At 40.7% G+C, this 72,089-nt stretch overlaps 1 protein-coding gene, 1 long non-coding RNA gene and 1 other non-coding gene across 7 annotated transcripts; 1 reads left to right on the top strand and 2 right to left on the bottom strand.

Moving 5' to 3' along the window:
* The first annotated feature begins 20,833 nt into the window (after positions 1-20,833).
* Positions 20,834-61,216, top strand: AGGF1 (angiogenic factor with G-patch and FHA domains 1). Of its 2 annotated transcripts, none has more exons than XM_061620295.1 (14): positions 20,834-21,278; positions 23,208-23,310; positions 24,488-24,681; positions 25,934-26,080; positions 28,365-28,553; positions 51,280-51,622; positions 52,916-53,027; positions 53,918-53,969; positions 54,081-54,182; positions 54,409-54,574; positions 56,314-56,396; positions 57,391-57,518; positions 58,694-58,793; positions 60,000-61,216. In XM_061620295.1, the coding sequence occupies exons 1-14, from the start codon at positions 21,120-21,122 to the stop codon at positions 60,198-60,200; spliced, it is 2,079 nt and encodes a 692-aa protein (XP_061476279.1). In that variant the 5' UTR covers positions 20,834-21,119; the 3' UTR covers positions 60,201-61,216. The 2 variants fall into 2 exon arrangements, with proteins under 2 accessions (XP_061476279.1, XP_061476288.1); XM_061620304.1 differs by lacking the exon at positions 51,280-51,622 and adding an exon at positions 46,942-47,011 and having other exon boundaries at positions 20,835-21,278.
* LOC133381325 (uncharacterized) lies at positions 55,732-64,802 on the bottom strand. 4 transcript variants are annotated; one of them, XR_009761663.1, is made up of 5 exons: positions 64,349-64,802; positions 62,360-62,524; positions 59,980-60,097; positions 57,947-58,037; positions 55,732-56,319 (listed from the first exon to the last, which is right to left on the bottom strand). It is a non-coding gene; the product is annotated as an uncharacterized LOC133381325 (long non-coding RNA). The 4 variants fall into 4 exon arrangements; XR_009761660.1 differs by lacking the exon at positions 64,349-64,802 and adding an exon at positions 63,586-64,299; XR_009761659.1 differs by lacking the exon at positions 62,360-62,524 and having other exon boundaries at positions 55,732-56,324; positions 64,349-64,799.
* On the bottom strand, positions 62,726-62,856 carry LOC133376003 (small nucleolar RNA SNORA47). Its single transcript, XR_009760386.1, has one exon. It is a non-coding gene; the product is annotated as a small nucleolar RNA SNORA47 (small nucleolar RNA).
* Positions 64,803-72,089: the final 7,287 nt, after the last annotated feature.

The raw sequence follows: 72,089 nt of genomic DNA, 5'->3' as shown, positions 1-72,089 counted from the left end.
ACAGCTTTTTGCAACAAAAACAGAGATAAGCTATTAATTAGTGAGTAGCAGAGAGAAGTTATGGCTCCCCAGTGAGATGTCAAAAACCGATCAATCTGGCAAATCTCTTTTAAACAGCAACAATTTAAGTCAAGTAAAAGAAAAATATAGAAAGAAGGGTGCTTGCCTGTTAGTGCGTTCTCTCTTAGAAGATAAGATGAACGTTCGCTTTATCAGATAGAGCTTGTTGTTGAAAATCCGTCCCACCTTCGTCGGCTGGACCTCGTCCCATAAATTAATGAGATCTGGTCGTCCCAACAAAAATAGGCTTTGAGGTTAATCTCTTCGTTTCTCCCTACCCGGGAGAAGTTTAATCAGTCAAAAAAAAAAAAAACTGACTGATATATCTGAATAAGCTTCTTTTGAGGCAGGAGCCCGTCTCAAAAGCAGGCACAGGCTAAGTCACCCTTCCCGGAAGTCCTGGTCGCCTCATCTCAAAAAGGATATTATAGTTGGAAAAGGTTCAGAAGAGGGCAACCAGAATTATCAAGGGGATGGAGCGACTCCCTTACGAGGAAAGGTTGCAGCATTTGGGGCTTTTTAGTTTAGAGAAAAGGCGGGTCAGAGGAGACATGATAGAAGTGTATAAAATTATGCATGGCATTGAGAAAGTGGATAGAGAAAAGTTCTTCTCCCTCTCTCATAATACTAGAACTCATGGACATTCAAAGAAGCTGAATGTTGGAAGATTCAGGACAGACAAAAGGAAGTACTTCTTTACTCAGCGCATAGTTAAACTATGGAATTTGCTCCCACAAGATGCAGTAATGGCCGCCAGCTTGGACGGCTTTAAAAGAAGATTAGACAAATTCATGGAGGACAGGGCTATCAATGGCTACTAGCCGTGATGGCTGTGCTGTGCCACCCTAGTCAGAGGCAGCATGCTTCTGAAAACCAGTTGCCGGAAGTCTCAGGAGGGGAGAGTGTTCTTGCACTCGGGTCCTGCTTGCGGGCTTCCCCCAGGCACCTGGTTGGCCACTGTGAGAACAGGATGCTGGACTAGATGGGCCACTGGCCTGATCCAGCAGGCTCTTCTTATGTTCTTATGAGAGGTGGAGATGCACTGGAACTGGCACAACAGTAACTGTCTCTCCCCAAAGTTAATCCATAAATCCATTCCATTTCTGTGTTAATCTGTGAATTTAAAAAAATCTGTACAAAAAATCTCAATGTATTCATTTCTAAATGTGTGTTGTCCTAAAGCAAGCATTTTGTATATATTTTGGTACATCATTTGAGCTGAGAACTGTATTATAACATTCAAAGATGTGTAAAATCCAAAGGATAATTGCATTCTGATCCTTGTAGAATCATAGAACAGTAGAATTGGAAGGGTCCAATAAGGTCATTGAGTCCAACCCCCTGCTCAATGCAAGAATCCAAGTTAAAGCATACTCAACAGGTGGCTGTATTAGTCCAGGAGGTGGGAATTGTGTTGGTTTGCTTACAAATGTAGACCAAACAAAATTCTCTTCATTACAGGCTCGGGGAGGGGGAACTACTAACCCCCTCTCATCAAATTTTATCAGATGCAGGAGAAATCAAGCAGGGTCTCACCTGGAATAAAGGGGCAGGAGAGACTATGGGGCTGATCCTTCCTTAATTTTCAGATTTCATTTTTGAAAGGTTAAGATTCTAGCCCCTTTCCTTGTAGAGATATAAGGGCAAAGTGTGTAGGAAGTATTCTATTCAACTCTTTATTAAGAAATAAACTTGCTTCTATCTTCCAATGTTATACATAGATAGGAATTCCCAGTAAAGACTGGAACTTACTACTGCTTGGGAAAGTGGGGAAGCATTAAGTCTTTTGTCACCCAAATTCACTTGGGTTAAATGTTTGAAAGGGTATAAATTGCTGCTTCTCCACAATGGAAGCATTTAACTCCCACCAAAGTTGAATGACGTACCCCAGTCAGCCCCCTCATATGCAAATTGTGCCCTCAAAACATAAATCCCTATTTCCTGCTTATCATTGTCACACGTTAACAGTAAACTATCTGTGACAGAGCTTGGAAAAGTTACTTTTTTGAACTACAACTCCCATCAGCCCCAGCCAGCATGGCCACTGGATGGGGCTGATGGGAGTTGTAGTTCAAAAAAGTAACTTTTCCAAGCTCTGATCTGTGACCATATCATTTCATAACACACAGGCTTTTTTTTTATTTAAAGCAGCTGCTCTCATCTCCGCCTGTAAATGGTACGTAAGCCCTGCCATTTCCAACAATAAAAACAACTAAAAATATCTACCAACTTTAAATATGGGTACATTTACAGCAGAAGTGGCTATCCTGTGGCCCTCCAGATGTTGATGGACTACAACTTTCATTACCCCAGCCATTGGCCATGCTGGCTGTGGCTGATGGGCATTGGAATCTGATGGGCCACAGGTTAGATACCCCTAATACACAGCCAAGGCCTAGACCAGGGGTAGCCAACTTGGTGCCCTCCAGTTGTTGGACTACAACTCCCATCAGTCCCAGTGCATGGCCATTGGTCAGGGATTATGGGAGTTGTAGTCTAACAACATCCGGAGGGCACATTATTTACCTCTGGCCTAGACAAAGAGGTGATTATGAGGGGACTCCTAGTTTGCAAAAGAGTCCATTTTATGTATTCCAGTATAGTGGGCACTCAAGAGAATGCTAACATTGCTCACGGCAATATTAAAAATAAATAATGAGGCCTTTTGGAGTGTCTCTAAGGGAGTTCTGGGAGGTGTCATATGTGGTATTAGCTGTATAAACACCAAGTTCACTAGGTTGTGCTGGGCAAGGAGAAGGGGAGGGGGAAATATATACTTTTAAAGCACTCATAAAGCACTTAGAGCCAGGGTAGAGTAGTGGTTAGAGCAGCCTTTTTTAACCAGTGTGCCTCCAGATGTTGTTGGACCACAACTCCCATCAGCCTCAGCCAGCATTGCCAATGGTCAGGAAAGATGGGAGTTGTGGTCCAACAACATCTGGAGGCACACTGGTTGGGAAAGGCTGGGTTAGAGTGTAGGACTACGACCTGGGAGACCAGGGTTTGAATCCCCACACAGCCATGAAGCTCACTGGGTGACCTTGAGCCAGTCACTGCCTCTCAGCCTCAGAGGAAGGCAATGGTAAACCACCTCTGAATACCGCTTACCATGAAAACCCTTTTCATAGGGTCGCCATAAGTCGGAATCGACTTGAAGGCAGTCCATTTCCATTTCATTTTCAAAGCACTCATATGCCACATGGACAGCTATGTAGAATCTTGGGGAATGACCTTTGTTAAGGGTGCTAGGAATTGTAGCTCTGTGAGGTCAGCATCCTTAACAAAGGACAGTTCCCAGGATTTTCCATAACTGTTAAAGTGGCATAAAGAGTGTTTTAAATATATGGTGTGGATGTGACCAACCTTTCAGGTTCAGCCCAATGTGGTGTCCAGGCATTCTGTTAACTCTGCATGGTGTCAGAGTAAAGACTAACTGCACTATCAGCAAGGCACAGAAAATCTTACAAAAAGAAAAAAACAGATGAGAACATGAGAAGAGTCTGCGAGATCTAGCCAATGGCCCATCTAGTACAGTTCTCACAGTAGCCAACCAAATGCCCATGGGAAACCCACAAGCAGGATGTGAGTGCAAAAGCACTCTCCTCTCCTGCAGTTTCCAACAACTGGAATTTAGAAGCATACTGGCTCTGATTATGGAGACAGAGCATAGCCGTCTTGGCTAGCAGCCATTGATAGCTTTATCCTTCATGTATACAGAGAGCTGGTTTGCATGTAGCACTAAGCCAAACCATCTGAACCTAGGCTCATGGCTTGTCTCCTCCAGACATACCACAAGCTATAAACTCAAGAACAAAACTTGGTTATAGCATGTAGTTTGCTTGGAAGGAAACAAACCTAATCACTTTGAACAAGTTCAAATCTCCAGGGCCCTATGAACTGCATCCTAGAGTATTGAAGGAACTGGCTGAACAACTCTTGGAATCACTGTCTATTGTCTTTGTGAAACTGTGGCGGAATGGTTAAGGAGGGCTAATGTTGTCCCTATCGTCAAAAAGGAATAACCTGGGAACTACAGACCAGTCAGCCTGACATCGATCCCTGGGAAAATTCTGGATTATAAAGTGATCTGTGTGTAAGCACCTTGAAAACAATGCAGTGATTACTAGAAGTCAACATAGATTTATCATGAACAAATCCTGCCAGACTAATCTTATCTCATTTTTTGATCGGGTAACCTCCTTGGTAGAATGTGGGAATCCTGTGGACATAATATATCCTGACTTCAGCAAAGCTTTTGACAAAGTGTCCCATGATATTCTGATCAGGAAACTAGCTAAATGTGGGCTGGATGGAACAACTATCAAGTGGATCCACAGCTGGCTACAGATTCGTACTCAAAACAGTGCTTATCACTGGTTCATTCTTAAACTGGGGGGAGGTAACGAATGGGGTACCACAAGGCTTGGTCCTGGGCCCAGTGCTCTTCAACATTTTTATTAATGATTTTAGATGAGGTGGTGTGCTGGAAATGTTTATCAAATTTGCAGATGTTACAAAATTGGGAGGAATAGCTAGTACCTTGGAAGACAGAAACAAAATTCAAAGGGATCTTGATAGGCTGGAGCATTGGACTGAAAACAACAGAATGAAATTTAACAGGGATAAGTGCAAAGTTCTACACCTAGGAAAAAGAAACCAAATGCACAGTTATAAGATGGGGGATACTTAGCTCAGCAATACTACATGCGAGAAGCATCTTGGGATTATTTTTGATCACAAGCTGAATATGAGCCAATAGTGTGATGTGACTGCAAAAAAGGCCAATGCTATTTTTTGCTGCATTAACAGAAGTATAGTTTCCAAACCGCATGAAGTATTGGTTCCCCTCTATTCAGCACTGGTTAGGCCTCATCTTGAGTACTGTGTCAAGTTCTGGACACCACACTTTAAGAAGGATACAAACTGGAACAGATTCAGAGAAGGGCAACGAGAATGATCAGGGGACTGGAAACAAAGCCCTATGAAAAAAGACTGAAAGAACTGAGAATGTTTAGCCTTGAGAGAAGACTGAGGGAAGATACGATTGCACTCTTCAAGTACTTGAAATGTTGCCACACAGAGGAGGGTCAAGATCTCTTCTTGATCATCCCAGAGTGAAGGACATGGAATAATGAGCTCAAGTTACAGGAAGCCAGACTTCACCTGAACATCAGGAAAAACTTCCTAACTGTTAGAGTGGTACGACAATGGAACCAATTACCTACGGAGGTGGTAGGCTCTTCAACCCTGGAGGCATTCAAGAGGCAGCTGGACAGCCACCTGTCAGGTATGCTTGAATTTGGATTCCTACATTGAGCAGGGGGCTGGACTCGATGGCCTTATAGGCCCCTTCCAACTCTATGAAACCATAAGCCCAATTTCAGATGACATGCTAATGTGCTACGCCAAACCATGGCTGAGGACACTGAGACTAATACTAGCAGGCAAAGCCTAGATTGATGGAAAAATTTGGGAAGACCAACATTGACAGATGAACATTTTACATAGGCACCAGGGCAGTTTAAACCTCTTCCAGACTTTGTCTTAAGGGAAACATGTTGGTGTATGCTGCAGAATTCTAATGCCTGAATGATTCAGTGATAAAGAAACACTTTGGAAATAGACATGACAGTGAGTGACACTGTGCATTTTTATACTATTGTGTACTTATGACATACTTTCATTAGGTAAGCATTAAGGCTATTCATAGAATATTCTTAAGAATCAACAATTTACAACTCAGCCTGCAGGGTGCATAGCTAGCTATCAGAAGCATCAAGATTTAGTGCAGATTTGGGAACCTTTGGGCCCGAAAGCAGTATGTGAAGGATCTAAAGGGCACCAGTTTGTCTCACCGGTATAACAGGGTGTGGCAAATTGCCTTAACTGAAAAAACTTACACAACAACTACGAATGGCTAGAGGAAAGAAACACAAAGACAAATTTACGGCTGACTGGTGCAGTTTTATTATTTTTACAAAGAAGTCTAACAACAGAAGCATTCCCAAATTGTTCTCATACTTATGAATTTTGTAAACACGTAAGTTCTGGTCTGGACCGTAACTTCCTTAACTCTTCTCAGATTAGGGTATCTGTAAAGTGTTGTGTATACAAATACCACTTCTTTAATTTGTAGAGGTCTTCATGTGCTGTATATATTTTTATATTCTTGTTTTTTTCTCTCTGAAAATAACATTAATTACAGATGCTACAAATGCTACCTTGGACAGCTCCTTGAAAGTTTGGACTAAAACCCAGAGAGGATTCACTGCCCCACTGACATCAGAGCCACCAGTCTCCACTGGTTCTGAGGACCAGATAAAGATGCTTGGAGGGGGCACATTTGACTCCCAGGGCCTGAGGTTCCCTACCCCAGCTTTACACTGAAGTTTCACTTTTGTCTTTCTACTTTCCCTGCAATGCTATGATTCCATGCTGGCCTTGATAAATCTCCTGCAGGGTATAGCCACCCTGAATTCTATTGGACTTTGGTATATATATAGCAGAAGAGTTCAGAAATGCCCCGCATAGGAAAGAGTTATCAGGAGGTGGAGTAATCAGTAGTGTAGTGGCAAATTCAGAAATGCAGGGTCCCTTCATGATAGTCATGCCACCCCCTCTCACACCCATACCCCCTTCTACGATTATACAATAAAAATGAGCTTTCAGTATCTTACTTTGTTTGGACTGCTTTCCCTTACTGCTGCATTGCAATGATCATTGTAGATCTCCAAGTGTTGCCTTTCAGCTAGATCTACTATTTTCTGTGCACGTTCAAGGACAAACGTACTAAGATGCTATAAGGGAAGGAGCTTCCTTTACTGAATTTCCCTTCTTGGTTGTCATACCAAGACTCAGAGTAACTGCATTTGGGCAATTTTCAAAGGAAACTTAAGCATGGAAATTCCTGATCCTACCTCTGGTGTTGGCTGCACCACTCTTTCTCTACCCCCCCTTAGACATATTCACTTGCATTTCTCCATACCATGCGCAACACACACACATACAACATCATTAAAAGCTGAAACACCATCACATACACACATACTTTCTCTCCTGCCCCTGAAAGTATTTTCTCTCTTTCCCCCCTCCTCCCCTACTACTCCTGGCTTTGGGCCGAAACAAAACTACACATCTTCTCCCTTCTCTCCCCTTTTTTTGCTGCTAGGTTGAGCATAAGATCCTTGTTAAATAACAAACAAACAAACTGGAGGGGAGAGACAGACAGACCTCTTCAGCCCAAGTTCTCAATTTCCCTTCCTCCTTTTCCATTTCCCCTTGCTTGCTTGTTTGCTCTCCACATTCCTTACTGCACGTGCCTTCTCCTACAACAACCACTAACTAACCACATTGTAGGTGTAATGGCCAGATAGCGGAGAGAAACAAAGACAAAATGTCTCCTTCCCCTTGGCTGGATAGAGGAGGAGGAAGAGTTTGGAGGTGAGGTCTGCTCCATGACAGGATAAGTATACAGTGGAAGGAAGACAGGTTGAGGAACACAGGTAAGGACAGGCAGCCTAGCCAGGTGGAAGACCCTCTTCCTATCTCCTTTCAAGCATGCAAAGAAAACCAAATGAGAGTTGATCTTGCCACATTTCAAACACCAATCAGCATGAAAGGAGTCTTCTCAGTGGTTGACTCGCCTCCTTTCACTTTGACTGGCTCCAGTCATCAGGAAAGGATCCCGGAGACATAGGGACCCTGCTCCCAAAAAAGTAAGGAGTCTAACCCACACCCCCAAGTCTCTGGATGACTACACCCCTGAGAGTAATTCCATTCATCCAGGCTGCCAGGGATTGAACTTGGGATCTACAGCTGTTCCCCTAATTCCTATAACAATATCACAGACAGTTTCTAGGTTAGAGCATGGCCCACTGCTTAGACTAGAGGTTCTGGTGGAGATCACCTACAAGCAACCTCCCCTGTGAACTTTTTGGTAGTAGTCACTATTTATACATTATCTACTTTTGGTAGTATTGGGAGGGCAGGGAGTATTACACCAGTGTTGTCATGTTTGAACTGCTTCAGTGACTGATCCCTACAAAAAAGCCACTTTTTAAAATGTTCGTTGAGTATTTAGTATCTGGATGCTCTGATTACAACAGCATTTGCAACAGTTCTAGTTCTGCTTTCATATGAATCTATTTTGATACAACTACTTATTCTTCCTTAAAGTAATAATTTAGTCAAGGTCATTATAAGGCATATTGACTATAGGGCCAGGTTCTGTACATGCTTGTTAAAAAGGCTTACACTTGATTTACCCTAAATAACTGTTTTGGGGTTAATGCATTAGGGGATTAACACTTAAAACATATTCTGAATGGCTATGAATGTCATAAGAGGCAGTGTGGTATAGTGCTTAGAGTGTTGGACTACAACCTGGGAGACCAGGGTTTGAATCCCCACACAGCCATGAAGCTTACTGGGTGACCTTGGGCCAGTCACTGCCTCTCAGCCTCAGAGGAAGGCAATGATAAACCACCTCTGAATACCACTTACCACAAAAACCCTATTCATAGGGTTGCCATAAGTTGGAATTGACTTGAAGGCAGTACATTTCCATGAATGTCATAAATGCTGATATGCCACCTCCAATTGTTCCTATAGTGATATGCTATTAGCATTTCCCAGGAAGTATGACCCAACTATATAGTTCCCAATTTAATTAACTTTGAAGAGACAATTCATCTCTGAAGACAGATCAGCAATTTTATTCTTTTTCACATGACTCTTTAAATGAGTGTGATTTATTGTTTTATTTCTTTTATAATGCATAAATAGAGACCATATCCCAATTTTCATCTGTACTGGAATTTTTAAAAGATTTAAAAAATGTTTTAAAGATGTTTTAAGTTTTTTTCAAAAAAAAAAAATCAGTGCTTTATTGCTTGTTGTTTGACACCCTGGGTCCTTCTGGGAGGAAGGATGGGATATAAATTTAATAAATAAATAAATAAACAAGATTTCCCAATTTGAAGTTCCTCTAAGCCTAGTGAAAGTAGAAATGTTAATACTGAACATTGGGGGGGTACTTGATTTAATTACCTGCAGGTGTGACCACGGATGCTTAATGGTTTAGCAACTTGGGAAAGGAGAGGCAGGAGACATATCTATGCAACCCCTTCTAAATTATGGCAAGAAGAGAATGAAAGAGCAAACTGAAGACTGGCTTTGAGCATCATCTCACCATGAAGGAAGAACATACCCAAGTTCTCCATGCGTCCTGTTTCCACCTGTGAAAATGGAAATGGACTGCCTTCAAATTGATCCCGACTTATGCTACCTCATGAATAGGGATTTCATGGTAAGCGGTATTCAGAGGGGGTTTACCATTGCCTCCCTGTGAGGCTAGTCCTCCCCAGCTGGCTAGGGCCTGCTCAGCTTGCCACAGCTGTACAAGTCAGCCCCTTCCTTGTCCACAACTGCCAGCTGGGGAGCAACTGGGCTCCTTGAGACTATGCAACTTGCCCATGGCTGCACAGGTGGCAGGGCACGTAACCCCTGAGCCATTCACTGTGGGGGTGATCTTTACCTGGCTCTTGACACCCAGGAGACATGAGCGGAGATTTGAACTCACAGACTCTGGACTCCCAGACAGGCTCTCCTCCCCACTGTGCTGTATCAGTAGTAGGTAACATACAAAGCGGCTCTCAGCTGTAAAGGTGTATATAAAAGACAATAGATTTCTTTATCTCATGCATCCTCCTGAGGATCTACCATGACATAGATCACTGGTTATTATTATTATAGCTAGACAGCTGAAGAGGGGTCCAAGCTACATATTCAGAAAAAGCACACGGCACAGCCCTCTCAGGATGCAAATAGGAAGATGGAAGTATTCTAGTTGTCTAGCCTTCTCCTTAACCAAATAGTTTTCTATTTTTTTTAATGAGGGGAATCATTCAAACATATGTGAACACCTAGCCATGACACTCCAAAAAGTTCTAACATTGAGCAGTAAGGGTTTTTTTTGGGAGGGGGGATGGGGAACATATATACTACTGGGATACATGCTTACATAGTGGCAACAAACTAAAAAAGCCCAACTATAATCAATTCTGAACCCCGTGGTAAATTAGCCTTTTTGCAGAAAGGTCCTCAAGCTGTAATTGATGATAAAAATATTAACAGCATGTGTTCCTTCCTTCTGTAATTCCCAGATATGGCATGAGTCAAGTCAGCATGGTGACTCATACATTGATTACTGCCATAAACTGATGAGGGACTTTGCAAAACTCCCAACCTAAGAAACATGCAATATGGCCAACACCTCATTTTATGGAAGCTACACTTTGTGAGCAGGAAGGAGAGAATAGCTCCATCAGGTTGGCAAATGAGAGGAACGCTTTTGGCTCAGGGGTAGGATCTCTTGACGATCATCCCAGAGTGAAGGACACAGAATAAAGGGTTCAAGTTACAGGAAGCCAGATTTCAACCGAACATCAGGAAAAACATCCTGTTAGAGCGGTATGACAATAGAACCACTGACCAGGGGAAGTGGTGGGCTCTCAACACTGGAAGCATTCAAGAGGCAGCTGGACAGCCACCTGTCGGGTATGCTTTAAGTTGGATTCCTGCATTCAGCATAGGGTTGGACTCGATGGCCTTATAGGCCCCAACTCGACTATTCTATGATTCTACCACAAACCTGTCTTTTTCCAAACTAGCACTTTTGTAAGGTTTAATATGGTGCTGGTACATTTATTATGTAAATTAAACTAAAACAAATTTAAATGAAAATAATTTAGGAACACAGAAAGCTGCCTTAGGGTGCTTCCAGACAGGTGTTTATTGTGGGATTGGTTCTCATGCACGCAAGTTTTTGCAGTGTCCATACAACTTTGTTGGCATCAAAATACCAGCCTGTATTTTTTCTCCATTTCATCTTTTCAAGGAAAGGGCAAATCTGATTAGTTAAAAAAATGTTGCCAATAACCAGTCTGCGATATCTGTACAACTAGTTTGCAAATATTAAGCCCCTATCTGGAAGCACCATTATGCAGAATCAGACCACTGGTTCATCCAGCTCTCTAGGGTTTCAGACAGGTCTTTCCCAGCTCCACCTAGTAATGTATAGGATTTAATCTGCAGTGTTTTGCTCTACCTCTGATCTATACTTCCTCTCAATATACCCATGCATTAAAAGCTTCTTAATAAATGCTACAGGTGCAACTGTGTGACCAAGAAAATGAACTACATATGTGATGGCAGAGTCAAGAAATGTAAAAATAATGGAGAGAAGTCATACATGTAATAGCTAAAATGATTAATGGTGATATATCCAATTTGAATAAAAATTCATTATAAGCCTATTAATGGACAGAAATGAAATTATTGTAAAATGGAAGGCACTACCAGTAAGAGATGCAAGCTGTATCTATACTGTATCTATCCTGTCGTTTCTTGTGAAATACTATGTTTTGATGAGTTTTTCCCCAAACCAGCTTCAATCAAAATTAAGAGAAAGAACAACCCAACTGTGTTTTGAGTTGGTAATGTGTACATAGCCAGAATCTCCAGAGGACATGCATTTATTTTATTATTTAAATGGATTTATGTTGTTATATGCCTTCAAGTTGATTACCACTTATGGCAACCCTATGAATGAGCGACTTCCAAGAGCATCTGTTATAAACCACCCTGTTCAGATCTTGTAAGTTCAGGTCTGCGGCTTCCTTTATGCAATCAATCCATCTCTTGTTTGGTCTTCTCTTTTTCTACTCCCTTCTGTTTCTCTCAGAATTATTGTCTTTTCTAGTGAATCATGTCTTCTCATTATGTGTCCAAAGTATGATAACCTTAGCTTCATCATTTTAGCTTCTAGTGATAGTTCTGGTTTAATTTGTTCTAAAACCCAATTATTTGTCTTTTTTATGGTCCATGGTATGCACAAAGCTTTCCTCCAACACATTTGAAATGAGTTGATTTTTCTTTTATCCACTTTTTTCACTGTCCAACTTTCACATCCATACATAGAGATTGGGAATACCATGGTCTGAATGATCCTGACTTTAGTGTTCAATGATACATCTTTACATTTGAGAACCTTTTCTAGTCCTCTCATAGCTGCCCTCCCCAGTCCTAGCCTTCTTCTGATTTCTTGACTATTGTTTCCATCATGGTTAATGAATGTGCCAAGGTATTGATAACCCTGACAAGTTCAATGTCCTCATTGTCAACTGTAAAGTTACATAAATCTTCTGTTGTCATTACTTTAGTCTTCTTTATGTTCAGCTGTAGTCCTGCTTTTGTGCTTTCCTCTTTAACTGTCATCAGCATTTGTTTCAAATCATTACTGGTTTCTGCTAGTAGTATGGTATCGTCTGCATATCTTAAATTATTGATATTTCTCCCTCCATCTTGGTCCAATCCCGCTTTATCTTTCTAATAAGGTATTTTATAAAGACAAATTAAAAACAATCTATGAACAATATACTTAAAACACAATACACAATATGATCAATAATAGAAAACAGCTAGTGAGTAATATTAAAACATTTAAAACCCTATACGGTTGTGGCCCAGCCTATCTGAAGGAGCGCCTCCAGCATCAACAGGGATGCTGCTCAACAAGATCGACCTCAGAGGGCCTTCTCTGGATCCCACCAGTCAAAATAGCTAGGCTGGTGAGGACTCGAGAGAGGGCCTTCTCAATAGTGGCCCCCACCCTCTGGGTGTCTATAATGAGCTTCCGCAGGACCCTGAAGACTTGGCTTTTTAGGCGGGCGTTTGAGATGGGCTAGTTTTTTACTGTTTTTAAATTTTAATTGTTTTATATACTGTTTTATCTTATACGTCGCCCAGAGTGGCTGGACAACCAGCCAGATGGGCGACTAACAAATTTAATAATAAATATATAAATAATAAATAAAATGACATAGTCCGATAAAATCGTAAAATACATTAGTCAAGCCTTAAATAACAGTTGCAGCTCCTGCTTGATCTTCCCCAGGTCCTTTTTGTCCACTGTCTTCTCCTATGAGATGGGGTCCTATTTACTTCAGGTCGGAAAGGAGACATGGTGAAATCGTTTGATTGCTTTAAAAGGTAAACAATCATATATGATCTCTGAACTGCCACCATTTCCTTCCTTCTTTCTAATGTGTGTTTTCTAATTAAAAACAATTTCTGCTGTTCTGAAATATATTCTACCTAAATAATATTAGTCTTAACAAGAATATAACTGCTTTGCAGATATGTAACTTCAAGATCCCACCATTTTCGATTAACAGTACACCACCACCATCTTCTGGATACTATGGGAAATAGCAAGGTTTCCAGTACTTCAACACAGTAAGACAGTAAGATAAAAACAAAAGAGCCTGCTGGATCAGGCCAGTGGCCCATCTAGTCCAGCATCCTGTTCTCACAATGGCCAACCAGATTGTTCATTGTACACTGCTCTGTCACATCATATTCAGTAACTGAACATTAAAAAGCTTATTGTCTTTTATAAATCATTTTAGCTGTGCTGTTTTTATTATATATACACCTTATTGTTGTTTTTATTTATATTTTACTGTTGATATGTATATAATCTTGTTCTAAAATGTGAGGGTAACGTTTGTGTACCTGTGTGAAAGTGTGCACTCAAATGTTTACCTCTGTGAAAGTGCAGGCATACACAAAAAATAACATTATTTAATAAAATAATATTTATAAATTATTATATACAACTAGTCACCCCTAGTAAATCAGTGATTTAACATAGCATAGAAATGCCAGTGTATTAAGGCATACTGTCCCCTTTATTTTAGATAATCTAGGGCAACTTCCAATTAGTACTTCCAATTAGTACTTAAAAAACTATTAAAATGCATTAGAATCACAGCTTTGCATATCAAAATGTACTTGAATAAACTGGAAAAATCCATTCATGTAAATCATTTCAACAGTGCTAAGCATGAATACAAAAGGTTGTTTAAAGTATGTTAGAGAAAACTAATCTCTGTTACATTCCATTAGGTATGTTTTAAATATCTTTGAAATCAGTGGGTAGGCATTGCTGGTTAAAATCAGAAGCAAGAGCACTGAAAATACAGTCCTATAAATATGCTTACATTAATATAGTGTAATATTAGTGTAAAATCTTGGTTACATTGACCCCACCTATATCTTTGCTGGCTTGGGCTGCAGGCAAATACTAAACTGCTTGATATTTAGCCCCCATCCAGAGAACCATGAACACAGCAGTCAGTTGCCTGCCAATTGTACTTATTTATTGTGTTTATATCCCACCTTTTCCTCCAAGGAGTTCAAGTTGGCGTACATAGTTCCCCCCTTTTTCATTTAATCCCCACAACAACACTGTGAGGTAGGTTAGGCTGAGAGGCAGTGACTGGCCCAAATTCACCCAGTGAGCTTCACAGCTGAGTGTGGATTTGACCCCTGGTCCAACACTCTAACTAACCACTACACCACCACTAGCTCTTGATTATGAAGAAGTTATGTCTAACCCATATGTAAAGGAACATACTCAGGATCACTTTACCTTTTAACATACTTTACACATATTTTTGTATTCACAGTCAAATGGTATTTGATCTTGCCCTTAACTTCTAACCATTAGATTTCTGAGTAAACTAGCATCTTGAGACTCATATGGGGTATGGAAGCTGTTTTACTGCCAAAGCAGCAGCGCAGTTCCAGTATGAATCAGCTGCAAAATAGCTTTGCATATAATTTTGGAGCTCAACAAAAATATTATTGCTATCCTGTTCCTAAAGATATTTAGTTGTGAATTTTGATAATTTAATTTGAACTTATTCCCACATTGTTGCGTAGGATGGCAATAGTCTGCATAGTAATAAACTGGTCATGAAAACCTATCACTAATTATTACAACCCAATCCTATGCATATTTGTTTGGAAGTCCCAATGAGATCAAGGGGACTAGTTCCCAAGTGTGTGGATATAATGAATGATGGGACTGCATTCTCAATGCTCATGTACACAAATGCAGTCTTAGTCTTTCATACAAGACAACATGAGATAGTTGCATTAAACTGTTCCAGTATTTATATATATTATATATATTTATATATATTTTTAAAGTTACTCAAGCAGGACCAGCATCAGCATCTAGTCATTCATCATTGGTGATCACTCGTGGCCCAGTAAGATTGTCTTCCAAGATAAGGTCTTTAACATAACAACAACAACAACCTTAAGTGACTGTGGAGGCCAATTCTGGATCCACACAGCCTCCCACATTGAGGACATAGGTTTCCAGATGGAAGATGGTCGTGATGAGGATTTGTTTGACGTGCCTTCCGCTTAGCTCGTTTGTCCCATTTGCCCTGTATTTGTGCTTCTTCAAAGTCCATAGCACCTTCGATAATAGCTGAACTCCATTTGGGATGTTCATGGGCCAATACTTCCCAGTTCTTAATGCTCATGTTACATTTTTTAGATTCCCTTTAAGAACCTCTTTAAACCTCTTTTGCTGTGCACTGATATTCCGTTTTCCATCCTTAAGTAGGTGCTTTGGAAGACGGTGATCAGGCATTCGAACAACATGGTCAGTCCAGCAAAGTTGATATTGAAGGATCATTGTTTCAACACTGCAAAACGCTAACATTAGTCCATCTGTCTTTCCAAGTAATTTGCAGAATTTTCTGGAGGCAGGGTTGGTGGAATCTTTCAAGAAGTTGGGAGTGGCGTTTATAAATGGTTCATGTTTCACAGGCGTACAGTAAGGTTGGTAGTACAATGCAGAGCTTGGAAGTAACTAGTTACAAGTAACGAATTACTTGTAATTCATTACTTTTTTGAGTAACGAGTGGGTAATTCCTTTACATTTTGATTGTAATAGAACTAGGAGTAATTTTATTACTTTTGTGGAGTAATTGTAACATTTCCAGAATTACTTTTGGGCATTACTTTGGAGGGGGGAGCAGGGGAAGTCTTCTGCTCCTCTGATTTGTGGATGAAAATCATGTGCTTCAAACTGGGCTTCTGTGCAGTGTCGCTCTTTCCTCATGCACTGTGGATGGGGAGGAGGCGGACAGTGAGACGGGGTGGAGTGGAGAAAACAATTATTTAAAAAAATGGATAGTGGTGGTGAAGAATGGAGTGGAGGGGAAAAGGATCCGGAGGTCAAGAACATGGATAAAGGAGGACAAGGAGGCAGCAGCAGAATGGAGATAAAGAACTGTGGAGGTGAAAGATGACAATCCGTGTGTGTGTGTGTGTGTTTGCACTTGGCACACAAAGTGGCCTCCACCACCCTCTCTGGCTACTGTGCTGCATTTGCAGTATTTTAACTTTTTTGCATCTCAGGGGAAAATGCTTGAGTGAGTGTCCCTTAGTTGGTGGCAGGGCAGGGTCTGGGAGGTGGATAAGTGAGAGACATTATGCTGGCAGGCTGAGTGGGGGGGGTTGCACTTGGTTTGACGTGCAAAGATCTGAGTAGTGGCCTCAGCCTCCCTCCCCACCACCCTTACCAGCGGAGAGACCACCATTGCTATTTTATGAATAAAAATAATTATTCTACTACCTCTGTATGTGTGTGTTTATTTTAAATGTTGTTTTAGGCTACTTAGATGTGCAGCAGCCAAGGCCAGCACCTTGTAGGCGGTTTTTTTAAAGTAACTGAAATGTAATTGTAGTGATTACTTTGGAGGAAAAGTAAAGTAATCAGTTAGTTACAGAGCAATTGTAATTGTAACGGCAATTACTACTTTTTTGGGCCATGTAACTGTAACTGTAATTTATTACTTTTTAAAAGTAATCTTCCAAGCTCTGGTACAATGGCTTTGTAAATAAGCATTTTAGTCTCCTTGTTAATATCCTGATCCTCGAACATTCTACGCTTCATTAGGGAGAATGTGGCACTTGCAGAGCTCAGATGATGTTGAATTTCAGCATCGATGTCAGCTTTTACAGAGAGATGGCTGCCAAGATTGGGGAAGTGATCAACGTTCTCCAGCATCGCACCATTAAGTTGGATTGATGGTGCTACAGAGGGCTAGTTTGCACCTGTTGATGAAGCACTTTGGTTTTTTTTAATATTAAGTGAGAGCCCAAGCTTTCCATATGCTTCTGCAAAGCCATTTAGGATAGTTTGAAGTTCTTTCTCTGAATGTGCGGAGACTACATTATCATCGGCATATTAGAGTTCTACAACAGAGGCTGACATTACCTTACTTTGTGCTTTCAGCCTACTGAGATTAAAAAGCTTTCCATCTGTTTGATATATGATTTCCACACCAGTAGGAAGTTTCCCCTTAATAAGGTGTAGAATCATAGCAATGAAGATAGCAAATAAGGTAGGAGCAATGACACATCCCTGTTTTACACCTGATCCGACTCTGAATGAATCGCTCTGAAATCCATTGTAATCCAAAATTGTTGCTGTCATGTTGTCATGAAAGAGTCGCAAAATATTCACAAATTTATCAGGGGATCCAGTTTTCAGAAGGATGGTCCAGAGAGTGGTTCAATTCACAGTGTCAAAGGCCTTAGTCAGATCAATAAATCCCATATATAAAGGTCAATTCTGCTCCCAGCATTTTTCTTGAAGTTGTTGTGCAGTGAAGATCATGTACGCTGTCCCCCTGGAAGGGCAGAAACTATTTTGAGATTCAGAGAGGTCATCCTCTGAGATTGGTAGGAGGAGATTTGCGAGGATCCTTGCAAGGATTTTGCCTGCGGTAGCAAGAAAAGAAATACCTCAATAGTTTCCACAAACTGTTCTACCACCCTTCTTAAAAATGGTGATAATTATGGCTTCCCTAAGGTCTTCGGGGATCTCCTTCCTCATCCAGATTTTTTCGATAAGCTTATGAAGTTGTTGTGTAAATTCAGGCCCACCTTCTTTAAAGACTTCAGCAGAAATCCCATCAGGTCCATTAGCTTTGTTCTTCATTTGATTGATGGCTTTACTGACTTCATCCAAATTAGGGGATACTGCAAGCTCGTCTTTAGTTTGTTGTTGTGGAATTTGCGAGAAGACCTCACCAGCCACATTACAATTAAGGAGGTTGTGGTAATGCTATTTCCAGTGCAGTCCAATAGACTCTTTATCCTTAAGAAGTTTGGTACCATCCATTGAACGTAAGGGATTTGTACCATAATTTGTTGGTCCATGATGGCCTTTGTGGCATTAAAAAAGTCCTGTGCATCGTGAGCATCTGCAAAGTGCTGGATTTCTTGAGCTTTCTTTATCCACCAGGTGTTCTTAAGTTCTCTAGTTCTTCTTTCGACCTCAGCCTTTGCACTGGCTTTTTCTTAGCAGCATAGTTAATGTCTTTCTGCCATATCTGGAAGGCTTTCCTTTTCTTGTCGATGATGTTAAATCTCACTATCATTCTCATCAAACCAATCCTGATGTTTCTTAGTTTGGTATCCAATAGTTTGTTCACATGCTGCAATAATGGATGTCTTCAGTTTAATCTAGTGTTCCTCGACATTTTCAGGGAGTTCCGTCGGTAGATGTTTCTTGAGAGTTGTCTGAAAGCAGGCTCACTTAATAGGATTTTGAAGGGCATGGATGTTCATTTTACACCTTGGTTTTCTTCCTTGGAGCCTACGTTGAGGAACAATATTGATGGCCATAGTGGATTGAATTAATCGGTGATCTGTCCAACAGACATCAGCACTTGTCACGGCCCTGGTGAGGAGTACATCACGACGATCTCTGGCACGGACAATGATGTAATCCAAGAGATGCCAGTGTTTTGACCGAGGGTGCTTCCATGATGTTTTAAATTTATTTTTCTGGTGAAAGAATGTGTTTGTAATAACAAGATTATGCTCTGCACATTTAGTCAGAAGTAGAATTCCATTCAGGTTGATATTGCCAACTCCTTCTTTCCAGTCGTTTCTGGCCATAAATCGAAATCACGCCCAGTGCTTGCATTGAAATAGCCCCAGAGGATAATTTTATCCTCCTTAGGTATCTCTGATACGATGGTGTCCAGCTGGTTATAAAAATTTTATTGATGTCTTCATCAGCATCTAATGTTGGTGCATAAGCACTTAGAATAGTTGCCTGCTAGTTTTTGGCAAGTTTTAACCGGAGAATTGAGAGTCGTTCATTAATGCCAATAGGAACTTCTGACAAGAGCTTCACAAGATTATTTTTAATAGCAAAGCCTCCATGTATTTGTCATTCTTGTTCAGGCAGTCCTTTCCAGAAGAAGTTATAACCTCCTTTTTCTTCCTTCAGTTGTCCTTCTCCTGCTCTTCGAGTTTCTTGGAGTGCTGCTTTGTCAATATTAAAATGGCTCAACTCCCTCGTGATGATGGCAGTTCTGCGTTCAGGACGTTCACTATCTGTATTGTCCAGCAATGTCCGTATATTCCATGTTCCAAAGTTCAATTGTCTTTTGCAACTGCTAAGTGGTGACCCCACTGGACGCGCTAATCCAGCACCCGGTATCTTTGGGCAGTCACCCTAACATCCTGTCAGGGTCCGCTACTGATGCCTGGGGCCTATTTTTATTTTATTTACTTATTTATTTCATTTATATCACACTTTTTCTCCAAGGAGCTCAAAGTGGCATACATGCTTCTCCCCCTCCTAATTTAACCCCCACAACAAACCTGTGAGGAGGTTAGGCTGAGAGGCAGTGACTGGCCCAAGGTCACCCAATGTGCTTCATGACTGTACAGTAGGGCCCCGCTTATACGGCGGGTTCCGTTCTGGACCCCTGCCGTAAAGCAGAAATCACTGTAAGGCGGAACCCCACTGACTTTAATGGGGCGTGTCACGCAAAAATGCCGCAAAATGCCACAAAAGCGGCTTTTAAAGGGGGAGGAAAGCCGCCGCATTAGCGGAACGCCAGGAAGCGGAGCGCCGGGAAGCGAGGCCCTACTGTATGGGGATTAGCCCCTTTAAATTTTTTTCACTATGTCTAGAATAGTTGTTCCCAGACAGTTCCCCCTATGTACTACTTGAAAATTGCTGAGAGTTTTGATGGACCACTTAATTATTTTTCTGTCTCTTGTAGCAATTGTAATTCCATAGAATTGAAATTGTAATACCATCAAATACAATAGAAGAAATACAAGACACAATAAACATACAATTAAAAATCAATATGAATATTCGATGTGAGAGCTTGGAAAAGTTACTTTTTTGAACTACAACTCCCATCAGCCCAATCCAGTGGCCATGCTGGCTGGGGCTGATGGGAGTTGTAGTTTTAAAGAGTAACTTTTCCAAGCTCCGCAATGGATGTGCCATCTTCCATCTACAGCACAACCACAAATCCACAGCCAAGCTGAAGAACACCTGAATGAAGCATGAGAACCAGTTTGGGAACCCCTACCCTAGAACAATACTATGCTAAGGTGTGTGTGGGAAAATTAAATGGTGGCTAAACCCAGGTATTCAGAACGATTTTACAGAGCTTGGAAAAGTTACTTTTTTTAAACTACAACTCCCATCAGCCCCAGCCAGCATAGCCACTGGATTGGGCTGATGGGAGTTGTAGTTCAAAAAAGTAACTTTTCCAAGCTTTGGATTTTTAGCGCTCCTAATTCTGCCTGTATCGTGTTAACTTACCAAGGCTCACCAACGGAGGAGAAAGTGCACTGGATTTTCAAACTTAAATCATGCCCCTCTCTTAAATGCCGATAAGCCTACGCATCTAATGAAATCGGCTGCAGTCTACCAAAATGCCCCAAGACTTCTTCTTGTAGCCCTCTCCAAAAGGACCCCAAAGCTATTCCGTTAAATACAGCTGAAAAAAGTTCAGACCCGTATGTCCTTCTATTTATTTCTTAGCTCTATGCTTCCCCTCCCATTGTCTTTTAAGTGGCGTAACTTCCTGTTTCTTTGAAAATAAGATCCGGGTCACTCGAATGTCCCTAAGGGAAAAATAATCATTTCGTTTCCTGAGTCCGTTTCTCACAAAACGAAGGGAAAAGGAAGAGGGTGAGGCCTGTCCGCGCGGCCGTTGCTATGGCGGCGAGGGGTGTTGAGGGGCTGCTGGCGCTGAAGAGCGGCCGTCGCTGTCACCTGACTCCGGGCTGCTTCGTTCGGCCGCTGCGGCCGCGTCCCTGCCCAGGCCGCTAAAGAATCGCTCTTGGAGAAAAGGTGCTGAAGGATGGCTGAAGCCCCGGAGCTGCAGGGCGCTGAGGTGGTTAGCCTGCGGGAGAAAGTGGCTGCATTGGAGGCGGAGTTGGGCGCCTGTAAGAGCCGCCTGGAGCGGGAGAAGAAACTGCGCCTCAAAGCCCAGGCCAGCGCTGCCAAGTTACGGAGACGGGTATGGGTTTCTTTGGGGTCAGTGGGGAGACACCAGGAACACTCAGAACTCTCCGTGATGAGGTTGCCATTGGGCGATACCCTTCTCCGTGAGCCTTTTGATAAAGGCTCTGTTCCTTTAGTGGTAGGCAGTTATTCAACTGGTACAGGTTTCCTGAGTCACTTTGGCCTTCATCTTGTGAAACACTAAGCTACTGCTTTTCTGCCTGCCTCGTACCTGTACGAGCCTCATCTGGAGGAACTTTGGTTTCCATAAGTAGTGGGTGCTTTATTTATTACTTTTGTATCCTACTCTCCATTCCTACTTTTCACTCTCCACTCCTACTCCACTCCTCACATCAGTTATTTAAGGTAGACTAGGCTTAGAGATGGTGACTTGATCTGTGCTAAACAAGAGAGCTTCAGGTTCATGGCTGGGTGGAGTTTTGAATCTTTGTATTCCTGGACTTAGTTCAGTACGCGTCTAATCACTACACTGTATATATGTCTTTGCAGAAAAATCTTCGGCACACTGCTCCCTCTATCAGTTTCCTCCCTCATTATGAACTTAGAAAGCTGCCTTATACTGATTAACACCTTTAGCCAATCTAGCCTGTGTTGTCTAGTTTTGCTTGCTACTAGTTCTCCAAGGCCATAGACACATAGCGTTCCCAGCCTTATCTGAGATTCTTTAAGTGGATGCTGGGGATTGAACCTGAACTCTTAATGCCAGCAGCGTATGTGCTCTACCACAAAGGTATAGCCCACCTGCTTTGATTGTTGGTCACAGAAGTCTTCCAGTTAGTTACTCTGATTATCTTATTTTATTAGAAAACATATATCCAGTTTTTCCACAGTAAAAAAACACAGGGCATGTTGTATCAATTAAAACCAAAATAACATGACACACAAAAAACAAACGGAACCACAGTAAAAACAGCGGTAATGGGTAAAAATCAACTAAAGTATCAGGCTCAACTATTGCTAAATGATAATGTGGGAAAGATTTGTACAATGTTCTTCTTGCAGGTGTAGGTATAACTATGAGAGTATATATTGACATGCCTATTGATACTTTATAAATTTGTTTCAAATATGAAGTAATTGGGAGCTGTTCAGCTCAACTTCATAGTGAAAAGTGACTGTCAGTTGAAAGAAAGTGTTGCAGACATGAGAATGCCTACATCACTGGGAGTTGCCATGTGAAGCCTCCCAATCTTCTCTCTTTAATCAAAGTATCTTCCTGTTTCTGTAAGGATATCTACTGTTCTCTATTAAGTATTTGCTAGTGTTAATGCTCAAATATTCCATTCATTTATTTTATTAAATTTATATTCTGCCCTTCCTCCCAGAAGGAACCCAAACATAGAAGACTTCTTTCTTTGGCTTTGTTGAGAACGAAGTTATGATTTACTTATTTCCAATTCATTGTTGAGTGTCTTGCTCGTATGATAGGTATTTTCTCACAAACCTTTACTAGTAAAGAAAGCTCTACAAAGGTTAGGACTAGCAATGAGTCATGTAGACCTCTCATAAGGCACACTGCTAATTATAATGACATTCATGGGTCTAGTATGTTGCTTTCATTCCCTGTAATAGTAAATTCAGGTAGTTGAGTGCCAACAGGATTGGAGCCAAAACAGGAGCACTGAGAAACAAGAAGGAGACATTGGCTTTCTTGTGTAAATCATTACATATGCCAGAATACAGAACATAAAGGGGCGGGAAAGTCCCCAGCCCAAAACAGCCTAAGGAGGTATTCACAAGCTTGGTGTTCTTCAGGAGCCCAGACAGAGAGCGATTTGACCACCTTAAACAACTAATAGAGTCCAGGAGAAGAACACAGCTGGCTAGAATCCCGAACAGAAGCACTCTTGTTAGAATGCAAGGATATACTGCAACATTTTGTTGCAAGTTTAGCTTGTAAGTATTTAATTATTTTCTTTTGTAGATTGAAGAACTCTGTAAGAAAAACAGTGACAGTGAAAGAAATGAGAAGGCAACATCCAGTATAGAAGTGCAAACTGAAGATGCTGCTGAATGGTCACATGGAGGTAGATAGCCAATGGTGTAACTTCAGTAACCATTAAAATAATTTTCAGAGAGGTAGCTATGTTAGTCTCTTGCAACAAAAACAATCAGAGTCTAACAAATAAATTATCGCATAATGTAATTCTTGTGCAAACTCTTAAGAGTTCTTGGACTCCAACTGCTTTTGTTAAAACAAAGTAATCTAACGGATATGTGATTCCCATCCATTGCATTTATCTCATTAATGAAAGAAAAATGAAGGGAGTTTTAACAGTACAGGTAGACAGTTTGAATTTTCCATCTCATAGTACGAAATGAGGGGGGAAATCAAAGTGTCTTCCTGTATTACTAAAACTCCCCCCATTTATCTTTCAGATATAAATTACTTGATCAGTTTATTTTAGATAATTCATACCCACCATTTTTTTCTATCTCCATTCTTAAAAAAAAATTCAAAAACAAAATTCCCTTGATGCAAACTCCTGACTTAGCTGTTTCTGCTGTGGGTCTCATTTGCATTAGTTGGGGAATAGATGGGAACTATTAATCCAAATGTTTAATCCTTTCATTGCATTTTTTATATTCTGACATGCTTTGGCGCTGTTTAGTTATATGTACATTAAACAGAAGTGCCTGTTTTTTTTAAGCTTTGTTTATCTTTATCTAGTCATTATTTCATCTACTTCTGGAATTTCCAGACACTTAAATTGCATGACCTTTGAGGCAAAGATGGTTCGTTTCTTGCTTGCAGAAATCCTGAGGCAATGGTGCTTAATTTTCTCATTTTATAATGAGAAAAGCAACAATAGAATTATTATAAGAAATTCAAAGTTAGGCATGTGTTAATACCGACAGTAAGTTTTTGGTATACTTTTGGTATGCTTGACAAATAATAGTTAACATATACTATTCTAAATCCAAGTAAACTTTTGATTTGATATTTTATAGTACAGTAGGGCCCCGCTTATACGGCGGGTTAGGGACCAGGCCCCCGCCGTAAAGCGGAAATCGCCGTAAAGCGGAACCCATTGACTTTAATGGGTTGCATCGTGCGAAAATGCAGCAAAACGGCAAAATCAGCTTTAAAATGGGGAATTTCCCCTGATTGAAAGCCGCCTCATCAGCGGAACGCCGGAAAGCGGGGCCCTACTGTATGTAAAATAGCTTTGCTAATACATTCAATTTTTTAATTTTTTACAGGTTATTATTATTATAATTATTATAGTAGTTCTGATCCTCATGATTTCACCAGAACACCAGTACAACCAAGTAATGATAATGAAATATCAAGCCCTGATTGTATAGATCAGTTACAACCAGGTGATCACCCAGGTGTTAATGGTGCAAAGAATGATGAGCATGGGGAACAGGATGATGTGCTTCATAATGTGCAGGTGAGCTGGGTGTTTTGTTTTTCAAAATCCTGTCATTCCATCAAGGAGCTGATGGTGGCATACATGTTTTATCCATTTTATTCTCATGACAGTCTACTTAGTTCGTCAAGGCTGAGAGACGATTCTTGAAATTCACTGGTGCAAGTGAGTTTCATGGGTGAATGGGTATGCTTAATATGGGTGCTCTTGGTCCATGCTTTCTCTGTCCCATACACTACACTAGCTTATACTTTCTATAGTATGTGCTTATTTGCAGCCTGATCCTATCTTATGCTGCTGAAGATAACAGCAGACTTGTATGTGAGGAAAGAGAGCTGTCCAGTTATCATTATTTGTCAAACCCCTTTCTGCTGTGTTACACCACTTTTTTGGAAGTGCAGGTATGCATCAGCACTAAAGGACAAAACCATTATCTGCCCTTAAGAGCCTTTTGCTTGGTCCCATTTCATTTCCCTCAACACTGATGACTGCTACTATCCTTACTTGGGGGAGCTGCACCTTGTACAGGGGATCAGCCAATCCAGTATCAATATTTGGATTTCTGTCTGTTATAACTCAGTACAGTAGGGCCCCGCTTTACAGCGGTTCGCTTTACAGCGTTCCGCTAATGCAGTGATTGTCAATTGCAGAAAGCCCCTCCCTTACAGCGCTTCTTCTGCTTTCATTGTGTTTTTTTTCCGTCAGGCGCCATTTTGGTCAATGTTAGTCAATGGGTTCTGCTTTACAGCGGTTTTTGCTTTACAGCGGGGGTCCGGAACGTAACCTGCTGTATGAGTGGGGCCCTACTGTATTAGGAATAGTATACAAAGTATACTTCTGTTTTGTAGGTAGACCCTCAGTTAAATCTGTAGCTCTTTTTGTGTGAGTACCAATTTTCTTAATGTGATTTCTTAATTGTGCTAACTGTCATATAGAACAGGATTTAGTAAAAATCCAAATGGAATGACATTCACATTTGATTGACTTTTATGCTTATAATTTACAGTGTGGGGAAAACTTAAGTGGGCTGGGCTATTTTTATAAACCAGTATATTCCAATGGGTAGTGTTGGAGCTGGAGGTGGATCCTGGGTTAGCCAGGAATTTGTTGGTTATCTTTGGCTGGATCACTGTTTTGAGCTGCTGTTCCCTATCTATACAGTGCTGTAATAGCAGTGTACCTCATAAGGTTGCTATGAGTAGGAACAAAATGTATTGTGTGTTTCAAAGTGCTACATAAATATCATCTCTTTATGTTGTTGTTTTAATCTCAGCAATCAGAAGATCCTCTGTCAGCAGAAGGTACATTAGCAGAAAGCTTGAGGGCTGCTGCAGAGGCTGCTGTGTCACAAACAGGATTTATATATGATGAAAGCAGTGGATTATATTATGACCATAGCACTGGATTCTATTATAACTCGGTAAATATTTGATTGGATGCTTAGTTTATGTAAAATAATCTCATACTTACCAAATTATATGACAAATTTAAACCAAGAATGGACTTGTTGATAGCAATTTTCCTGAGAAATATTTTCTTGGATTTGTGTGAATAGCTTTTTCTTAAACTAATGGGTAATGTTCATGTAAATACCAGGTGACCAAACACCAAAAGTATTAATGGCAGGTAAGTAGTACAAATTCTTACTGATCTGATCTGACCTTAGATAATTTCTGAATTTTAAAAGAAAAGTTGAAGACCTGTGTGCAACTAAGTTTACTTTAAGTGATCGACATTTTGTTCATTCTGTTATAATCCTGACATGATTTCTTGCATAATACAAAACATTTTTGCTTGGGGTGTGCAACAACTACAACATCTGGTTTGGACTGTGATTTGGTGTTTTGGGGAAACAGCTTGCTTCAGTATGAGGTGCCTGGAAGGCTGTCCTTTTCGGCTCAGGGTCTGTGCGAGCCTTCTTCATTTTTCTTCTTTCCATTCTCTTCCCAGTTTGATCTTGGGAAATTTAAACAGCACCTATAACATTTTTTCCTTTTGACAGAAGTAGATGAAATTTGCAGACACACTAGCCCCTCCCTATACATAAAGCTTGCCAAATTATAGGTAAACAGGTCCAGAAGCTTTTACGCTAGACCTTTAACATTTGATTTTTTTTTTAAGGAATTGCCTATAACCTTTTTTTATTTTGATGTGGAATTGGATGAAATTCACAGGTGAGGTCATCCTTTCTGAGGTTATGAATCTGACCAAATTTCAGAAGGGTAGCTGCTGTTTTTCCCCTATGATTTCTTGGGTTGGTTATAAAGGCATCACTTAATCTCCCCTAGTTTTTTGTGAGCAATTTGTCTAAAAATTGCAAACATGAGTGAGGTTCCCTTGAGTAAGAAACCTGCCAAATTGCAGACAAATTGTTCTAGGGGTCTTTCTTCTCGGCTTTTGTGATTTTAGGGGGTGGGATCAACTGAAAGGGAATCACTTTCTTGGTAAAATCATTCTCCCTGATTACAAGCTAGACTTGCCAATGAGGCTCTCCCCTTCCCATCTTGTCATCTTCCTTAAGTTTAGACATACATATTTTGCTCTTGCAAAGCTGCTCCCTATCCTAAATCACTGGGATTGGAGAGCACCAGTACAATCGTCATGATCTGTCAGTCATGAAGAAGCTCCCCTCCCACCTTCTGATCCTAGTGTTTTACTTAAGCTAGAGACCTAAGTTTTGATTTTGCAGTACTGCTTCCCTCCCCACCCATGTTTTCTTTATATAGGCTTAAAGGCATAGTTTTGCTTTTAGTAGACTCTTGTCTGTAACACTGTTCTGATATCTGTTTGCTGAGGTGCCACAAAGCACTTTGGGATCCTTGGTTTGGCTCGTGCAGCCTCATAATAAATCTCACCACCTTGGGCAACCCCCAAATCCTTCTGAGTCATCCCATCTCAGCTCTGTGTTCTTCTGAATCCAATACACCCCTAATAGTATACTTCCTATTCCAGAAAACACATAAAGCAGTGAGCAATACGTTCTGGAATTATGTAATTCTAAATACTTCAAAATGTACTGATCCTAGGCAGATCTTTGGCTATATGATTGTGCGTGTTTTAACCACTTTGCATTGATGTGCAGTGAGACAATCCCAGTCATATTTCCCTAGCACTTTTCACATGAGTCTAATTAATAAAGTGAAGAAGTAAGCTGTTACCTCATTGTAGACATGATCAAAATATTTGTATGTCCATTTTTGCACCTCTGGTGATTCAATTACAGTAGGTTAAAGATTATCACTCATGCATTTTTAAAGTGTGCAGTGTTTTCCGAAAGTCTGGTTGACTGAAGCACAATGTTTAACATGCATCTGTGCTTGGATCAGGATGATTTACACACATTCAGCTATCTTGTTTTTTAATTCATATTTCCATCTTTTTGCTGAAGGACTTTTGTAGTCAAGTTGCAGAAGAAAAAATATAGACATGCCAGAAGTTATTTGGCAGTCTTGTAGACCTATGTATTTTAACTCTTTTGATTGCCTGGAACATACAATTTACCATTCTTTTAAATGGATATGTATAAGATTGTTAAACTCTCACTTGACATCCTGAAGCTTTTGTAGCTGTTACTCATTTAAATTTGTTTTTGTTTGGCTTTCAGTTATGTTTCTAAGCTTTTGCATACTTTCATTTCTGATTTTGGTGTTTTAGTACACAACCTGCTTAGTTTAGAAGGATTTATTGTTCTTATTTTGTTAAAGGAAAACCAACTTTATTATGATCCAACTACTGGAATTTATTACTATTGTGATGTTGAAAGTGGCCGATACCAGTTCCATTCACGAGTGGATCTACAATCTTATGGAACAGCAACTGCTCAGCATAGCAAAGACAGGAAAGGCAAAAAGAAGAGAAAAGATGCAGAATGGCCTAGGGCAAATGAGTATAAGGTATCTTCTCAACAAATTACTTTTTAGTAAATTAAAATGTGGTCTGTGGTGCATTTTTTGTCAAAATAGCATTTTTCTAAGATCATGTAAGTATGGAGCATGTTTAAAAGAAAGGTTTATAGAGTTGTTAACATACGTGTCTGTTGGGAACCTGAGTGTGAATCTGCTACCCACGTATGCCATTAAACGCCTCTTAAGAGGAGGGGGGTCTTTTGCTAGGAATAAACCAAGCGCTTTGCCCTGAAATGTGGCCGAACAGTATGTATGTAACCCAAGAAATGCAAATCCAAACCAGACTAAAGCAAAGCTTTCTTTTATTGAGAGAAAGAATAGCATTACAAAATTACTGGGGGTGTGACAGCATTAATCATCAATATCCTGACCCATTCATAACTTTTAAGCTAATGAAATAAAAGGTCCCTACTGCTATAAGGACTGACAGGTAGCAGATATTACCTATTCTAGGCCCAGGGGTGGGCAGTGGAATACAGCTGAAGTGATGTGAAGGAGCTCTGACCAAAAAGCAGCAAAGAATCTCTTGTCTCAAGGCTTGCACCAAGACACAGACTTCCTTTCCCGTTCTGTGGCCTGCAGTCCTGCACTGCATTTCTTGAGAGCACAGTTACATGTTGGAGCTCAGATCACCATGTTAGGTCTTCAAAACTGCTCTTAAATACACTTTCCCTCTTACAAATCAACATGAAAAGGAGGGGTCTGGGTATGAGGGAATCTCATGCTGTGCTTGTATTTGTTGTTGACGCTCAGGAAAGCTAAGGCTACTTTCTAATGCTTTCTTTAAACAATGGGATTATTCTGTTGGGCATGAGGGAAATCTGCCAAAAAATGAGATAACATTTAATTAAGTGCCAAAAGATAGTCCTTGCTTCTTGTCCTCATTTCGCAGTACTGAGGAAGGCTCAATGAGTCAGAAAACATGGGGTGTGGGGTGGGAAATGTAGTCCAGAATACTCCAAGGCCTTCCCACCCTTCAACTCCAAATGAACCAAAGTGGGGGTTAGCCCAAGCACTCGTAACACAGTATGCATTTTAAATGGCTCAGAATGACAATACAAAATCTCTGATTTGTTTTGTACAGGGGGATAGAATTTTACTATCTAAATAGATCATGCATAACGTGGGAAATAAAATTTGTAGCAGTTACTGTATCTACAATCTGAGTACAAAAACTTAATTGCTAGAAATTGGCCATTAATACATTCTTAGGCTGGAAACAGATATTTCTAACTAAATATATGTCTACCATTCTAAATAGTTCCTCAGAACAGTTGAAAGCAACTAGCTTCACTAGTTTCATGTTTATTTTGTTAAATCAATAACGGTATTGCATTGCTTTTATTCTAATGATTTGGGGCCTATTAGTATCAGCAAGGATTTTTGTTCCCCCACCCCAGGGCAGCCTTCTCCAACCTGGTGTCCTCCAGATGTGTAGACCAAAACTTGTGGAGGCAGGTTGAGGAGGGCTGCTCTAGCATAAGGTACTGACGATTGGAGCTGGGATTTTACTTTCACTGATCATTGGAAGCTTTCCTGCCACTCTGATTAGCAATCTTCTTGTAGACTATGGTTGTCTGTCTTGTAGACTATGGCTTGATTCAATTGGTTTTGAGTCATCTAAAATTATCTGCCACTGTTAATAACATTGGTACAATATATTTCTTCCAGTTCTTATGTTATATTCTGCTATAAATTATATAGGAGGCTGGTTATCCTGTTTCGAGGTAGTTAATAGTTTGGAGTTAATGATGAGTGAGATGAGCAGGAGATAAACAGCAAACTCAGAACTTAACCTACATCACAAAAATGGAACAATTTATATCCTTAAAGGTGGAATATACATTATTATAAATAAACCTGACATTGCCTCACAATCCCAGTCCCTCCTAGCTCAATCCCTGATGTACTGCCTGAGAGGACACAACCAGAGTGAGTGCTACCTTAGGAAGCCAGGCTTAACCTAAGCAGCAAGGTTATTCTTGGATTTTGACTGTTTGCCCTTGGTACATCTGGCTGCAAATGTTGTTGGGTCCTGTGAGCGAGGATAGAAACAACTTGTTCCTCCCATTTCTTCAGTCATTGACATTGAAAAGAGGAAAGTCTGACCTGCAAACTTCTGTTGCTGTATGAGAAAATGGTTTCTGTGCAGCGAAGTACACTTCTCTTCTGTTTAGCTGTATCTGAGTGATGCATATTTCTGGCCTTTCCCACCTTCTCTTATTGAGTGAGCTGCCAAGAGAGTAGGCAGGACCTGTAAATTGCTGCATAGAATCAAGATGTATCGACTTTGAGATCCTTTCCCCATCTTATTTCCTACACTCCCTATGCTTGGGAGAAAGTGTGATTGTGGGACTTGTTTCTTGATTGTGCTGTTGAGAATACTTGCATTTGCTAAATACGTTAGAGAGGTTAGCCTATGAGGGGAGAAGAGGCTGTGTGCAGGCTGATCAAATTGATAGTCCCAAGGAAGTTACTGAATGGGATTTGCTGCCAGGGAAAGCAACAAGTTGTCTCCAATTATGATGAAGCTGTAGACTTTGAAATTAATTCAGTACCAGTGAGCCACATGACAAAACGTTGCAGTGTATCCCTGGTGACTCTCTGTTACCTGATCCTGTGGGTAAGGAGCTGAAAAAACCAAAGTTAGTATCAAAGGAGGAGTTTGTTCAACTTTGGCCAGTCTGCATGTGGTTTTTAAAAAGGGTTTTCTTACTAATGTTGTGAACATCTGAAGTACAACCTGTCTGTATGCAAGTCATGAGACCGTGAAGCTTCTAAAGTACACGTGCATTAAGTTAACGGCTGGATTTGGCCTGGAAGCGGACAATTTAAGTAGACTGACATTTGCTGCAAACTGAGAAATATGTGATGGGGGAGGGGGTTTGACTGATCATCCAAGACAGGCTTAACCCCACCTCTGACCTGCAATATTAATAGTATTGCCGGGCTGCCACAAGCAGTTATCTCTCAGCACAGCCTTCAACTTGCAATAGATTTATCACAGTAAATTTTGTTGTAGAATAGTTGTTTACTGCTAATACTGCTCCCCTTTAGGATGCACGCCTTAACGTGGTGAGGGAGTCTGAGAGTGTCGAAGAAGCTGAGAGCAATGCCGTCAGGAGTCTAGACTCCTAGCAGGAGCACCCATGGCGGAATGGTCAAAGCTGAGACACCAGATTAAGATGCATCCAAACTCAGAGGAAGGCAATGGTAAACCACCTCTGAATACCTCTTACCACGAAAACCCTATGAACAGAGTATCCAAAATGCAACACGAGATAGTGCTGGAAGATGAGACCCCCAGGTCAGAAGGCACTCACCGAGCTACTGGGGAAGAACAAAGGACAAGTACGAGTAGCGCTGTGACTAATAACGCAGCTGGGTCAAAGCCGAAAGGAAGCCCAGAGGCTGATGCGCACAGATGCGAAAGGAGAGTCCGGAGTTGTACGACGCACACAATAGGAACATGGAATGTGAGAAGCATGAACCAGGGAAAGTTAGAAATTGTCAAGCAAGAAATGGAGCGTGTCAACATTACAAAACTTGGCATGAGTGAATTAAAATGGACTGGAATGGGACATTTTCAATCAGGCAACTACAAAATATTTTATGCAGGAAATGAGAAATCAAGAAGAAACGGGGTTGCTATAATAGTGAGAAATGATGTAGCAAAAGCAATTAGGAGCTACAACGCAAGGACTGAGCGAGTGATATCAATGAGATTAAACGGGAAACGTAGTAACATAACCATCATCCAAGTCTACGCTCCAACATCAAACGCAGAAGAAGAATTGGAGAGATTTTACGCAGAAGTACAGGAGGAAATTGATCACACACCAAAACAAGATATGATAATCATGGGGGACTGGAATGCAAAAGTAGGAAACAGAGAAGAACTAGGAATTGTGGGGAAATGGGGCTTAGGTTAGGAAATGAAGCAGGAGAAAGACTTATTGAATTCTGTGAAGCCAATGATTGGTTTCTTAGCAACACATTTTTTGAGCAACCAAAAAGACGACTGTACACGTGGACATCACCAGATGGTCAATATAGGAATCAAATTGATTATGTAATTGGAAACAGAAGATGGAGAAGTTCCATACTTTCTGCAAAAACAAGACCAGGAGCAGACTGCGGTACAGATCATGAACTGATCGTAACGAAAATCAGAGTAAAGCTAAAGAACAACAACAAAGCACTCATAATGCCAAAATACAATTTAAATAACATCCCAGAAGAATACAAAGATCAAATAAGGAACAGATTTGAGGCTTTAAACTAGGTTGACAGAGAACCAGAAGAACTATGGACTGAAGTCAGGGACATTATCAGGGAAGAATGCAAAAAGACAATACCTCTAGTTAAAAAGAGAGAAAGACCTCAATGGATGACTGAAGAAACTCTTAAAACGGTTCAAGAGAGAAGGAAAGCAAAAAAAAGGAGATAGAAACATGGTCAGAACCCTAAATGCAACTATACAATGACTAGTACGTAGGGACAAAGAAAACTATTTCAATAGTTATTGTATAGAAATAGAAAAGGACAACAAAATGGGAAGAACAAGAGCCCTATTCCAAAAGATTAGAGAAATGAAAGGGAAATTTAAACCATGAGTAGGGATGTTGAATAATCAACAGGGGAACACACTGACTGACCAAGATGAAATAAAAGGAAGATGGAAGCGATACACTGAAGAACTCTATAAAAGAGATGACAGGATGACAGATTCATTCACGGAGGAACCATATGATGAAGAACCAGAAATTTTAGAATGTGAGGAGAAAGCTGCTCTTAAAATTCTTGGAGGAAACAAATCATCAGGAATAGACGGCATACCAATAGAGTTGCTACAAGCTACTGAGACTGGATCTGTCCAAATTTTGGCAAAAATTTGTCAAGAAATATGGAAAACTAAACAATGGCCCACAGACTGAAAGCGTTCAATATATATCCCACTTCCAAAGAAAGGGGATCCCAGAGAATGCAGTAATTACCGAACTATTGCCTTAATATCCCATGCAAGTAAAGTAATGCTCAAGATTCTACAACAAAGGCTCTTACCATATATGGAGCAAGAAATGTCAGATGTCCAAGCTGGATTTAGAAAGGGAAGAGGCACCAGAGATTATATCGCAAACATACGTTGGATAATGGAACGGAGCAAGGAATTTCAGAAGAAAATCACGCTGTGCTTTATAGGCTACAGCAAGGCCTTTGACTGTGTAGATCATGAAAAGCTGTGGAATACTTTAAAAGAATGGGGGTGCCACAGCATCTGATGTCCTGATGTGCAACCTATACTCTGGACAGGAGGTTACTGTAAGGACAGAATATGGAGAAACCGATTGGTTCCCCATCGGAAAGGGTGTGAGACAGGGGTGTATTTTATCACCCTATTTATTTAATCTGTACGCAGAACATATCATGCGGAAAGCGGGATTGGACCAAGATGAAGGAGGTGTGAAAATTGGAGGGAGAAACATCAATAATTTAAGATATGCAGACGATACCATACTCTTAGCAGAAACCAGTAATGATTTGAAACAAATGCTGATGAAAGTTAAAGAGGAAAGCACAAAAGCAGGACTACAGCTGAACGTCAAGAAGACTAAAGTAATGACAACAGAAGATTTATGTAACTTTACAGTTGACAATGAGGACATTGAACTTGTCAAGGATTATCAATAGCTCAGCACAGTCATTAACCAAAATGGAGACAATAGTCAAGAAATCAGAAGGCTAGGACTGGGTAGGGCAGCTGTGAGAGAACTAGAAAAGGTCCTCAAATGTAAAGATGTATCACTGAACACCAAAGTCAGAATCATTCAGACCATGGTATTCCCAGTCTCTGTGTATGGATGTGAAAGTTGGACAGTGAAAAAGGCGGATAAGAGAAAATCAACTCATTTGAAATGTGGTGCTGGAGGAGAGCTTTGCGCATACCATGGACTGCGAAAAAGACAAATAATTGGGTGTTAGAACAAATGAAACCAGAACTGTCACTGGAAGCTAAAATGATGAAACTGAGGTTATCATACTTTGGACACATCATGAGAAGACATGATTCACTAGAAAAGACAATAATGCTGGGAAAAACAGCAGGGAGTAGGAAAAGAGGAAGGCCAAACAAGAGATGGATTGATTCCATAAAGGAAGCCACAGACCTGAACTTACAAGATCTGAACAGGGTGGTTCATGACAGATGCTCTTGGAGGTCGCTGATTCATAGGGTCGCCATAAGTCGTAATCGACTTGAAGGCACATAACAACATCATCATCCCAACTTACAATATGGGGGTAAAAGCAGTGGCTTATTGCAGGGTTGTTATACGCTACTGTCTCAGCTTCAGCCTAACCTGCAGTAATACTTCTGGACAGCGCTGCAGGTGTTGTTGTAAACCACCCTGACCTGCCCTTTTCCCTGGATGCCAGTCTATCACACGGGTTAATCTGCCATCTGGTGTACAAGGACAGGAAATGCCCTGAAGCTTCGAGGAAGTAGATAGGTGTGTCTGGCTTTTAGCGCTCAGTTCATTTCCTGTCCTTGTCCAAGGTGGATCTCTCAGTCCTGGCTCACACATCTTCTGTGTGAGTTCTTTGCTGTTTCTCTTTCCCTCTCCTTTTGAGTTTTTCCAATTTACAATTCTTAATATTAAAAAGGAGGGAGCATTTTACTCTTTAAATTTCCCCTCTTCTTTTGGGGTTGTTCAACTACTGAGGGGGGGGGCATCTCATGCTCCTTTTTCCTCTATCTAATAGGAGCCTCCTCCTCCTTGGAGACCATTGAGGTGGTTTTCTTCCATCCCTTTTTTCAGCCTCATTTGCTTTCCAGAGGAAATCTTTGTTTTCTTTTCTTGTCGCCTTTGTCTCAATGGAGCAGATTCAGCGGGGTTCATCAGGTGAGTGCCATCTTTAAAGCCATCGAGGGTCAAGACGAGCCAAGGGCCAGATCCTCCATCCTCATTGGCAACTCAGGCTGGGTTTTTGTGCCTTCTGCAGCCGTGCTTTGTGTCTCTTGTGGCTGCTGCTTTACAGCGAGTCTCGTTAATCTCCATCAGCCACGCAGTCGCCCTTCACAGCAGCTTCAGGACTTTTTAACTTTCTCCCACCCCTTCTCCAGCTGCTCCATCAGCCCTTGGACAGCTTCAGTTTTTCCCGCATCTCTGCCAGTCATGCCATCACTTTCATGGCAGTTCCAGTTTTTTTAAAAAAATTCCCTGTGCCTCCTCCAGACACACACATACCCTCACTTTAGAGCAGCTGTATAGTAACTGGGCCATTTTCTCTGCCTAGCCACGGAGACCTGCACATGGTTGTTTTCTGTTGGCTAGGCCCTGTGACGCACCCAGGACCCACAGCGCTGTCACTTCGGGTTTTAAGTTTTTAAAAATACAATTACTTAACTATTTTTGGCTTTTTTCTGTGGCAGTTTGGAACTCTGTGGGGACGTTAAGGCTCCTCCCCTAACTGTCCACTTCATCTGCTCATCCTCATAGGGGGATTCAGAACGCAAGGAGCCACTCCTTTTCAACAGGAGGCCCGGGGCTGTGATGCCCCCTGCTGGTGATTTTTATACTGTGCATCATTATTATTATTACTACTGCTACTAGTAGGAGGAAGGGTGGGATATACATTTAATAAATAAACAACTATTTTTAATATTGCTACTTATTTAAGCCATTTAAGCTAACCACCTCTATAAGGGGGGTGCTCTATATATTTCCTTCTCATCTTCCTCCCCTTCTCCTCGCCTTGGACAGGCTAGAGAGAGTGCAGAGTCCCCCATAGAGAGCAGTCACCCAGAAAGGACCCAGAGAGGCATAGCTGCAAGCCTTCTTCAGGAACATCTGTAGCCACGTTCTCACTCTCACCCCATGCCAAGCAGGCAGAGGAAGCCACCACATCCAGGAAAAATAGCAGCCCCTGACCAGTCTTTCTCATTGGTTGGGCAAGCTGCGCACAATGCAAGGGCCCAAAGTGCTCCCTCAAGCAGGGACAGTGCTACTAAGTCTATACCAAATGTCAAGACACAACCAGAGCCCCCCAAGACAAAAAAGCCATAGAGGTCTCAGGTTAACTCTCAGCTAACCAGGCCACACATAGGACCAAGTACATGGGCCTAAAGAATCTGGTGCAAGGGCATACCTCTGAGGGTGAGCATATCTAGGAAGAGCACAGCAACAGAGAAGGCACCACCCCAGCTGTCTCAGAGATCTCAGATGGCGATCTTAGTGGGATTTCAGAACAAACCTCCCGGTCAACATAATTATTGAGTTAGTTGCTATCAAGCCAGGAAGTCCTCTTGCACTTCTTGGTGCAGCTACTGGAGCAATTCAAGGATGCTGTGCTAGGATCAATGGCCAGCAAACAGAGGCCTTCACCAACGGCCTCAACTGAAAACCCAGAACCTAAGGTTCTAAGGTAGAGCATGCGGGGCAATCGATATTGTCCCAGTGGATTCTTCTGATCAGGAGTTCTCTGAAAGGGAGTAGAGTATGGACACAGAAGCAGAAAAGCCAAGGCCAGCCCCAAAATTGAACTACCTTCCACTGTTAAGGAGGACTCACGTTGCCTTGGGGTGGAGGATCTGGTGGCAGACAACAGGACCTCAACAGATCCTAAAGCCTCAGCAGCACAAAAGCAGAATCCTCCCCATCACCACTGTACCAATTCTGGGTCCAGTCCGTAAGAATGCTCTGGCTGAATGTGCTTTGCCCCTGCGCACCTGCAGGATGAAGGCAAAGGCCAATAAATTCGACTCACTTTAGACTGATTTTATGGAGCTTCTATGAGTCCCAGTAGTAGGTGGCCCAGTCCTTAGCCTTGTCTCTAAATATCTTCTCTCCAAGGAAGGAAAGATTCAGCTCAAGAACCCAATGGAATGCAAGCTGGACTACGCTCTGCAAAAGTCCCACAAGTTGAACACCAACTTCTTTAGGGTCTCCTGTGTCACCTCAGTCTTCACCAGAAACTCACTGGTCTGGCTAGATGACCCGCTAGACAGTCTTGACCAGAACCCTGAACAAGTCAGGAAGACTCTGCTAAAATTGCCGCCCTGGGCTCCTGCTGGGAGGAAGGGCGGGATATAAATCAAATAACTCTTTGAAGCAGCCTCCTTCATTGCCACACTAGACACTTCTCATTTCACAGCTAGATCAGCTGATGTAGTAGCACATCATACTCTATGGCTAAGGCATTGGGATGCAGATAACACAGCCAAGGCCAACCTTGCCTCCAAGCCATTTACTGGAGCTAAGCTGTTTGGCAACAAAACCCTAAAGGAAGTCCTCGTGGATCCCAAGGAAAAGTAGAAGGCTAATTTGACCGCTACAAAATGAGGGGGGAAGTGCTCTTCTAGAAGGTATGCCCTGTATAACATCTACCATTCCTTTCGCCCTGGAGGCCTGCAACAAGAGCCTCCTGTTGCCTCCTGCAACAAGAGCCTCAAGAGTCTAGACCACAACATAATCAAGGAGACAGATCAGCTACCCCTGCTCCCTCACCGAACTGGCACAGCCATTGTCAACAGCACTGATGCCCTCCAGTGGGGGGGCAGCTCCTCCATTTCACCCCTTCCATCCCAAGGGGCTACTCCATTGAATTCTGCACCCTTCCAACACAGAGATTCCTATAATTCCCAAGGCCCAGGGACTCAGAAAAAAGAAACATCATGGTAGCAGTCATCTAGCACCTGAGGGGACATCCACACCACAGTGAAGGTCAGTTCCACAGAGAGCTTCTCAAGTGTTTATTCAATCTTATTCACAGTTGCAAAACAAGATTCCTCCTGTAGGGTAATCCTAGACCTCAGATACCTCAACAGATTTGTGAATTACTGCAAATTCAAGATGGAGACCCTGAGCTCCATCAAGGAGGCACTACAGGAGGATGACTTCCTAGCCACAGTGAATCTGAAAGAAGCTTCATGTCCCAATTCTTCCCTCTTACAGGAGATTCCTCAGATTCTCATTCATATAGCAACAGATCTATTACCATTTGGCCTCTCACCTGCACCGAGGGTCTTCATGAAGGTCATGGCAGCCCTAGTGTTGCACTTTTGCCTCCAGGGGATATACATTTACCCATACCTCAACGATCTCCTAGTACGGGTGGACAACCTGCAGTATGTCTGAGAGCATGTCAACAGAGCTTTGACAGTCCTCAAGCATCATGGCTTTCTGGTCAACTATGAGAAGAGCTAACCCGCTCCTTCCCCACAGCTTCAACAGCTGGGGGCACTCCTGGACACCAGATGGGGCCTGATACTTCTCTCCCCAGAAAGGATTCAAGCAGCGGCTGCTCTCCCATCTAAGCAGTTTAGCAGACGTCATGATACTTGCCAGAGCCCTGGGCATCTTCATCTCCACTATTCAGATAGTCCAGTGGGCCCTACAAGAGTGAATTGTGAGGTCATGACACAGACTGACACCCCCCCCCATCCACAGAACTCCTTCCTGTGGTGGATGCAGGAGGATCATCTCCAAAGGGGCACACCATTCAGAGACCGCCGAAGGACCACCATAATTACCGGTGCCAGCCTCTCAGGGTGGGGAGTCCACTGCAGTTTGAACTACATTCAGAGCATATAGTCAGAAGCAGAGGCAGGGCACAGTTTCAACTGGATGGAGCCGCAGGCAGCCTGCCTCATCCTCATTCACTTCAGTCAGCTGTTCCACTTGGACCATGTTCTGCTCTACACAGACAACACCACAATGAAGGCACACATCATCAGGCAAGGAGGCACATGCTCAAGAAGCCCCAAGTGAAGACCACTCTGCTCCTGGACTGGGCAGAATCCAACCTCACATCATTTACAGTGGAGCACCTCAGTGGAGAAACAAACTTCATATTGACTGGCTCAGCCATCAGCAGGTGCTTCCATAGGAATGGAGCCTACACCCCCAGGTGTTCCACCAGATCCAGCAGCATTTTGGCCAGCTCAAGATAGACCTGTTTGCAACAACACAGAACTATTGGCTTCCTTGTTTTTTTGCAAGACACCAGTTGTCAGAGGTGGAAGCCGTAGGAAGCCCTGTCACAACCCTGGCTGTGGGCCTACTGTATGTGTTTCCATCAATGACGCTCCAAGCACACACCATGCAGAAGGTTAGGGAGCAGAAGGCCACCTAGTCCTGATCATTCCTTGATGGTCTCAATGACTATGGTGTTTGGAGCTCCTCAGCCGCTCCTTGGCACACCCGTGGAGATTCCCTTCCTGGCCAGACATTCTAACCCAGGGCCCAGTGAGACACTTGGACCCAGACTGGCTGAAGCTGATGGCGTGGCACTTGAGTGGAGAAGCCTGAAATGCTCAGGCCTGACCACAGCAGTTATTGATGTTATCCTTGCTTTGCATAGATTGTCCACAAGGATTTACCAGGCGACCTGGAAAGCTTTCACCAGATGGTGACAAACTAGGTGTTTATGTTGTTCCAAGGCCACCATCCATCAATTGGGGAATTTTTTGCACAAGGGCCTCCAGCTAGGACTGAACGCCACAATGTTGCAGGGTCAGGCACTGGCCATCTCAGCAGTCCTCTTCATCACGTCTAACCAATCTGGCCATCTGTTGTTTCTTGAGAGGGGCAGCTTCTTTACACCCACAAGTCATCCACCACTTCCCCTCATAGGATCTACAGAAGGTCCTGCAGGGACTGCAGTGGCCTCTCTTTGGGCCCTAGACACCATGCCTCTTCAGATTCTGTCGTACAAGATCCTATTCCTCATTGTCAGAGCATTTCAGAGCTCGAGACCCTTTACATTGCTCTTCATCTGTGCTTTTTTCACAAGGATAATGTGGCCCTCAGAACGGATCCATCATCCATCCCCAAGAATTCCACAGGGAGCAGGAGCTAGTTCTACTATCCTTTTGTCTAAGCCCGGTACACCAACCAATGAAGAATTTTAACTGCCTAGCAGGTCTGTGGAGTTGGAGTCGTGGAGTCGGAAGCAATTTTGGGTGGAGTCGGAGTCGGTAGAAATGTACTGACTCCAGCTTCAAAATAAATTTTGATTGACAATTTTTTTAAAATATAAATTCAAAATGTCAAAGAAGCTTCCCATGATGTCAGCTGTAGTTGAGCATTTCACCATAACTCAAGATGGAAAACATTTTGTGTGTCAGTGTATGACACAGGACCCAGATGAAGACAAATGCTGTGATGCCAAGATCAGCGCATATTCAGGCAGCGATGAAAATGCTCCTATGAGAGCTTCCAATTTAAAAAGACATTTACAGCCCTTTCCAGGGCTGTGGAGTTGGAAGCAATTTTGGGTGGAGTCGGAGTCGGAGTCAGACAGTAGAAAAATAGAGGAGTTGGAGTCAGAGTTGAAGGTTTGGCGTATCAACTCTACAGCCCTGCTGCCTAGACATCAAAAGAGACCTCAAGACATACATAAATAGAACCAAAGACTTCAGAACCACAGAGATCCTCTTCTTCTCAGTCTACCCCAGGCCTGTAGGCAAGAAGGCATTGACTGCAATCCTGGCTCGCTGGCTGAAACATGCATCTGAATTCCTTACAAGACTCTTAATATCACGCCCCCAAGGGGTATTACTGTTTATTCAACAGGGCCAACCTCTACCACTGCCACCTTTACAACTGACATTTCCTTGAAGGAAATTTGCAGAGCAGCCATCTGGTCAACCTTCATCGACACTACAAGATAAACCGCTACGCATCTGCTGAGGCCTCCTTTGGAAGAAGGGTACTGCAGCAGGTGGTATCATCTTAGTTGGCTCCCACCCACCCAACTGGGACAGGCTTTGGTATGTCCCATGTGGTGAACTGGCATCCAGGGAAAATTAAACTGTTAGTTCTCACCTGAAAGGTGATTCTACTGGATGTCAGTGCATCGTGCCCCTCCCAATTTCCTTGGGGTGCAGCTGCTAAGTCTGTATATATTTTTTCTATGTACATAGACTCTTCTTGTTTTTTTAAAAATTGAATATATACATTGTACATATGCAAGCAACCTAGGACTAAGTTTTTTGCACTGTCATTTATCCTTGCAATTTACTCATGCGCGCCCCAGTGCTTAATTTTCCCACTTCTCCATGTGAGGAAGCAGTCTTCACATAGGAGTTGAATTGCATGTTGTTGCTTGCTTGTTATTCATTCTTCTTGCTGGCCCGTGTTTGTTGTTCTCCTTTCTTCTCCCACATATCCGTATGTAAGTTCTGTTGTGATATCACTCAGTGGACTGTGTCTGAAAATGAAGTGGGCTGTACACACCAGTGATACCTATCTAGTTCCTTGGAGTTTCAGTGCATTTCCTGTCCTTGGGTAACCCATGTGATGCACTGGCATTCAGTAAAATCACCTTTCACGTGAGAACCAATGGTTCATTTTGAGTATGAACTACACTGTATGGTTCTTATAAGTCAGACTTGCTTAGCCACCACCCCTTCCAACCTGCAGTATGGGAACAATGCACTACATTTGCTTTAGAATTTATATTAGCAGGGCTATTTTAGTAATGTTTCACATTAAATAAGAAATGAATGGGAAAGAATAGGAACTTCCTTCTTTGCTGCTACCTTTTTGAGGTGGTAAAGTGGGCGTACTGCCATCCATTCTCAGCTACATTAAAATCCTGCTTTTTTCCTTTTGACGTGTGGGCAGATTTCATTTCAATCCCTGGGGGCATTTAAAAATAGCTTTACAGTATGAACCAGGAAATGACCTACCTGGGCACAGATCTATGAATGTCGTTCTCTGTTGCCTTTGGTCATTTTTCTCAGAGGAGGAAAGAGAATCGGAGAAATGGAGCAAACAAAATAAGAGAGAAAAAAAGAGAATCGGAGAAATGGAGCAAACAAAATAAGAGAGAAAAATATAGCTTCCCTCTATCTACTCTCCTCCTTACATCCTCTGCACTCTTTGTCTTTTATCTAAATGATAAGTTCTGGTTTAATTTGTTCTAACACCCAGTTGTTTGTCTTTTTTGCAGTCCATGGTATGCACAAAGGCCTCCTGCAACACCACGTTTCAAACAAGTTGATTTTTCTCTTATCAGCCTTTTTCAATGTCCAACTTTCACATCCATACATAGAGATCGGGAATACCATGGTCTGAATGATCCTGACTTTAGTGTTCAGTGATACAGTAGGGCCCCGCTTTACAGTGCTTCGCTTTATGGCGCTTTGCTAATGCAGCGGTCTCAATTAGACGCAATTAGACTAAAGCCCCACTCATACGGTGCTTGTTCCGCTTTTACAGTGGTTTTCAGGCGTTGTGCACCATTCTATTCAATGAGTTCCGCTTTACAGCGGGGGTTCAGAACGTAACCTTCCATATGAGTGGGGCCCTACTGTACATCTTTGCATTTGAGGACCTTTTCTAGTTCTCTCATAGCTGCCCTCCTCAGTCATAGCTTTCTTCTGATTTCTTGACTATTGTTTCTGTTTTGGTTAATGACTGTGCCAAGGTATTGATATCCTTGACAGCTTCAATGTCCTCGTTGTCAACTTTAAAGTTACATAAATCTTCTGTTGTCATTACTTTAGTCTTTTTGATGTTCAGCTGTAGTCCTGCTTTTGTGCATTCCTCTTTAACTTTCATCAGCATTCGTTTCAAATCATTACTGGTTTCTGCTAGTATTATGGTATTTCACACCTTCTTCATCTTGGTCCAGTCCTGCTATCCATATTATATGTTCCGAGTATAGATTAAACATAAAGGGTGATAAAATACACCCATCTCACAAGCTTTCTGATTGTGAACCAAGCAGTTTCTCCATGTTCTGTCCTTACGATAGCCTCTTGTCCAGAGTATAGGTTGTGCATCAGGACAATCAGATGCTGTGGCACCCCCATTTATTTTAAAGCATTTCATAGTTTTTCATGATCTACACAGTCAAAGGCCTTGCTGTAATCTATAAAGCACGGGGTGATTTCCTTCTGAAATTCCTTGCTCCGTTCCATTATCCAACGTCTGTTTGTGATATAATCTCTGGTACCTCTTCCGTTTCTAAATCCAGCTTGGACATTTGGTGCTTCTAGCTCCATATAAGGTAAAAGGCTTTGTTGTAGAATCGTGAGCGTTACTTTACTTGCATGGGATATTACGGCAATAGTTTGATAATTACTGCATTCCCTGGGATTCCCTTTCTTTGGAATTGGGATGTATATTCAACACTTCCAGCCTGTGGGCCATTGTTTAGTTTTCCATATTTGTTGACAAATTTTATTTAGACAGATTCAGTCTCAGTAGTTCGTAGCAACTCTGTTTGTATGCCATCTGTTCTTGGTGATTTGTTCCTTCCAAGTATTTTAGGAGCAGCTTTCACCTCACATTCTAAAATTTCTGGTTCTTCATCATACGGTTCCTCCATGAATGAATCTGTCATCCTGTCATCTCTTTTATAGAGTTCTTCAGTGTATCGCTTCCATCTTCCTTTTATTTCATCTTGGTCAGTCAGTGTGTTTCCCTGTTGATTATTCAACATCCCTACTCGTGGTTTAAATTTCCCTTTCCTTTCTCTAATCTTTTGGAATAGGGCTCTTGTTCTTCCCATTTTGTTGTCCTTTTCTATTTCTATACAATAACTATTGTAATAGTTCTCTTTGTCCCTACGTACTAGTCATTGTATAGTTGCATTTAGGGTTCTAACCATGTTTCTCTCTCCTTTTGCTTTCCTTCTCTCTTTAACCATTTTAAGAGTTTCTTCAGTCATCCATTGAGGTCTTTCTCTCTTTTTAACTAGAGGTATTGTCTTTTTGCATTCTTCCCTGATAATGTCCCTGACTTCAGTCCATAGTTCTTCTGGTTCTCTGTCAACTAAGTTTAAAGCCTCAAATCTGTTCCTTATTTGATCTTTATATACTTCTGGGATATTATTTAAATTGTATTTTGGCATTATGATTGCTTTGTTGTTCTCCTTTAGCTTTACTCTGATTTTTGATATGACCAGTTCATGATCTGTACTGCAGTCTGCTCCTGGTCTTGTTTTTGCAGAAAGTATGGAACTTCTCCACCTTCTGCTACCAATTATATAATCAATCAATTCCTATATTGACCATTTGGTGATGTCCATGTGTACAGTCAGCTTTTCAGTAACTCAAAAAATGTGTTTACAAGAAACAAATTATTGGCTTCACAGAATTCAATAAGTATTTCTCCTGCTTCATTTCTATCTCCTAAGCCCCATTTCCCCACAATTTCTAGTTCTTCTCTGTTCCCTACTTTTGCATTCCAGTCCCCCATGATTATCCGCACATTGTTTTGGTGTGTAACCAATTTCGTCCTGTACTTCTGCGTAAAATCTTTTTAACTCCTCTTCTTCTGCGTTTGCTAGTGGAGCATAGACTTGGATGATAGTTAGGTTAATAGGTTTCTCATTTAATCTCATTGATGTAATTCGTTCAGATCTTGCTTTATAGCTCCTAATTGCTTTTGCTACATCATTCCTCACTATTAAAGCAACCCCATTTCTTCTTAATTTCTCATTTCCTGCATGAAATATTTTGTAGTTGCCTGATTGAAAATGTCCCGTTCCTGTCCATTTTAATTCACTCACACCAAGTATTGTAATGTTGATGTGTTCCATTTCTTGCTTGACAGTTTCTAACTTTCCCTGGTTCGTGCCTCTCACATTTATATACATTGTGCAATTCTGGTAGTACTAGTTACTTTCCCCTGACTTTACTGGCAGTTGTGCGTTAATGGTTTTTGAGAGCACACAAGAAATAATGAAATGGATATTGGTAGCAGTTATTCCATAACTGCTTCCAAAAGTGTGGCTGTGCTAATCTGTTGCATTAAAAAGACAGGCTGTGCCCCTTTGTCTTTCAGGGTAGATATAAACAAGCCTTTCAGAAGACTTCAAAGCATTATAATAGAGATGTTACTGCCTGTGGTAACTTTTTTTTATCTACTGTGGTGTCAGGTAAAACTAGTCATGAAGGATTTCTTAATGATTCAAGAAAAAAAGTACAACTGTTTCTCTTAGAAACAAGATTGAATAGACCAGAATCTGTTAATAATGTAGTCAGTTTCAACCCTCATGACATTAGGGAAAATAGCAGATTTCCTTTCCACCCATCCCATTATATTTGTACAATTATGAAACTACCAAAACCAGATTAGGACTAGTTTAATCAAGGATTATTCCAAGAGGGGCATGTTTCTTTTACACAAAAATAAAAACCTGTACACAGCTTTATTTTTCTCTTTTTGAAGCTGATTTACCACTGTTTCTCAACCTGTTATCTGAAGTGCCACCCTCCAGACGTCGTATTTCAGCAACTCCCATAAACCCTGATTACTGGCCATGCTGTTTGGAGCTGATGGGAGTTGTAGTCCAACATTATCTGGAGGGAAGTAAACAATAATTAGTATTCCCCAAGAAGGGCTGGAAATGTGATGCACTAATACATCGGTCACTCTGTCAAGGAAAGGTAGATTGCATAATATTGGGGTTGTCCTTATTCAATGATAATTGCTTAAGTAGGGGACCAATGACAACTACTTCTAACATAGTAGGTGTATTAGCTCCTAAAAGGATGCATTTATTGTATCCCTTTGGAAAATTGACCAATCTATCCTAGCTAGATTTTAAAAGTCAAGTTGGGCAATCTAACTGGCTCTCCACCTCCGTGAAGGTCATGAGGTAACAAAAGCTGAATATTCATGAGGCACTGACATTTCCATAACAAATGTCATATGCTGATAATTCTCCTCTACAGGATCACCTACATATAGGCAGAGCAGGTAAAACCAACATTTGATTAAATCATGTGTTATGCAATCAACACATTGGTAGTTGTCACAATGGCCAAGAAGCGTTAGGCCTCCGTAGATGGGGTTTTTGAATCTTGGCAACATCATAGTTTGTTTTTTAAATAGTGTCTGAACCCAGTGATGTAGGTGAAGGATTTAGTTGTAATCTTACGAACAGTGATTAACTCTGCTGAAGCCAGGGTTTGAGCCAGGTGCCTAGAAAATGCGGAGAGCCAGCTGTTACCTTCCAGGCCTCTTACGCACTATGGGATCTCTGCTGGTGTTGTCTACATCCCCCTTAGGCAGGGATCACATACAGTACTGCCAATAGCTGCTGATTTACTGAGAGAGGGGATGGGTACCACATCTGGCTCAAGGACCCCCTCCTGGTACTCTCACTCCTGAATTTCTGTATCTGCATCTAACTCATAAGATTGTGAGTGTCTTGGCTGCAAAGAAAATCATGTGTCTGTAGCTGAGAGAGAAACATATGGTAGCATTTCATTTTTTCTTTTTCTTGTGTTAAGGAAATGGAAGTCTCTGGACTTTCGAAACAGTTTGGTCTCAAAGCAAGATGTTTCTGTAGAACTCTCAACACATACTTCATTTTTACACTGTATTGCTTACTGTTTGCTACTGTTCATCTTCAGGTACATCAATTGACAGAAACCATGGCTAATCTGAAGATTTCATCTTCTGGATTGGCAACTTCTGGTGAAGGTAGAGTTGCAATACCAAACGCATTAGTCTGTTGTTTATAGTTGATCTTAAAGCGCCATTTTAAAAATTGATTACAGGAAGATATAATTTGGGATAAATCCAAGTTTGTACACATTTGCTATGATTAAGTAGGGCTTCTCTGTGGTGGATAAAAGTCAGCTATTTATTTTTATCTTTTTAAATTAAGTTTCAGGTATAGTAAGTTTCCCCTTTAAAATAACCTAGGTTAAAATGAAATCTGAACTTAATGCAAACATATGATCTCTTAAAACTGAATTTATGTCCTTCATAAGAAGGCTTCTTTTCTTTGTAATAAGAGAACTGCAAGGAACACATCTTCAGTCATCAGACAGTATAATAGGTCATATATTTGTATTATGAGAGATGCTTGAATCTAGGTGATGCCATCCTTTATTTCACCAAGATCAGCTACTGAGTTCTCATGATCCTGTGCTGCTATTTTATAACAGTGGTTCCCAGAGTTTTTTCCCCGTTGGACCACTTAACCATCAGCAATGGTCTTGGTGGAGTACTTAATGATTTTTCTGCGTGCTGTAGCTATCATAATGCGCTGTGCTAGATGCTGTATGTTTTTAATTGAATGTTCACTGCTTCTTTTATATTTGTTATATTGTATTTTATTGTATTACAGTCTGCATTCTATAGAATTCAAATTGTAATACAATAAAATACAATATAAGAAATAAAAGAAGCAGTGAACATTCAGTTAAAAATAAATATAAATATTTAATACAGACATGCTGCGAACCACCTGAATGAAGTTGGCGGACCACTGGTGGTCCATGGACCACAGTTTGGGAACCCCTGTCTTATTCCCAACTACCTGAGCTCTGTGGTGTATGCATTTATTCTTATTTTTTGATCTGTCAACTAAACAGAAGGAGAAATACTATTTTGCCTACTGGCTACCATCTTTTGCTTGTGGAAAGTTTGTAATACTTATTACAGCTTAATCCTATGCATGTTTGCTCAGAAGTAAGTTTCACTTTGTTCAGTGGGACTTGTTTCCAAATAAGGGCACATAGGATTGAAGCCTTAGTCTTTATGTAAGTGATCTTCATTAGTGTTCTTGCATGCCTTGTCTCTAAGCAGACATAATTCTACAGTGGAAGAGACATGTGGAGCACATGGCCAGTGATTTTGAATTACTCCTTTAGGTTATAGAAAGGCTCTATTTAGTTGCAAAGCAATATCTTTTAAATTGTTAGAGCAACAAGTTAGAATGAATGCATGCTCACTCAGGAAATAAGTTTTTCTTTTTTTAGAAAAAATATGCATTTCAAAAAGGGAATCTCAATCTAAATCAATTATTTGAACGTTTTATCTTTTTTCTTGTTGGTTTGCATAATTGAACTTTAAATTGCCTTGATTTAAATCAATCCACTTTGCTTGAAATAATGTTCTGGGGACACTGGCCCTCTTTTCTACTCACACAGCCTCCTTTTACCCTGCTGCTGCCCTTGCTTCTGTTTCCCTAGCTTTGTGCCCTTCTTTTTCTCTTTATTTCCATGGTTTCTAAATGGAATGCCACTCTACAGAGACTGCACATCTCTTCTGGCTTTGCTACAGTTAGGAAACTGCTACGGTGCCTGCAGTAGGAACGATGCAGAGGAGTAGCAAGTAAAATTGGCCAGGGGAGGGATGGTAGGCATCTAATATATGCATCTGGGGAAAATAGAAATGGCAAACTGCACTGGATATATTGGCCAGGATCTGCTCATAGCAAAAAGCTGTACAAGTCCATCTCTGAGAACTACTTTGATAAGCTTTTTCCAAAAGATTTTTTTCCTAATACAGTAGCAAAAAAGGCCAACACAGCAGATCTTGCATTGCGAGAAGATCATAGCTCTATGGATCAGAAAGATTCATTTATCCTTACACATAATTATGTATTCATTACAAATTTTCTTCTAGGATGCAAGACTTGAGCTTCCATTTCAAAGCAATGTTGTATGTTAAATAGGTTAGAAGAACGCTTGATAGTTCACAACTTGCATTTATTTTTCAGTGTGTAATATTAGAAATAAAGGCTTTTATGTAAGTAGGAAGGTGGATTATTGGATAACTAGTGAAATTAATAGAAATATATGGTGATTGACTGTTTAAAAAAAGTATTTGTAAAAGCTGTCCTTTCAAGTAAAATTTGTTAGTTTATCTCAGGTGTGGGGAATCTTTTAGCTCCGTGCACCAGATCCTTAACAGGATCTGCCTTGTGGGTGGGGTGCCGACCTGTCAAGTACATGGCATCATTATGATGTCACAATTGGCAGATGGGTGGGGATGCCCATCTGTCAAAATCCCTTTCACTTCCCTTAAGTCTCTGCATTAAGGGACTTAAAGGGGGAGGGGGGAGACTTGGAAAAAGCCTCTTCCAAATCCCCATTTGCAGAGAATTAAAAGGGAAATGCAGGAAGACTTGGAAAACATTTTTGTCTCCCTACCTCCCCCTTGAACTCTCTGTTCATGGTGGTACTACTACTCTGAGAATATGAGTGTTTTGATCTTAGCATTAGTTTGTTTTGTGCACTAAGTAGTGATAACTATTATATTTAACAATGGTGACTGAGTTTCTTGAATGACATGCTGAGAGATAAATCCAGCTTAAGTGAAAATTAGAAAATGAAAAAAGGAAACACCTCGATTCTAAAAGATTATCAATTTCTAATTGGGGATTGCTATCATAGGAGGAGGAGAGAGCTTAACTGGCATGTTTATGTACCTGTGATGAATGGTAGAGTTCATCCCAATACAGGTCAGGTCATTGTATGTATCAGGGATGCTGATATATTTGGAAATTATCACCATGCTGTTGGCTGAGAGACAGAAATGAACAGATATTCAATAAGTAGCTGGCACTACAGTATTATTGTGTGAAAATCTGTTTCCAAAAAGATTGTGTTGTGAACACGAGCTTCTTGCATATGCCTGATGATGGTACACCACTGCAGAAACATAATCATTTGGTAGCTGTGTTTACAGTTCTGCTCCAGTGTGTGGCACTAGATGAGAGTGTACTAATAGTTCTGTATGGGACACTGTTTGAACTGTGAAGAAACACTATTTCTCTGCTAGTGGGCCTTGTGTTGAAGAGTTTTGGTGACAGGATGTTAGAATCCAATGGGTGGATTTCCCCCCACTTTAAAATTAGGGTGATGCAGGTACTGGCACACTTGCATAGTACTTTTTCATTTTAGAATTTGTTTTGAAAAATGTTTAAATAAGCTGCAAATGTTGGTTTCTGCAAGCGAAATGCTCCTGTTCTAAACATTCTCATTAGTCTGTTGCAATGATATCTAGGGCTGAGCTAGATTACTGGGCCCATTTGTTCTGGCATTGCATTACTTAGTTTTCCTGGCCAGGGATCCGTAAAGTAAGGTCATGTGAAAGGAGCAAGTGATCCCCAAATAAAATCCCACCCTAGGAAAGGGGTAGCAGATCTGATATATTTTATGAACATTTTTGAAGGGAAGAAGAAAAACTTTGTTATATATCAAGGAACGAGTTCAAATGATAGGTTCAAGTGAACAGAACAGTGATAATGAAGAGAACAATGGTTGCCAATCTCTTCTCCATTCCAAACAAATCTGGCCTGCAGAAAGTCACCAGCAGACCCCGATACTTAGAAGGAACAACAGATCTACCTACTTTCTGCCTGGCTAGCTAATCATGTTGGAGCTCCAGGCAGGCATATGTTCTCCTTTAGGAAAAGGAATTGAAGGCTGTTTGGAGAAATATATTGTTATTGTTTCCCATATGCTTCCTGACACAATCTAAAAAGTAATGTTTGGTTGACTTTTTGGCCAGTGCAGTTCCAAGACCATTGAAACAGATAGCTTGACCAGAAAGGAAGGTTATAGCATAGGAGCTTCAGCTGGGGCAGAGAGAAAGAGGAAAAGAATATAGAAATCACTGCAAATGAATGTCTGGAATGGATAGTATCCTTTGCTTTCCCCCCCTCTTTTTTTAAAGACAAGCTTTTAAAAGTTAGTGAAGGGGTTTGAAGATTGATGGTAACTGACTCTATTGTCCAAGCACTGAAGAGGACCTTTAGCCATAATGTCTTAAAATTGTTTAAACTGAACAGATATTGATTGATTCTTCTATTTCCATAACTACACAAAACATCTGTAAATGTACTAGCTTGCTTGCTTACAGATTTTGCGTCTAGTGCCTTAAAAGAATCCAGTCATTTAAAAAGCAACACTATTAACATTCCTCAAGTTTGATTTTCTATAAATCTTCTTCAGGACTTGAATACAGATGAGCAAAAATCATCCAGCAATCTGAATTGCCTTTTTACCATGAATGAGCTAAGTTCTCCAGAAGAAGAAGAATGTCCAAATGTGAAAAAGGCTAAGGTGGACATTGATACAAGAAACTGCCCAACAGCCAAAGAATCAATTACCACAAATGGCGTCAATTTACATCTTAAAAATACACAATGCATTGCTGTGATAGATGACAGTAAAACAGAAACAGAGAGTGAGCCAGAAGAAGGTGAAATTATAGACTCTGAACAGGAGGAATATAGCAGTGAAGATGAAGTAACAAGTGAAGAAACTGTAAATTCAGAAGACACTGACAGTGAAGGTGAATTATGGGTTTTTACAAAGTATTCTTAAATATTTGCAGTTTGGGGAACAAGCAAAAAAGGATAATGTCAAAAATTGAAATCTGCAAGTTTGAATACTGTAGCTCTCAAAATTCAGCGGAATGGCAAAAGTTGCCCAATATGATCTCTCCATTTCTAGACTTCAGATGTTGCAACTAAATATGGACTGTATCACTATAAAAGCTATCAGATGAAGATATTTTATGGTGTTGCTGCTTACATGGATCTTTTCAGAGAATTACTTGTTACTAGAAAATGTTGTATACGTAGAGTGCAGAAAAACTAGTGTTATATTCAGAAGTGAGCAAGTTTTGTTTTTATTGTAATTCATGGGGTCAGTTCTTCCAATGCTATATAGATCCACTTACTCTCAAGCATGGTGCATATAAAAATGCATACCAGCATAGCTGGTCAATTAAGAAGCTGTTTAGATAGTATTACTTCTGAAATAGAACCCCCAATCAATATTTTATTTTCATAATTTAATGTTGAGAGAAGTTGATTCCTTTGGATGGATGTTCCAAAGACTGTGAGCAATACAATGTGCTCTTTATTGTCTGCTTCTAGAATATAGGAGCCTAGGCTTCCTTCATTCTTGTGTTGGTACCATTAAATATCACTTGGCAAGCATTGGTCTTGGCTTTGTGTTTCCTACAGTGGTAAGTAGGAGAAATTTCCTCCTCATCTTAGAACATATCTCTGTGTTCTAATCTCTAGTAGTTGTCATGTAGTTAAGTTTTCAAGTTAGCTAAACAGTACAGTACAGATCCCACAAATGGGCCCAGTGTGTTCTGTTGCTTCAAAAGCTCTGCCCTCTTGGGTGCAGCAGGCGTCTTCAGTGCCCCTTTGACCTAGTCTGGCACATTGCCATTGCAAATTCAGGAATTTAGCACTAGCTTTTTTTCTGCTCTCAGAAGTAGTGGGAGTTCTGTCTGTTGGCCTTGGTTGCTACCAGAAACAATTGTAACTATACTGATGCTATCTATTTTTAATGTCAGTTTCTGTAACCAAGATACACCTCCTGGCACAACATAATAATCTGGGTGTTGGTTTCACTGGGCACTTAAGAAGTCAACTTTGGGAAAATATGCTAGTTAAAAGTTTTTCTACTGGATGTGCTTGTACAGTTAAAATATTTTGATACGTGGGATCATTTTTTGTTTAACTGATGTACTGCCTGAACACTACCTGACAGTTTGAAAAATCAAAGGTGCTTTGGGAAAAGTTCACCTTCCTTTGCCTCATTTTTATGTTCATTTTTATTGATTTAGATGGAGACAAGATCTGGCCCCCTTGTATTAGAGTGATTGTAGTTAGATCACCGGTACTGCAAATGGGATCTCTGTATATCATCACAGCTGTCAAACCTGCCACAATTGGAAGGTAACACACACTAGTGTGTAAGACAAATCCAAGCTTACATGTTTTTGTGTTCATTTCTTTCAAACAATATACTCATTTTTTCTTTTAATGTTATAAGCTTGCTAAAAAGGTTAGCTATTTCCAGTCCTAGCAAACCTAATATATGTAATGAATTCAGTGACTTACAATCACTTTTCTGAGGGCACAATTTTCTGTTTAGATGAATTCATTATACGCTTTGACTGTTTTAAATAGTAGCATGCCAGAAATAGATGCCAGGGAAGGGCAAAACAAGAAACTGGGGTCGGGGTTGAATTTAGTTGAACTATGTACATTGCCAAACAGCAGCAAAGTACTATTATGTGGCATTTGGGAATTAGTGCAGTACAGTAAATAGTATTTTAATATACTTGGTCTAGATCAACCAGCAGTAAAACTACCATACAAGAATGTCATCATTACACTACCTGTTTAAATTGGCTTGAAGATGCCATGGCTTCTCGACAAAGTTCATAGGAATTAGCAGTTTTGCAAGAGTGTAGTTTAGGTGGGCTAACCTCTTGGAACTGACAACAGCGCTGATCTGAAGAGCTGTGCTAGGTAGCTAGACCTAGCTGCTATTTTAATTTTCAACTATGACCTTGATGTGCCATTGCTTCAGGGCATTGTGGGAAACTACAATGGCGACTAAGCCACCCAGCAGTGCTTGGAGCACTGGGTTGTAAAAGATAAAAAGAGAGTCCCATGGCAGCATCAGTGGTGGGCCCTGCCAGAGTGCTGCCCAACGATGAAACATGCTAACACCAGCTCTGCTTCCAAATAGTCAAGTAAAAGATTGCACTGTTAATTCTTTAGGGAAGCCTCTCACAGTCCTTTTCCTTATAGACTTTTACTGTTGGTTTTGTTTACAGAGAGAAAGATATGGAACATACACTGCAAATTCCAGAGGTTGGAGTTAGTAAGGTAAGTAATTCTTTAAGGATTTGTATGTGATATCAATTCTTCAGTTACTGCATTTTAAACTTAATGTGGTGTTTAACGAAACATGATTTCTACTAAACTTTTTTTAATTAGTTTCATGCAGAAGTTTACTTTGATCATGAATTGCAAAGTTACGTTCTTGTGGATCAAGGCAGTCAGAATGGTACTGTGGTTAACGGAAATCAAATTCTGCAGGTGAGCATAACAGAGGTGCTACTACCTGACCTACCCTTTGTCCGCCAGTAGAAATTGCCACTCCCATCTATTGGCCTTTCCCCATTCTCCTTCCAGTGACACTGCTACTGCTTGCATAGGCTTTGTGATATTGCATTCCCTTTGATCTTTCTCTCTGAAGCAGTAGTTCAGAAACCTTTTGTGAGCTCTTAGCTGCAGTCTAGTTTTTTATTTTATTTTCCTATAGCCTAAAACAAAAAGTGAACCTCATGTTCTGGAACATGGTGATGAGGTGAAGATTGGGGAAACAGTATTATCATTTCACATACACCCTGGCAGTGAAACCTGCGATGGATGTGAACCAGGGCAAGTCAGAGCCCATCTTCGCCTTGATAAGAAAAGTGAATCTTCTAGTAAGTGATGAAAATGGCTTGTTTGAAACTGCGCTGACAATTTCCAGGAAAAAGATTAAGACTTTATAATAGGAAATCCTATGAAGAAGTAGCTTAACAAAATTAATGACTTAACAGAAAAACATTTAGCGTTTTGAAAGTTATTTTTACTCAGAATGGTTAGGTAAACACTTGTTGTGAATAGTCTACTCAGGGATAGCCAACCGGCCTGCATCCAACCCCATCCTACTTTTCTGCACCTCCTGTCTCACCTGCAAACAGTGCAGGTCAGCTGGCAGGAATTCAAGAGCTGCACTTCCCTCCTGGAACCCCAAGTGCAATAAAAGGACCCTCAAAGGGTGCTTGTCAGCTGAGAAGCAGTGCTTGTAGGGCCATAGCTCAATAGTAGATCACCTGCTTGCATGCCTAAGGCCCTGGTTCAGACCCTGCTATTTCTAAGCAGGGCTTTGAATGTCCCTGTCTGAAAGCTGGAGAGCTACTGCCAGTCAACGTAGACAATACTGAGCTAGATGGACCAATAGTCTGACTTGGTATAATGCAGCTTCCTATGTTCATGTGCTGGGAGAGGTCCTCTGTTCTGAAAAGACAAACTTAGACAGAAGCACTAATCACTGTCTTTCACCCTTCTCTGGAATGAATGAGGGCATTACAGAGGCTTCAGTGTAGTACTCTTCCTGCTGTATACCAGCCTAGAGTACAGTACCGTCCCTGCCACTATGCAGTGTGGGAGCAGTTTGTCAGGAACATAATCCCAACTCTACAAAGCTGAAAAATGTTATCCATTCTTTAGATCGGGGTGGGAACCTCTGGCCCAGAAGCCAAACACAACCCACCTGACCTCTCTTCAGGATTCTTCTCAGTCAACTGCTCTGCACTGTCCTCTAATAATTTTACTAGGCTGCAATGTGCCCTTGAACTGTGATGATACCTTTTGCTTGCGTCGATGGAGGCTGGAGAGTGGTGTGTCTCGCCCACATCCACCATGGGGATGGGTTCCTGGAAAGTTGCCCATGAGAGAACATGGCCCTCAGATTGAAAAAGGTTCCTCACCCAATTTAGATAAGGCTGTGTAGTACATCTGGGATCTGAACTTAAATCACCAGCATAGTCTTTAATAAAGCTATTATGAGTTGCATCTCAACCTCCTTTAATAACGGTTGGAATTCAAAAGAAATTTATTTAAGTATTTATATTGGCAAAGGCAGAATATTGCTTGTTCCATTATACAAATAGGCACATAACATAACAAAAAGAATGAAAATTGTATTGTCTGCAAAGAACATAATAAAATACTTCAGTCTTAAATTATACAGTAATATAAGATCATTGATTCACATGGTGAGCAGGTTGTCAGCAGGTACACTAATATTATTATGAAGCATTCGTAGATGGATTATTACTACATTTGTATCCTGTCCTTGTTAAAAGTGCTTAGCACAGCATTTTGGTCTTGCAACAATACTGAGATACACTTGGAAATAGCGATTAGCCAAAGGCAGTCAGGTTCCATTGTTGAATTCTTATCTGAGTTTCCCAGATCCACGATTTGCAGTCTCACCCCTGCACCATACTGTTTGTTCTTGGCTTTGATTAGATTCAGGTATTTAGTACTTGTCCATATAAGTAAACTAATACCTAGCATCACACAAATTGGAGCAATCTTTCTCTGATTTGATTCCCATCTGCAGATGGGACTCTACAGGCTTTCTCACTTAAATTATATTTTTGTATTCTTTCAGTTTGCCCTGTTCTGACAAAAGAAGAGAAGGAATTAGTTAGAAGGAAAGCGTTAAAACAAATACGTGTTAAATATGGCTTGCAGGTAACTTTAAAAAACACACACCACATTGTTATCTGATAAATGATTGGATTTGGAAACCTTTTTTTTACATTTGTACTGTATTCTGTACCATATTTGCCTTAGTTGTGACAGTTACAACTGTTAAGATGGGAGTGAAATGTCTTATGAAACATAAAAGTGCAATTCATTGAGCCTGTGCAAGCAAGGAAGCCCTTCAGCAGTTGTATCAGTGACAACTCATTGAGATGGCAACCCAGTCTTTTAGATTGTAGACAAGGACCCTGACTTTATCCTAGCTGTCATTGCTAACATACTGCTGCATTTCAAAGAAGTCCTTCATGTGCACAGTTGAGAATACAAGATCAGACCACAGGTCTACCTAGTCCAACATTCTGCTTCTCAAGACTGGTCACAAAGGCAATAACCCCCTCCTACTGTTCTCCAACAGTGGATGTTCAGTGGGATAGTACCTTTGAATCTGGAGGCTTCTTAAAACTATCAAACTAATAGTCATTGACAGACCTGTCCTCCATGTAATTTGTCAACCCCCTTTTAAAAGCCATTTATGCTAGTGGTCATCACTGCAATTTGTAGCAATAAATTAACTGTGCATTGTGTGAAATACGTCTGTTTTGTTTGTATTAGGAGAGAGGCAGAAAAACTCTCCATATCATTCTTTTTTTATAAACTTCTGCTATGTTCCTCTGCCCCCTTAGTGGTTATTTTTTCCCTCTCAACTAAAAAGCTCCTAATAATTTAGCTGTGTAGGGAAAGTCCCAATCATTTTGACTGCCCCCTTCTGTGCCTTTATCTATACCATAAGTATTTTTTAAAGGAAGCTATGAAATATATCGAGAATTACAGTTAAGCTTACAGGATAATATATTGTGAATTAAGTGTATTTAATGTGTACCCAAAGTGTGCATGAGTTTTTTTCTAATTTACCTAATTTATTGTTTAATGTCTTGTTTGAAAACAGTTCACAAACATGGGTTTGTTTTATGTTTTTGAAAAGAATACAGAATATGAGAATGATAAAGTTATAAAAAATCCAAACTACAAAGACAGAGCAGGAAAGCGCCGTGTGACAGTTGGAAGTGAAGGGAACTTTCACAGAGATGATGCTCCTGCATCTGTACATGTGTAAGTTGCTAGTTGGTTGATTTTCTGTGTGTTTATATATCATTACAAGTTGTAGGTTTAGTTACATGTTAATCTAGCACACATGTAATGCAGTTATTCACAGTACATACTTCTTTTCTAAACCACAAATCATTATGTATTTTGGAAAATTGTTTGTGTGTTTGCTGTGCATTTGGATGCTTCTTAAGATACTGTAACAAATTATGTTTGGATACAATTGGACACTGTTTTGAATCAAGATAGTAGTCTGAACCTTTCAAAACTGCACTGATTTTTTTTGGTTAAAATTCTTGAGCAACATCGGGTACAAGACTGCTAGTATTATATAATTAGCAAACCTAATCTTTAGAGAAAAATCTTTAGGCATTGATAAAAATGGATAAACAGATTCACTGAATAGGAATGAATATGTAATCTATAATACTTACGAAGAAAGCTCCTAAAACTTAGCATCCACCCAGTTGCCACAGTGATTTCCAAATGAATGCTGAGCCAGTATTCACCAGAAAAACTCAAGCCCTTTATGAAAGAAGTTCCAGATTAAATTCCTGTCAGTTGCAGCCCTATTCAAACAAGTTACCACCATTATATATTACATTAATTGGCTGTACCTCAGTGGTGACAAAAGATTCTTTCAGAAAGGCATGTTGGTAAGTCTTTAGGCTTGTGTACTGGCTAGCACGAACTCTTTGCCACCTAGCAGCCATGTGCAATAGTGATGTGTAACAGTTGGCTATGGCAGCTGCTGTCAATGAGGTAATGTGTGTCTACAACTGTCACATCAGTATAATAAACCTGTCAATGACTCCAGCACCCCACCTCCTGCTGAAGTAGTTTCTTTTAAAAAAATTAATAAATCACATTTTGTTATCCTAAGCAGTTATGGCAGCTCATTTAGGGCTTCGTAGGTAATAGCCATCACCTTACATTGGGTCTGGTAACAAATATAAAGCCATTAAATAGGAATACCATAAAATGGTCTGAAAAGTGGGCACCAGAAATTATTTGCTGTTGTGTGTATCCCTATATAAGAACATGAACAACTTTTTTTTAAAAAAAGGATACAAATGTGTAATAGTCCCAATGTAGGAGAAACAATTTTACCCCAAAATATAAAAGTAAAATATTATTCCTTCTACTGAGTACAGTATACATTTTACTTTTTGTTTTTAAAGTGAAATTAGTGATAGCAACAAAGGTCATAAAATGTTGGAGAAGATGGGATGGAAGAAAGGAGAAGGACTTGGAAAGAGTGGTGATGGAATGAAGGATCCGGTAGGTCTACTTCAATGTATAGATTGAACAGAAATTAAAGCTGTAGTCCTATCATTTCAACCCCATTGAAATTAATGATACTTACTACTTGTATAGGATTGAACTGTAGAGTACGCATAGGCTGCAATCCTGTGCATACTTGGGAGTAAGTGTCATTGAACTTTGAGTGACTTCTAAGGACACATGCAAAATATTACTGATGCAGTTTGCTTCTACAAGAATGTGAAATTGGTTTGAGAGGCCTTAATTGGTTTGAGAGGACAAATGCCATACAAAACCATAATATTTTCAAGGATGTAGTTCTTTCTACAGTATTAAACTTACAAGTATTGATAAAGCAGATCATTAAATTTCTTTCTAAACTCTTCATTTTCACTACTTGCCATCAAGTCCAAGAAACGATAGCTTTCATAGTTCTTAATACCACATGCTATTATGACTGAATAAGAGAACACTTCCATGTAACAAAACTGATAAGAGGAATAAAACACACAAAGCCTTTAAACTACAGCGATGCTTAGATGTTCGAAAAAACTTTAGTGCTTTTTTAGAGGAAGTTTCACTGGTGGAGAATGAACTCAAAAGGGCATGTTTAAGCTTTCATAAATCAAATTACATATTAAAGCAATATGTGATTTGATGAAATTTAGCACTTACATTTAACAACTATCTTCCCTGTCAGTTCTTGCATCATATCACTAACAGTTCCATTTGGGGATTTAATTAAAAAAATAAACCTCACATCAAGCTTATCCCTTGACAAGATTCCTTTTTTGATTGCCTCTTTGTAAGTCATTGTTGGTCAGTTTTTGCCTACTTCTAACACTGTGATTCTAATTCTTATTGGAGGAGAGTGGTTTGTCCTTATTTTGAGATTTGAAGGTGCTACACTAATTCTGGACTGTTCTTGCAGAAAGGGAATGTGCACTGGCTTTTTCAGGAAATAAAATTAACATTGTATCAAAGTGGGCATTTGGAAGTAGAGTAAAATGGCATGACCCGTTATTGTTATGTTAATCACACTGTTCTTTTAGGATTGTGTTATTTTTTGATCATGTTGTATTTTTGTTTTGGTGGACAAATGTATCACACATATCAATATACTCTTTTAGCACTCCTCATTCTATGTTGCTCTCAAGCTTGTCATAAAAGTTACGGAAAGCTTATTTATTGAATTTATACTTACAAGAATTCAATGTCTGACAGATCAAACTTCAGCTGCGCAGAAAGCATGCAGGCCTAGGTTCAAATACACCTGTATCTGCTGAAGAAGTTCAGATCATCAACACCAAGAACAAAAAGAACTGGGAAAAAGCAAGAGAGAGATTTGCTGAAAACTTTCAGGAATCTAAAACACAGAAAAATGTACCAAAGGATCTGACTTGGGTTAGAGAAACTGCAGAATGACATTCAGAGTTTAACATGTTTAAATAGCTTTTTCATTTTATGCTAAAATGGAAGTTGAATTGTTTGTATTATATTTCTTAGACAACTGTACTGGCTGATTAACTGCAATCCCTGGTTGGGTTTATATGCTATTTTTATTTTTCTTTAAAGCACAATTTCTTTAATTCACAATAGTGTGAATTAAAATAGTCCAGGTCTTGTTTGAATGGATTTTGATACTAACTTTTTGGAACATGCATAATTTAGGAGGGAAGACATTTTAACCTACCTAGTCAGTGAATTGAAATATTAATTTCTGCCTGTTCTTGGACTCTTCATGGGTCTCATAGGAATGTATGCATTGATGCACAAAATGCCTTGTGTATTTTTAACAGAAGAGGAGCGTCACTGATATGCTTCACTACTCCATTCCTATTATATGAAATTACGGAGATTTTCTAACAACCTTGTTTTCTTCTGTGAAGGATGCTGTTGAGGGTTATGTACTAAGCTTGTAGTACCCTTGAAGGAAGCATGTTCAGAAATTGCCACGATAAGTCAGAGCTGTTCTACACTTTAAGAATTGTTACTAAAAAGTTGATGTGGGGGAATCATGACTGATTATATGCTTCCTGGCTGACTCAAGAACTCCTCTTGAAAGGCTAGCTTACAAAGACAATTCTTAGCCTAATCTTTCTATGTGTGCAGGAAGTTCTGAAAGGTATTCAATCATGCATTTTTCTACCTGCATTTGGAGTGATAGCCAAGAGTTCTGTACTATGTTATTCTTAAAGTGTAGATTGCTCCTAAGACGTAAACTGCTAGCTCTAAGTCAGTCTCCAAGCCATTCTTATGTAGGCCTCTCTGAAATCAGTGGGATGGCTTAGAATTTCAGCGGACAAACACTGTTAATCTGTTGGCCCTGTTCTGAATCCATTGCTGGCAATGGAGTTTAGACTAGGAACCTTTGTTTTTCTTTGTTTCAGGGCAGAGGTTGAACACTTATTTATTGAATGTTAATAAAACAGTGCTTTCAATTGTGTGAGACTTTTAATTCATGAATGTGCTAAACAAAGGAGGGGGTTTACATTAAGTTTTATTTGTGGGTAGACCAATCTGATTTCCAAGAGCTACTCTAACTGGCCAGTAGCTGAAGGGGTATGTACCTTACTATAGCATAACTTAAGCAGTTATCATTTGTTATTTAAAGATGTGATGCTGAAGTGATTTACACCAGCAACTCCATGGGAGTGTCTCTGCCTGCTCATCTGGACAGCTGCAATGGTTTAAAGGAATTGGCTGCCTGAATCCCATATTTTTAAATATCACTATAGCTTGGGTTGGGGGGTTGAGAGGGGAAGATCTGAGAACCAGCCTTAATCCTTAAATGTTTAAGTCCCTTTTGAAACCAATTTAGACCAATAAGGATGTCAGTTAAGAGATCAACTGATCTAAAATGTCTTAGACTGCAGTGCTAAACTTGTCTAATACAGAAGTCCCTATGAATTAAATGGGGTTTACTTCCAGGTAAAGGGGTTAGCATTTCAACCATAATCAGTTACCCAAATGCCACTATGATCTACTTAAAACTTGTACCCTCCCTCCCTTTATGGTTTACGTAATTAACAGCACAGTCCAGATTTACTGAAATCATTAGACACTTGCTGTTAAAGGGAATTGCAACTTAAGTGTGATACTGAACACATTTGATTTCATATGAAGACAGCCTACACCTTTTAAGTTTTAATGCTACCATTCCACTGTAGCAGTTACCTGCTTTTTGAGCAACTATACATAGTGATTCATTATAAGTTGTACATTAATTAAATTGCCTTTCGTTATCAATCAATATCCTCACAACTTTAAATCAGACAAGATTATAATTACCATAGCTTTTCAAGAAGAGGGCTTTAGATTGTAATTCATATTGAAAGCTGGAAAATGTTCTCAAAACAAGACATACACCATTATACATGCAAGTTAATAGTATAGGCATGAGCAGAACCATACTGAAGGTACAAATCTGTATTTATATCCCATTTTTATCACATATCCGAGGCAGGTTAAAAAAGCAGGAGAATAAAGAAGGAATTATTTCTAAATAGTCATGTCACTCAGTAGGTTCCCATATCCCCTATTTAACAGTACAAATCAGCAATGCATTCACATGGCCTGCTTACTGTGGTTCCGCTTCACCTTCTTAACGTTTTACGCGTGGTTCCACGGGCAGAACATCCGTCTTTTTTTTAAAAAAATTGCATGTAGTTTTGTTTGCATATACAAGTGAGATTTCCATTGTGCCAAGGCTCTGGACTGTATCCAACTTTCACAACTTCCTAGTCAACCTATTAAGAGAGCTATTGCTAGTCGGGCGGTATATAAATTTAATAAATAAATAAATTAATTAAGAGAAGATAATCAGATTAAAGGCTATGGTCTGAAAAAAACAAATAATTTGTCGCTCCTTGTGCAGAAACTTGCATTTAATGGAAGCATTGTATAAACAGAGGATCTACTTCCTTAAGCAGTCAATAGGGTTGGGAAAAATGATATATGCAACTAGCAACAGTGTTCCCACACAGGTCAAAGGAACATGACTTGCTTTTGCAGTTTTGATTTTGGAGGATGTAACCAATAAATGCAGTACATATAACTGCCTTATTTTCTCAATCCTCCACAACCTGGCATTTATTCAATTGCACGAGAGTTCCAATACTATTTACACTTGTGAAATTTCACATATATTTAAGGAAGCATTTGATAAATCCCAATGAGTATTTATGGCTGCAACCAGGACAAGAGACACCAAGCTCTTATTGTCGTTGTATGCCTTCAAGTCGATGATTTATGGTGACCCTATGACCTCCAAGAGCATCTGTTGTGAACCACCCTGTTCAGATCTTGTAAGTTCAGGTCTGTGGCTTCCTTTATGGAATCAATCCATCTCTTGTTTGGCCTTCCTCTTTTTCTACTCCCTTCTGTTTAGTTTAGTATTTTCCAGCAACTAATGGCAGCTTATCAAACTTGGTACTTTCATATTATGCAAGTACTACAAAAATCTCTCATGCCCCCCAAATCATAGAAAACAGTGCCACAAACTCAGAGCAATGTTCCCAGAGTAGTGTGCTTGTTTGAACTGAAATTTCCTTCAAAGAAAATGGATTGTGTACTCCTGTGATAATTATGAGTGGGTGGGGCACTAAAGAGCACTAGAGGAAACCCCATTTTATGAGTCCCCCCCCCGCTGCAATCCTTGGTTGTAACAAACCTTCACTGTGAGAATCTCCTTTAAGAGGAGTCCAGAGTGTTTGACAGTTGGCAAACTATTCTCACTGTCTGGGCAGTAAAGTGACATTCTTTTCTAGTATGTGCTATCTCCTACCACATTCCATCCTAAAATTCTTACCTGATGCAGACTCATGGTCTCACCACCAGCCAACCTTCGCCCCACCCATCCCCCACTTAGTTTACCATGTAGCCTGGTTAAGAGGTTAGGAACTGGGTTAAAGAGATGTTGGATGAGTGGCAAAGGCAATAGGCAAATTCTACAGGCCGAGGGCTGTTTCCTTTTTCCCCAGTTTTGGAGGATTTATTTCATCTGAAAGGGTGGCAAAAACAAAACAGTATATTTAGAGTCTTAACAGGACATTGGGCTCTTCAGAGTGGATTGTACAGTGCTTGAAGAAGGTTCTGAATATTCTGAGCTTTGTAAGGTGGTGGAAAGAATAGATCACGTTATTTGGGCTTGTATGAGATATGTGGAAGATAGACAGCCTCTCCTCAGTAGGTTTAGGGACTTGGGACTTACAAACTTGTCTGTGGGATCAGCCCTTCAGGATACGAATCATTGGGGCACAATATTAGGGGGGGGAGAGACGGCAGTAAGAATACTGGGCCCAACAGCTATGAAAATCAAGGTGTTCAGAGGCATCGCGCTACTCCAGAACTCTAACCTAACGCTTGCTTATAATTCTAAACAAAACTAAACTTCAAAAGATGCGCCAAACCGAGCCACGATGTTCCATAATTTGCGGAGATGAAAGGGAACGATAATGGTTTTAAAAAACGCCTCCAATCAAAATGCTATTTCTATCTGCCAATCTAACTAGAGCTGCAATCCTACACACCCTTGCCTGGGAGTAAGTCCCGCCGAATTCGATGGAGCTTACTTCTGAGTAGAGATGCGTACGCTTGCGCTGTAAAGTGCGTACAGCTGCTCCCTGCAGGAAATCTCGCGGCTGAGCGTTTGCAGAATTTCTTTTCGGATTCACCGATTACCACCATAGTTCTGTACCATCCATCTACGCCGGTTGCCCGTCTCAACTTGTTTCATACTTTGCCCGCCTTTCACATTGCCTTCCCTAATCCCTCGTCCGTCACGCATTTCCCAGTTTCGAGGCGCTTCTCGAGAGAGTGGTATTATCGATTCCACCCAGTTCATTTTCCTTCTGATAACTCCGAACTTGTTCGACTATCCTCCCAGAAAGCCCGTTGTGAGATCTGATGCAAAGCCACCATCTTCGTTGAAAAGCGCGGACAAAGAAAAGCACAGCACATTCCGGGCCTTGCCTTCAATCACAAAGAGCCATTTTGTTCGGTTTAAAAGGTGCAAGGCATCACGTGCTTTTTCTTAAAGAAGCCCTGCTCTATTCCTCACAAAAATACATTACCATTCAAACCTCTTTTAAACGCGTGTTCTTGTTTCTTCCCTGTTCAAACATTTCTAAATTATTTTGCTGTAGTAATTTTGCAATACTTTGCAAAAAGAAATTGCAAATATCTCTTGTCTGGTATTTAAAATACAGATTGTTTGCATCCTGTGCATGTTATAAATAAAGCTGTATTTTTCTTTTTTTAAAAAAACAAACAAACCCTACACAATTACCCCCCACCCCACCCCGTCTTCCTTCCGATATAATTTAGTTATCAACTATTTAATCTCTCTTGTAGGCAAAGGGTAAGGTAGAGTTACCCATTTTCTTGTTTCTGGCAGGAACAGCGCTGCTAGCAGCTCAATGGGACTTACATCTGACAGGAGATGTACAGGCTTGCACTGTAAGTTTTCCTTGTATGAGTATGAAGTGATAGGAAAGTTTCACCTAATGAATATTTCACTAGCATACTGTTGTTAGGGCAGAGGGAATTTTGCAGGAGGGAAAAGTTTGGCATCTTTACCTTGCAGTATTGGGAGAAACTAATTTTAAGCATTTTTAAATGCAATTAAAATGTGCAAACAGTAGTATATATAATATAACTACTAAATGCTAGAACTAAGTCATATTTATTCTGTACAGTGAAAAATTAGTTTTGGCACGAAACGTATGGCATTAGCCTTTTTAGCTGCCACAGCACACTGCTGGTTTATGTTTACCTGTGGCCTACTAAAACCCCTAGACAGGGCTTTTACTGCTGTCAAGCCAAATATATTTGTATATCTGATTTTGCCTGCCTAAATACTGAACTTAATATTTATCTCTGTTGAAATTCATTTTTGCAAGTTTATGCCACATTGTATATACTATAATACACCTGTATTGCAAATTGTGAGTGTGCATTTGTACTGCACCCCCTGCTCATAATATGGTAATCTCTATGCATCTTCTGAGTAGGAAAAATCTGAAAACCAAATATGGATTGTTATGTGTGAGAGTCACTCACAGATCTGTTGTGATTCACACTCAAAATTCACAAAGCATCCATGCAGTGGGAGGCCATAGCCAATCAAAGGCCATGAACATGCAGAAAAAGAGATGCTTGTGCAATAGTCTTATGTGACCATCTGTATTAGGTTTTCAGTGTCTGAAATGCATAACATTTTAAATGGCCTTGAGGATCCTTCCTTTGAGAAATATATTTAATTTTAACAGTGGCATGTACAATTCGAGACAACATCCAGCCACAAAGATTGTGTTCCCATTGACTAACAATTCTGGTAACTTTGTTCTTGTTACTTAATGTATTTATAGGCTGCCTTTCAATGCCATGCCCCTAAGGTGGCATAAACCTGGGCTCCTGCCACCCTGGGAGGAAGGGCGGGATATAAATCAAATAATTTTAATAAATAAACAAACAAACAAACAAACAAAAGCTATATGGATACATATCAAATTGGTATACATTACTATCAGTCAGCACTTTAGCATCATATAATGACACCACAAAGGTTCCAATACGTAAAATCAACAGCTCAGAATCACATAAACCAGCTGCACAAAAACACCCTCAGGGAAAGACAGCCTGGAAGATATGTTTTTGGCCCATTTGAAAGTCTATAATGTAGGGGCCAAGTGTAATTCATTCAGAAAGGAGTTCCATAACAGTGCAGCCACAACCAAGAAGGCCTTGCCTCTCATGCCCACCGACCCAATTGATTTTACCAGTGAACAGGACTTCTGAAGTGATCTTAAAGTATGGGCTGGACCTTCCAAATTTAGGAACGGTAGAAAGAGTTGGGAGCCCGCTTTGCTTCCTCCCTGATGGTCTTCAGGAAACTTGTAAAAACTATTTTGTTCCGGACAGCCTTTGGTTGGGATTGATGGGTCAGCCTAACACTGTTTTAAGTTTTTTATCTTTTAAATTCTTTTATTCTCACTTTCTTATATACGTACACATATGTATACATGTATGTATGTTTGTATGTGTATGCATAATGCATTTTATGTATGTATGTGAATAATGCATTTTATGCATTTTAATAGTATTTTGTGCATTTTAATTTACTGTTCTGTAATGTTTTGTGTTTTTATTGTGTATTTTATTATATATGTGTGCGATTTTATTGTAGCCACTCTGAGTGCCCTATTGTAGGGTAGAAGGGCAAGATAGAAATATTTTAAATAAATAAATAAATATGTTTAGCCTGGAGAATAGAAGATTAAAGGGAGACATGATAGTGGTTTTCAAACATCTGAAGAGCTGCTATGAAGAAGGCGGACCAGACTGTTCTCTGTTACCCAGAGGGCAGGCCTGCAACCAGTGGCTGGAAATTTCTGTTTCATACGCAGAAGGAAATTATGTTTCAGTGTTGTGTCCTAAGGACATGGCCGCAAGTTAAAAAAACAAAATCAGAACAAAATCTTCTTCCGTTTTTTAATTGTCTACAATACAGTAATTACCTGTGGAAGAACATTCTATTCTGATGTGTTTAAAAGGCCATGAAATGTTTGTGTATCTTACGGAAACATTTGTCATCTTCTTGGATCTTTATAGTTAGAACGTTAGATGGCAACTGTGATAACAGTTGGCATAAACATAATCATCTTACATTGACAACTGTATGCTCAAGCAAGAAAACAGTTGCTTGTTTTTTTTGGGGGGGGGGGATACTGTTTGCTTTGGGCCTGTGCTGTTTGTTCTTTCATATCAGAATTCAGCATCCTCCTTTAGAATTTTGGGGTGAAATCCAATGTCATCCAAGCGGACTTCCACTTGTGCAATGGAACTCCTCCTTCCATATCTTCCAAAATCTAATCCAGAAGGTCCCTCAAGTCTGGAGCAGATTTTGCAGGCGCTCAGGGGGATGCACTGGGAAGGAGAAGGAAAGTGAAGTCCTGTTGTGAAAGCAGATGTCCATTCTGCTGGCAGACAGGCACAGTTGGATATTGCTTATGAGAGGTGTAAAAATTATTTTTGTATTATTATTTTTAATAAAGCATTCCTTGTGTCTCTCTATGTGTGAGCTAAAGTGGGCTGTAAAATATGTGCTGAGCTTCCCCCCTATTCACTATGTAGCTATAGCCTGTTGCCACACATCTGGGATTAAGGAACAGAACTTGGTCAGATGGTGTACCTTCCAAAAAAAGCTGAGAACTGGTACTTTGTATTTTAGAGATTATATATTGTATTGTTCTACAAGAAAAAATTGTAATGCAGATAAGTTCCAAGAAGTGTACAGCAGTGGTTCCCAAACTGCTTTCACCATGCAACGCTTGAAAATTGCTGAGGATCTTGTTGGACCACTTAATGGTTTTTCTGCCTGTTGTATTTATTACCACTGATTTTGTCATGCTGTATGATTTTTAATTTCAGAGCTTGGAAAAGTTACTTTTTTGAACTATAACTCCCATCAGCCCCAGCCAGCATGGCCACTGGATTGGGCTGATGGGAGTTGTAGTTCAAAAAAAGTAACTTTTCCAAGCTCTGCTTTTTATTGCATCTTTATATATATATATATATTGCATTCTATGGTATTACAATTTGAATTCCGTAGAATTCCAAGTTCAAGGCTCTAGTTTTGGTGTACAAAGCCCTATACAGCTAGTTAATTTGTTTAATTTACTATTATTGTTGTTTTTACTGCCAGTGAAGGGGAGAAGTGCTTGTGGGATTTTCTGCTTCAGGTGCCAAATAACTTGGTCAGCCTTGGGCTGCCACCTTGCCTTGGGCAATAGAAAAGTGCCATTCTTGCTCTGCAAAGTATCTTGGGCAGTCCTGGCAAGGGTTGGAACTACTGTCTGGTAGAGTTATGCAGAAAAGGGACTTATGTGAAGCAGCGCACCCTTCTAAAAGCTACTTGAGAAGAAAATTAGCCATTGGTTATAACTAGTGCTGCTTTGCATCTGCCTGAAGAAATTGACTAATTTCCAGATGTTCTCTGGAATGTACAGATGTGTATCAGAATCTTGTAGATCTGTCATTGCATGTATGCATATTTCACATATCAAACTCACACAGCAGCTTGAAATTGGTAGTTTTTAAGAGTGCAGAAATGCTGGTTGGCTAATCAACCCATGAAGGAGCATGGGGGCTCTTCTCAATTGTCCCTACCTGTTCATTCCCCAACCATTATGTTATGTTATGGTTTATGTATGTACCAATTTTGGGCCCAAATGTCTCCAAAGTGATGAACAGCATATTAATATAAAAGTAAATAAAATGTTGTGCATACCCCAATCTCTGAGCGGTGAGAGACTTCTGGGGTTCCTGCGCTTAGCCAGGGTTTGATTTCCTTGGAATAAAGGTCAGCAGAGATTGTGGTGTCTTTAGGATATATATTTTTATTTACACATATATACAACCTAGCAGGACTGGTACCACCGGCTGGGCCAAGGAAGTGATAAATGCCTCCTTGAGTGAGGGAGTAGTCCCTAGTAGCCTCAAGGAGGCAGTAGTGAGACCTCTTTTGAAGAAACCTTCCTTAGACCCAGATAACTTGAACAATTATAGACCGGTGGCAAATATCCCCTTTTTGGGCAAGGTTCTGGAGCGGGTGGTTGCCAATCAGCTCCAGGTGCTCTTGGATGAGACCGATTATCTGGATCCATTTCAATCCGGTTTTAGGCCTGGTTTTGGCACTGAAACAGCCTTGGTCGCCCTGTACGATGACCTCTGTCAGGAGAGGGACAGAGGGAGTGTGACTCTGTTGATTCTCCTTGATCTCTCAGCGGCGTTTGATACCATTGACCATGGTATCCTTCTGGGGAGACTCGCGGAGTTGGGAGTTGGAGGCACTGCTTGGCAGTGGTTCCGCTCCTACTTGGCGGATCGTCGCCAGAAGGTAGTACTTGGGGAACATTGCTCGACACCTTGGACTCTCCATTGTGGAGTCCCTCAGGGGTCGATTTTGTTCCCCATGCTTTTTAACATCTACATGCAGCCTCTGGGTGCGGTCATCAGGAGTTTTGGAGTGCGTTGCCACCAGTACGCTGATGACACGCAGCTCTATTTCTCCTTTTCATCTTCTACAGGTGAGTCTGTGGATGTGCTGAATCATTGCCTGACCGCGATAATGGACTGGATGAGAGCTAATAAACTGAGACTCAATCCAGACAACACTGAGACACTGTTGGTGAGTGCCTCCCCTGCCCAGATGGTGGATGTTCACCCTGTTCTAGATGGGGTCACACTCCCCTTGAAGGAACAGGTTCGTAGTCTGGGAGTTCTTTTCGATCCTTCCTTGTCTCTTGAGGCGCAAGTGGCCTCGGTGGCAAGGAATGCGTTCTACCACCTTCGGTTGGTAGCCCAGCTATGTCCCTATCTGGACAGGGATGACCTCGCCTCAGTTGTTCATGCTCTGGTAACTTCTAGGCTGGATTACTGTAATGCGCTCTACGTAGGGCTGCCCTTGAAGACAGTTCGGAAGCTTCAGCTAGTGCAAAACGCAGCAGCCAGACTGCTGACGAGGACCAGCCGGTCAGCACATATAACACCTGTTCTGGCCCGTTTGCACTGGCTACCTATTTGTTTCCGAGCCAGATTCAAGGTGCTGGTTTTGACCTATAAAGCCTTACACGGCGTGGGACCGCAATATCTTGTGGAACGCCTCTCCCGCTATGAACCTACCCGGTCACTTCGCTCAGCATCTAAGGCCCTCCTCCGGGTACCAACCCATCGAGAAGCTCGGAGGACAGTTACTCAATCTAGGTCCTTTTCTGTAGTGGCCCCCGAACTGTGGAACAGCCTCCCCGAAGAAGTACGCCTGGCGCCTACGCTTCTATCTTTTCGGCGCCAGGTTAAGACCTGGCTATGCTCCCAGGCATTTTAAGCGTTTATGTTATAATTTAATTTTTTTATTTTTTCTTTTTTTCTTTAGTTGCTGCTTGTGTTTATTGTTTGTTGTCTGATTTTATTGTTGATATTTTGTATTTTAACCTTTTTGTACACCGCCCAGAGAGCCACTCGCTATGGGCGGTCTATAAATGAAACAAATAATAAATAAATAAATAAATAAACCTGAGCATAAAATGGAGGGGATCTCAGCATTAACACTCCAACAGATTTTGCTTCCCCATTAGGTTTCTAGGGGACTTCCCAAAGCCATGGTCTTGGATTTAGCACAAAGAGCAAGTCTCTCTGTGTTTCCAGCTTTCAGCTCCAAATCAGACTAACCCAAAATGTACTTCCTGTCCCAGCCAGGTGGGGGAGAGCTACCCTTGTTCCTATGGCAATGCATGTTCTCTTGACAAAGTCTTTGACATGTGGATCTGCCACTTCACAGGCCTGTTAACTCACAAGGAGAATGGCTTGGCCAGAATGATTAGCTTATGAAAGGAACTGGTTTGATCAGTACAGCAGGTTTCTTCCGCTGCAAATGCAGGATTACAGGCTTGAAGGAGACCCACAGGCATAATCCATTCCAACCCCCTGATCCTATAACAAAAAGTACAATAAATAAAACAATATAACAAAATCACGATCACACACAGCCCTTTTCATTCCTCCTGATTCCCCTTAGCTACCCTGCTGCCTTTAGGTGCTACAGAGAGGACAGATGCATTGCCAGTAACTCAGCTGCCGGTCCAATGAGATTCTGTATGTGGAATCAGATATGCCATCTTGTCCCTTGCCTCAAGCAGCAAATGTGTTGGTCTGAAGGGAGCTTTTACCCATGTTTGCTTGAACATGAGTAGAAGCCTCCGTGTGATCAGGTTCCCTACTCCTGCTAGAAAGGGTGTATTTCTTTTAGAGCCTTCCTTAAGTGACCTTTTCAATCCCCTGCCGCCTTTCTTTTTTCATCTATCTCATTCCTTCCTTACATTCGGACATCTCTTTCCATTTCTTCGTTATGTATCCCCCAAGCTCTGCTCTACACCAGGCAGCATTTTCTGCATGTTAGGTCCCATTGGGAGTTTTCTGGAGATGTTGTAGGTCAGTTCCTACTCTGTGGCTTTCTGGAAGACACAGCAGCCTAGAGTTTTGGTCATCCAGATGTTGACACTTTTCCTCAGGGCTTCATGTACCTACTTATCAAGGCTCAGTGATGGATCACTTAAACAAAGCAGTGCAAGGCCCTGGCTACTACACAGTACATTTCCATCTAAGTTAATAATATTTCTAAACACAAATAACAGTGCAGCCTCATTATTCAAAGGTGGCATGACACTGGTGTAGTCAAAACATTCCATTTCAGCGATGCTGTGTGTGGCAGACAGGAAATGATTTGCATTAAGTGAGGCTCAGAGACAACATGTG

The sequence above is a fragment of the Rhineura floridana genome, chromosome 1 (genome assembly GCF_030035675.1).
Source record: "Rhineura floridana isolate rRhiFlo1 chromosome 1, rRhiFlo1.hap2, whole genome shotgun sequence".
Taxonomy (NCBI): Eukaryota; Metazoa; Chordata; class Lepidosauria; order Squamata; family Rhineuridae; genus Rhineura; species Rhineura floridana.
The sequence above is the reverse complement of the archived record's forward strand: the minus strand, read 5'-3'. Positions and strand labels throughout refer to the sequence as shown.

What these genes read in the sequence shown, in the direction of transcription:
- AGGF1 (XM_061620295.1), top strand. Translation starts at nt 21,120, where the DNA reads ATGGCTGAAGCCCCGGAGCTGCAGGGCGCTGAGGTGGTTAGCCTGCGG. An exon ending in CTGGATTCTATTATAACTCG is followed by an intron (nt 26,081 to 28,364) that starts GTAAATATTTGA and finishes ATTTTGTTAAAG; the next exon opens with GAAAACCAACTTTATTATGA. An exon ending in TAAGAAAAGTGAATCTTCTA is followed by an intron (nt 54,575 to 56,313) that starts GTAAGTGATGAA and finishes GTATTCTTTCAG; the next exon opens with TTTGCCCTGTTCTGACAAAA.